The 72,089-nt window shown below is 34.7% G+C and overlaps 1 pseudogene; it reads left to right on the top strand.

The window, feature by feature from the left end:
* Positions 1-23,758: 23,758 nt before the first annotated feature.
* On the top strand, positions 23,759-29,812 carry LOC122747253 (annotated as a pseudogene).
* Positions 29,813-72,089: the final 42,277 nt, after the last annotated feature.

Here is a 72,089-nt window from a genome sequence, read left to right on the forward strand (position 1 = left end):
CCTGACATGTTTTACTCTGTTAATGTATAATTTGAATTTTTGTCTGGGAAGGAAGAACATACAGTAGTTTCTTATTGTATCCAGGTAAATGGAATTCAAGGCAATAGAAAGCACTTTGTGAATCTGTCCATCTAAAAAGTACATGAAATGTTTTCCATTGTGATATATAATTTTTGTTTTCAATCTTTTTTGGGGGATTAAATGAAAATTTTATTGAAAGTGACTTCAAAAGATGAAACACTACAGTAAGTTGTAGATGCTTAAAATAGTTGTAAAGAACCCTTCCATAGTTCACTATTTTTGTTCCTTTCAAATCCTGTATACCTCTCTCATTTTAACTGAAGTTTACATATCCTTCAAAAGTAGAAGTATAAATCTCTCATTAACATATATTTCACCCCAGTTTTTCTAGGTCACATTGACTCCCCTTTTCCTGAATTCTACCAAACTTAGTAAACAATTTGTTCCTTGATTAGATTGTGGGTTATTTGCTAATTGATTTCATTCAATAAATTTTTTAAATGCTTATTTCAAGTATCCTTTGGAAGACATTGGATGTCAAATTAGACATGATCTCTGGCCTCAGGTTGTTTATGATTAGTAGAAATAATTTATACAAACAATTGTAATACTAGTAAATATGTGACTAGTACAGAGTTGAATTATTATGGTAAATTAGAAGAAGAAGAAAAATTGTCATTGTCCTGGTAGGGAAAGGAATGTGTACAGTTTTTTCCTCCTGAAATATACTGTAAGCAGCTAGGTAGGGCAGAAGCCACAACCTGCTGGGCCTGAAGTCAGGAAGAGCCGTCTTTGTGAATTCAATTCTGGCCTTAGAAACTTAGTAGGTATTTGATCTTGGACAAGTCTCTTAACCCTCTTTGCTTCAATTTCTATATCTTTAAAATAAGCTTGAGGAGGAAATGGCAAACCATTCCAGTATCTTTGCCAATAAAACCCCAAATGGTGTCACAAAGAATGAGATGATTAAAATAGTTAAGCAACAAAGAGTGTAAGCTCTTTGTAGGCAGAGATTTGCTTTATATACTTCTGTATTCCTTCAGAGTTCCTAACACAGTGTGAACTACATATTATGGAAACTGTAAATGTCTGCCTGGTTTATTTGTTTCACTCTAACTGGGATTTATTTTCCTGAGTCTGCCACTCTAGGGATATATCCTTCATACATTCTCTAAATTCAAATGTTGTCCTTTATTGTATTATCTGATAGGATGAAATTGTTCAATAAGAAAATAATTGAATAGAAAATATTATAAATATCTTTTCAGTCTATCTTCAGAAATGTGATAACCCAGGCAACAAAACACATAGATATTATGTCCATCTCTAAAGAGAGATATAATCAATGAATTACACAAAAGTGATTTAATAGGCTTCATAGGCTTAAGTTCCATTCCTTCAATGGTGTTTTGTAATTCCCATCACTTGAATGTCATTGAGACCATGTCTTTTTGTGGGGGTATTCATATAATCTAATAAAAATTCAAATTCATGATGTATTTCAAATACAAAAAAGAAGACAAAATATTTCCTAGGAAGATCTTCAAAAGTATGTAGCCACAACTAGGGTGTTCCCTTCTATATTTATTCATGCGTTTTGGGAAGTAATAATATAATCATTCTTGGCACACTGATGCTTAAATAACTATGAAATTAAAACAGTGACATCTTATTATTTGGTCTATATAGTGAATTTTTTTTGGTGGGTAGAGTTGGGGAATGGGGAATGTTCATATCTTGACTTGCTATTTCATTCATATATGGTGAGGAAATTCAGTCTACCAACTGCACCTTTTCTGCAATTTAGTTTTAATGCCTTGTCTCAGGGACTGAGAGTGAAATCTGTAAAGGAAAAATTAATAATCCTTACTTTCAATAACTCATTATAAAATCACTTATCAATTATAGCTTAGGATAAGAATTAATTGTGTGATTTGTAAATATATAGTCCCAGGTAGAAATACCTGTGTGTAACCAGATTATGATATAGTTCCAATAAAATTCCTGTGACAATTAATGTAAAGAGTGTATTAATTGGGGCAGCTAGGTGGCACAGTGGATAGAGCACTGGCCCTGGATTCAGGAGGACCTGAGTTCAAATCTGGCTGCAGACACTTAAAATGTACTAGCTGTGTGACCCTGGGCAAGTCACTTAACCCAAATTGCCTCACCAAAAAAAAAAAAAGATTGTATTAATTAAAAGAAGTTTAATATTAATGGTTATAAGGAGTATAACTGTAAACAGTTTAAGACACATCATATTATAACCATAATTATAACACTAAGGCTGTAATAATTGTCTTCATATCATAAAGCAGTTGTTTACTTCAAGTACTGAAGTGTTTCCAAATAGGACTCCCCTTTGAAAGGTACCCATGGAAAGAACAGATTTATGCAATAGCAACTTTTTTTCTCCTACAAGACAGGGACAAAGAAAACTATAAATACTTGTGAATCCTATAGGGTGAGGTCCCATAGTATATTGGGTGGACTGCAGATCACTAACATTGTTTCTTTTAAATAAATGTTGGTTAATTTGCTCAGATAGACTCCCAATTTAGTTTTTTTCACAAAGTGATTCATACAGTTTTTTTACATGATTACACAGCAAGGATGTGGTAGGTATAAGGATTCAATGAAGGTCTTCATAACTTTGAGTCTATCTTTCTATGCACTATACTATATTGTCTCTTATTTCTGAAAAATTTTAAATGAGACAATTCTTTCATCTGAACTGTTAAGTTTGGCATTCCTATCCTACTCTTCAAATGTTTGGAACATTTCAGTGAATTCAAAACAACTTCTTAACATGGCACAAAACAAGGAAATGTTTGAATTTTCCTCTATAGAGTGTAAAAACCTGGCCTACAATATTGTCTAGAAACATTTTATAATTGGGCATGAATTCTAATGGAATCAAGATACTCTGTATACTACCAAAATTATTTATCTCCTCCAGATTGCATAATTATCTTGCTTTTTTTAAATGAATTTCTTTTTTATATGGTTTTAGTGAATTTCAGGTCATATACTCACAGAGAAATGAAAAACTAGCTGTCAATGCTTCACTTCAAGGTTACTTCTGTTTTTTTCAAACAAAGATAAAGCAGTGTTAAGAGTTGAGTCAGTGTGTTTTGAATATATTTTAACTGAATTCATTTCAAATGTTTTATAATCATTTTGGAGATAATTAGGCTGTCATAAGAAAAGGAAGAGTTAAAAAGATGGACTAGAATGTAGGATTTGACTCACTGAATTAAATTGTAGATGATTAATGAAACTCTGCCTTTAAAAATCAACATCTAAAAGACTACAGCAAAAGAAAAAAAAAGATGAACTATCTATGAGTTATGGTCACCCTAGAATTTATATCTGAAAGAAATGCCAGATAGTTAAGTTAAATTGCTTTACATATAAGAAAACTGAGGGCCAGAGAAGTCAATTAATTTAATAACACATGGATAATTACTGCTTTAACTGTTTTTCAAGCTAAAAGAATCCAGCTTTTTTAATACACAGTAAACTTGAATTGTTTCTATTTGTGTCTAAAAATCAAGGATCTGAACTGAACTGCTCCAGTTAGAGCTTTAAATGAGAATAAGAGGTTTAGAAAGGAATTTAAGGTCTATGTAGTCCAATCCCATTTTTATAAATGATGAAGAAAGTGAGGACAAGGTATGTCTTTTAACTTGTGCAAGGTCACATAGGTAATAGTATGAGGTAGGCTATGACTGCTAGTCTTCCAACTCTCGTGTCAGTGTTTTGTTTTTTTCCCATTGCTCTTTGGTGTATCAGAGCAGGTGAATAAAACAGAAGTTTCAGCAATTAAAATAATATTTTAAATAGATAATCTGTTATGTTTACTCTGAGAAATGGTTTAGAAAAGAATCTGTTTTTTGAATCAGTTTAACTCTTGTTATTGTCCTCTCTTCAACACTATTCATGCACCAAACACCTACATCAAGATATTATAAGAGTTCATTGATGCCAGAGTAGCATCCATAGTGGCCATTTATCATACCTGACTTACAGTACACAGATTGTCCAAATGTTTTCCTGAACAGTCATTTCATGATGATCCCTTTGATGGAACAATCTGTCTAAAAGTTGAACCTGTGCTGCAGTCCATTTTACTTCAAAGGTTAATGTGTAATTGTTCTTCCAAAAATAAATCATTTACATAGTTTACATCCCTATAACAAAACCAAGAAAATATTAGTGCTAAATGTTTTTATGTAGAGACTAGTATTATGTAATTGGAAATTCTGTACACTTTTCTGAATGCATCTTTTCCTTAGTCAATTCTGGGTTCAGGTTATAGTTTATTAACAATGACCAGTTTGTACATATTGATGAATTGACTGAATAGATTTTCCATCCAATACATGGCATAATAGCAGAATTGTGTATTCTTAATTTTCCCTGTGCAATATAAGATCAATTGCTTTTGTTTGAATATAGATCTCACTGAGGATGCATCACAGTTTTCTGGTGTTTGATGAAGTATACAAAATATCAGTAGAAAACCAAAGCATCTAAAATTTTGAATCATTTATATACAACTATCTTCCATTTCAACACTTCGTAGGAATTCTCAATAATAATGGCCAACACTTCTTACCAGCTTAACTTTCCTTTTAAAAAAATTCTCACTTGATATTGATGATTACAACATCACGAAACAAAGTTATTTCTGTTGTTGCATCTAAAAGTAATGTTCTATGATTTTAATGTATTTAATAAGGAAACTTTTTGTTTATAAGGCTACATATTTTTCTAATTTCATTTCCCAGTGGGATTTTATACTATATACACCTTTCAGACAAGTGTATGACTTAAAATCACATGCAGTAGAAATTGGCTTATGAAAGGCCTCCTATTTCCTTATATTTTCATCAATAATTTGTAATGAAATGTAGGAAAAAATTGCAGAAATATCTCATAGCAATGAGAAATTAAGCATATGGGATGGTGATTTTTATGCCATCCTTATTGCATTATTTCAATAATACCAATTTTTTTAAATTTTTTTTTTGCAGGGCAATGGGGGTTAAGTGACTTGGCCAGAGTCACACAGCTAGTAAGTGTCAAGTGTCTGAGGCCAGATTTGAACTCAGGTACTCCTTAATCCAGGGCCGGTGCTTTATCCAATACGCCACCTAGCTGCCCCAATACCAATATTTTAAATTAGATTAGAAACTGTTTGGTAATCTTCATGACATGAAAATTAATCCTTTGCAACAAAAAGAAAAAGAAAAAGAAAAACAGGGGCAGCTAGGTAGAGAAGTGGATAAAGCACCAACCCTGTATTCAGGAGAACTTGAGTTTAAATCTGGACTAAATACTTCTTACTAACTGTGTGACCCTGGGCAAGTCATTTAACAGTTATTGCACCACCAAAAAAAAAAAAAAAAAGAAAGAAAATTAGTTCTTTGGGGCTTCAAGATTATCTCACCTTCAACCAAAGTTTATTTGGTTTGCAATACTTCTGAAGAATATGGGAAAGGCCCTATGCCTCTAAATACCTTCTGAAATTACCTTAACTTAATTATCCGAAAGTTCATTCTGAACTCAACTAATACCAGTGGCTCCTTATTTCCCTTGAGATGAAATATACATTTCTCTATTTAGAATTTAAAGTTCTGTACAACCTGCCTTCAACCTATATATCCAACTTTATTGTATTACTTACTACTCCTCTCTCTGCTTTCTAAGATAAAATTAACTATGGCCTTCTTGCTATACTCTATTCTTCATCTCCATACATCTGTCATGAGTATGACCCATGCTTAAAACAGTTTCTCTGATTACTGCTGCATTGGCTTCTGACTGATTTACTTAAAGACTAAAATAAAAAGCCATCTCATTTAAGAGGAACTTCCCTGTTTTTCCTACCTACTAGTATCAATTTCCCCATTGTCACAAAATCACCATTTTATGTATTTTTTATATATTTGTGTATATGTCATGTGTGCATGGTGGTCGACTAGTCAACATGCAATATGCTTGCTGGCTGGGACTATTTTTTTTTCTTTCACATTTTAACCCCAACATCTATTATTCCTTTTGATGCTACACTCTTGATTTTCATGTAGGACTTTGTATACTATTTCCTATAAACTTCTTTACCCTAGAATCCTGTACTGTGGACTTCATACATTAGAAATACCCTCCACCACTGAAGTATTTTTCCTCAAATTGACTACTTGCATTTTAAGGAGGACACCCAGGTCACTTATGTCTTTACTCTTCTACAGGCAATACTTCTTATCATTCTGAATTTTCTCTACAATGTCCCAATAGCGGTATATTAATCCTTCCCCTCTCATTCTACCTTCCTTTTATGTATTGTTTTCTTAATTTAAAATACAAGATCATGGAGGGCAAGGATGGTTCTTTTTTTCCTAATTGTATTTCTATTTCAAGTTTTTAGCACAATGACTTGAACATACTAGCACTTAATAAGTGCTCTTTGACAGGACCTGGCACAATGCATGGCACATGGTAGATGTTTGATAAATAGTTATTTATTGATTGATTTTTTTATATCCTAACCATACTGTTTAATCATATGAAGTTTCATATTTCATGAAACTCATAAAACATTAGAGAGGCTGTTATCCAGTCATTTATGCCTGATATTGTATTTATGAAGTTTATTTTTAACCCATATAAGACTTCATATTTTTCTGATTAAATCCAATTTTACTAGATGACATCCCATATCCTAAACTCTTCAGATTTTTATAGATCCTGATTTTGAAATATGATGTTAGCTATCTTTACTAGCTTTGCCATTTGAATATTAATAAATAAAAACATCTGATTAAATAAGTTATGCTCAGACTAAGTAATCAGATAACAAATGAAATGGAGATTTATATATTCCCAGAGAACCTAAGATGGAACACACCAATGTGGAAGATGACACGGACCTACTTCTAGAAGGAGGCATTTTGCATATTCCAATACATGGCTGGGAGTAGACTCTTGTTGTTGTCTGGGTATCCCCAAAAGGCTACATTTAAAAAATGACCAGATAGAGGGAATCTCACTCTCAATTTCTGGGGACACTCAGGATGTGAAGGTCTTGTTCACCCATATCATGGGCACCATACAATAACCTGGGTAGGAATAAAGGAATTACCTTTAGGTTCTATAAAATTGAAAAGTTAACTTATGGTTTCAGTCTCTTTTCTTTGTATTTTTTTCTAAATATAGGGAGTAGTCTTGGAACAAAGTCATGGCAATCTTGGATCCAGGAAGCAAGGCTGGATGTTGCTGCTATTCCATAAAGTATCCTCAAGAATCCAAAATACCAGGATATGAGAGGGGATAAGGAGGACTTTTATCTTGAGTGATAAATGACACATAAAATTGAGGGAACCCAAATGGTGTTGAGTCTTGAGAAAATTTCAGACAAAATAGATATCTTCTCATCACCATTTAATGGTATCAGAAAATACTGGAAGAGAGGTAAAATTTAATATACCAGGCCATCTGGTGGGGTGGAGGACTGATACACAAAAGCAAAGGAAATAAAAACACAAAGCAATAAACCACAAAACAATCTAAACTTTTGGGAATTCTCTCTTCATTGTCCATCCTCACACTCAAATGAGACCATCAATCAATGTTAATCATTGGAAATAACTATGCAGACATTTGAGATATTTGGTCTTTTAGAGGAAATATAGCATTGGGATTCCCTTATTGTTAAGGAAGGGAATCAGTAAGACAGTGTACCTCAGCTGAAGATTTACTATAGTATTTAAAAAGTAACTAAGCTAATAATGAGATAAATGCAAGGAAAACCAATAAAAAGATACACTTTGCATAATCAAATTAACAAATAAGACATAAGGAGAAAAAGGTCAATGATGGAAGGGCTATTCAAAGTTAGCCAAATTAAAGAGTTGCTTTTGGAAATGTGACTTATCATAAACATTTTTTTTTCGTGAGACAATTGGGGTTAAGTGACTTGTCCAGGGTCACACAGTTAGTAAGTGTTAAGTGTCTGAGGCGAGATTTAAACTCAGGTACTCCTGACTCCAGGGCATGTGCTCTATATACTGTGCCACCTAGCTGCCCCTAGCATAAACATTTCTAAAAATATAACTAAAATATTCATATTCTTCACTCAGACATTCCATTTCTTGACTTATAATCTCAAAAATGTCATTAATAAAATTATAGGTATCATAGAGAGCAAAATATATATGGAAGTATTTTTGTGGTCACAAGTAAATGGGAACACAATACATGCCTACAATTGTGAAAGGGTAAGCAAATTGTGGTATGTGGTCACAATGGAACGCTACTGTGCTATAAGAGACTAAGAATATGAATAGAGAGAACCTTGTAAAAACTAATGTGAAGAAAACAGAGCCAAAAAACTATATACAATACTACCAAAATGGTACTTGACAGAGAAGCCATGGAGTAGTTGAAAATTAATGTTGCAAAATTCCAAAGAATAATTATGGCCTGAAGAAGATAAATGAAAGGACAAATTCCCCAACTCCAAATCCTTGACAAAAGTGAACATTTTATAGTGATGGAACATTACATGTGTTTCTAGATTTTTTCTGATAGAATTGTGAGTTTGTTGATTTTTAATGTTCTAATTTTTCTTTAAAAAACCTTTGTTTTGGACACTTAGGTGGCACAGTGGATAAAGCACCTGCCCTGAATTCAGGAAGACCTAGGTTCAAATCTGGCTTCAGACACTTGCCACTTACGAGCTGTGTGACCCGGGCAAGTTACTTAACTCTCATTGCTCCACCAAAAAAAAAAAATATTTTGTGACATGATGGCTCTCTGAGAGGGGGGATTATGGGAAACATTTGGAAAAAATAAATTTATAGAAACAAAACTTATCGATAAAATATTTTTCAATAACAAACAACTGAAAGAAGAAAGGAAGAATTGGTCTTTAGGTGAATATTTCTTCTTTAATTAGGTACCAATTTTATGTAATATTTCTATAAAATACATTAATATTTAGGCAGAAAAGTGAATGTTTTATTAGAAAAATCAAAGAGTGGAGGGATTATCTCAGATTTAGCAGTAATTGGTGCTTGAAAAGAACTTCTTGATGATGTTTGTACTATCAAAGGAGAAAATGGTGGCATTTATTAGGGGCAAAAAACCAAAAACAGCAAACAAAAAAGTTCGCTGCAATCAAAGACAGAAAACAATAACAAAAACAATTCTGATAGGTGTGTCCAAACAACTAAACAGATTTAAATGTATGAAATGTATAATTTTCCTTTGTTCATCTAGACTGTAAGCTTTTTGATATATCTTGAACAATTTTTAGTAGAATTTTACACTTGGAATAATGAACTGAATGTAATAACTGGCTAATAAATATATTTTGACTGATTAATGTATTATTCATAGAAATTGTTGGCAGTTATAGACACAATGTGTTACTGGATGATAGACTTAACAGTAATAACAGCATAGCACTTAGATAAATAAAAACTCCACAAGAAAAAAGCTGGCTGAAAAGCAACTGCCCACACCAAGATAGAGCTCTAGGCTTTGGGGAAATCATAGTGCCAAACAGACCTAACTATTTTCTTTCCTTGTGAATGGTCATTAGCTGAAACTTATATGAACTTTTTTATAGCACCAGCATAGCAATAATTCTACGGCACAAAAAGGTAGAGAACCAGATACACATGATACTCAGTAAATGTTGGTTATACCAAATAAAAAGCCAAAGAATATGTAGTTCTTCACATACTGTAGTCAACAACATGTGAATAACAGATATAGGTGTTTCCCCCCATCTTTTTGAAAATTATTATTAGTTTAAATGATTTTAGTTTTTTCAGTCTTCACCCCACCCCAAATCATTGGGTATATTTTGCTTCTGATATAAAAAGAATCTTATTTCCACAGTCTCCCTTTAAGTATGTTTCACATGTCTAAACAAATTGTATCTCTTACATAATAGCATCTTGCCTTTATTAATCCTAAAAACAAATTCAAAATCTCTTTGGCTATCTCAACAATTAAAAGTAGACATCACTATTTGCCTTTTTTATAGAGATGTAGCACTCTGACTTTACAAATCCATCTAGGAAGTGACATGCTTTCCTTTTTAATTGTTTTCATATAACTAAGCTAAAAATAACATGTTTCTGAAGTACTTAGTATGTCACAAACCCTAGCTTCACAACAACCCTTTATGGTAGGTGCTTTGAATATTCATGTGCCTTCTATAGGAAGGAAAGAACATCTGCAAAAGGAATTGCCTAATGTTAGTGTCAGTTCTAGACTGCAGTGCATGTCTTCTGAATCTAAAAACAATCTCCTTTCCCCTACCCCAATTGCTTCTCCAAGAAAATACAAGGATCAACCAATCAGATAGTAGTTTATTTGAAGCAATGTATTTTTTTTTGAAAACTTAAAATAAAATGGATAGAGTTGTTTGAATTTTTATTATTCTTGTTTATACATAAGCCTTTTATTGAAATGTTAGACACTAAAACAGAAGCCTTGACCAGATCTTAAACTCACAAGACCCATGTTCCTAGAAACTCTCCCGTGTTTGATTGTTGGAATGCTAAACACTTAAAAATCATCAAAGTATGAAGATTCTCTCATGAAAGTGAAATGCATGAATTATTTAAAGTTTTCTAGTTTTTATTAATGAAACCTTCTCATACAGAAGCTCTGTCCTCTTGATTCATAGGCCTAACTTGGGTTTTTTAAATGCTAATGATCATAGCATAAGGTGAATTTGCTTTTCCCTATTCATAATTCACTACAATGACATAGGATCTTTACAGTCTTCTTTGATTGCTATTAGGAAACAATTGTATTTTGTTTTATCCAGGAATGTGGCCTATAATATCCTTCAGGGCTGTTGTGTTTAAATGTAGATACTTTTATGAGTGATAGCACTCTAGCTCCAAAATCAAAGCCTAGGATGGCTATTGAATGGCTATGGACTTTTCAAGTCTAAAGTTTTCATAGGGGATTCTGCTTTTGATTTTGTTTTTGTACTTGTTAAGGAAGTTACAAAATGACAGGGCAGTTATAGCTACACTTTACACTGGCCTCTAAACTTACGGGTACTCTAGTTTGAACTAGACATCTTTTAACTTTTTCCTCTGCCAAAAGCAGCCTCCTTGAATTCAACCACCAGAATAAAGACTAACACTTTTCCTTTTGACAATAGGATGTTGTTCAAATAAATTTTCTCCTGTAGTACATTCCTTGGTGCATAGGATAATATGAAGAGTCACTTGATTGAATCCCAATTATTATAGGTACCCATTATCTGTAATTTTGCACATTTATTCTGATTCCAACAGAGCTTTTCATGATTTTCTTTTCTTAAATGACCTATATATTTGTGTCAGGATTTGTGCCAGAAAAAAATAAATTAAAATTGTCTTCTAAATATGATTGTGCCATTTACTAGCTCAAAAAATGCTCCATGCCCCTCTATTGCTTCTCAAATAAATTCCATACTCCATTTCCTGAATTTAAAGCTTTCCAAAATCTATTCAACACACTATATGTACTACTTCATCTGTCAATTTTCTCCTATAATTTGTTTTCCAAATTAGCTTGGCTCCTATAAGTTCCATGGACACATTATATGCTATTCTACTTCAATGCTTTTACTCACACAGTTCCTTATATATAAATTGCTTCCTTTCCCCTTTAAGTCTATTGAATTGCTATCCATCCTCAAAAGGTCAGCTATAATATCACTTCATTTATCAAGAAGGTATCCTGGTCATCTTCTTATTCTAAACAGAGTTCTCATAGAATATTGTGCTTTGATTTTTTTTTAAATTCTTACACTCTGTATATACAATATACACTTAAATTACCTACTCGATACTTTTTTTATTAATGAGATTTAATTATTTATATTTTAAATCAAACAGAAATTAGATTAATTCCACATTTTATGGAACTAGAATGATAGTTATACATAGTTATACAACTAGAATAATTATCTTCAGGGATAAAAGTTTTGTACCACGATCCCTTTAAATAAGCTGTAGATTCAGGGAATAAGCCAATATTCCCTTTTATTTTGTGTATTTACCCTTTTGTCTACACTACAGGTGTTTTACAAAAAAAAAATATGCACAAGTATTTTCTGTTATCTTCTCAATACATAAGTCTAGGAGAAAAGAATCATGAGAGTGCCACCCGGGTGGTCTTTGTATTCTTGTTGAGAAAAAAGTAGAAGCTCACTTCCTTGTGTAAACTCTCCCCAAGTTTCTCAAGGCAGTGACCAAGGTACAGGATGTTCATAGGAATATATAATGATCACCTGGATTTGATGGATGTGACTTATTATCCAAAGGTATTTTTTATGAAGCCCTGGGTTAATAGGAACAAAATGTCCTTCAACCGAACTCCAAAGTGAACCCAGATGGATAGCATATTAGTCCCTACATGGTAACTTCTTTTCTTTCAGGATAGTAAGTCCCTATCTTATGGGGACATATGGGTGTCCTCATCCTTGAGAAACCCTTCTTTGTAATCCTGTAATCTTATCATGAGGCTTCTGTATTTCCTCCATACTTGTTATAATTGAAATTGTTAAACTGCTTTTGTTGCTGGGTTGATTTTTATATCATAATATCAAAACTGACAATACCCTATAGCCAGTGGACAAAAACAAACAAACAAACAAAAAGAACCCAAAACCCAAAAACCTTATATACCCTCAGAAAGGGGAAATCTCTGAGCACCCTTTTAGGATGGGGTCTCCACACAATCATGCTTCTTTCATCTTGGGACAAAATAAAATTTTATTATGTTGTTCCCTTCTCTGATCTGTTTTTTCTGTGAGGTACCTACTGCTAGTAGTGGAGGCAGTAATATCCTTTTCTGATCTGTCTATGTGAACAAATTATAGGAGATACTATTGATTTTCTCTGATTTGTTTCTTATCTTGGAGGATGTGCATGAAAACTATATTTAATTTTCAACAAGGAGCATGTTAAAGTTGCTCTGTTAATGTCTCTCTCTATCTCTCTGTTTCTGTCCCTCTGTCTCTATCTGTCTCTGTTTCTATCTCTCTGTCTCTTTCTCTTTTTCTGCCTCTTTCTCTTTTTCTGTCATATCAACCCACTTTCTCCTAGAAAAATCTGTTTTTTGCATTTTCCTGTTCCTAGATAGCACCCCTCTTCCATTCCTTGCCAAGGTCTCATTTTTATCAAGCAGCAAATATTTCATTAGCGCCTTTTCTGTTCAATGCCCTATTCTAATCACTGAAGGACAAAGAAAGTCTTTCCCTGCTAAACAGCAAGAGGGCAACAGTGAGAAAGGTTTTCTGAAATAAACAGAAGAGAAGCAATAGTCATTTTTTTTTTCTCCAGTGATGCAAATGCAAGTGAATGGACCATACCCTCAAGAGTGGATCTAATTTGTACTTCAGATTGAAGAGATCCAAGGTCCCAAATGGATGGTAAAAATCAATTTGGGGTCATCCATTGTGTCAGGACAGTTTTATAAAACCAAATTTAGTTTTAGAGCATTAGTCTACAACTAGGGGAAGAAAAGCAAAATGATTTGGAAGGGAAAATATAACTCAGTTATATACAGCATGATCAATTTGATTTCTAAATCCAGTCACAGTCTCCAAAGTAGGTTCAAGAAACTTGGAGTAGCCCTAAATAATGGCAGTTAAATGGGAACTCTGCAAAGGTTGGATAACTGAATTCACAAACCTTAAAAAGGCTTTGATCAAAAGAAAGCACATCAAAATATAATGGAAATAGCAGGCAATATCTAGCAGCTTGGGTCTTAGAGTAAGATAATTCTATATTTTATGAAAAAAAAGAATTTCCAAGGACATCCTGCATAATAATTATCATTAATGAAATAAAAATGTATTGGTGATGCCTTGTATTTGCATAAAATGCCTAATAGTTTATAATACAGTCATGAAAATTATTTCATTAGATCATTTCTCTGAAATAAAAAAGAAGGTATTATCATCCTTATTTATCAAAAAGGAACTTAATTTTATGCATGTTAAATGATATGGGCCAGAACACAAAAATAGTAGTGTTGAAAATTAAATATAATTTTTATCTGCCTGTCTTCTCTGTACAGCTAAGACAAATTAAGCTTATAATATCTCCTAAAATTTGTTTTCATACCTGTCCTCCTACAAAACCCCAGATCAGAGAACATAATCTTCTACCAAACAAACAAACAAACAAAAGAAACAGATCATAAAACGTGGCTAAAAAGGAGATCAGAGACAGATAGGAAACAACAACAACAACAACAACATAATACCAATTTAATTTTGTCCCAAGAAAAAATATAACATGATCGTATTGGAGACCCCCCCTCCTCAGAAGGGAGCTCAGGGACTCCATCCTTCTGAGGTTAGATAAGATTTTGTTTGTTTTTTTGTCCATTGTTTACAGGGCATTGTCAGTCACATATCAACAGAAAAGCAAATACTGTAACAAGAATGGATGTAATAGAGGCATCATGATAACATTAAAGGTTTCCAAAACAGCGTTTGTCAATGATGAGGATGCCAAGATGTCCCCATAAGATAGGGACTTGCTATACTTGGGAAAAAGAAGTCACCAGGTAGGGTCGTTTATCTGCTAGCAATCTGGGTTCAGTTTGGAGTTCAGTTGAAGGAAATTTTGCTCTTATTAACCTCGGGTTTCTTAAAAAATACTTTTGGATAATAAGGCATCTCCATCAAATCCAGGTGATCCATATATTCATATTAACAGTAGCAAGTGGGAAAGCAAGGTAAGAATCCATTTCTTATATCTCCTAGTCTAGAGATCAGGGGATTTTAATAAGTTAGCATATTTAATTGAAACTTTTTCTAAGGTATGTAAGAAAACATCGATAAATGAAAGAATACTTTAAAAATACCATTATAGTTTCATTTGAAAGCAATTTAGGACAAGTGTTTAGATGAAATAATATAGCATGATATTTGCTTTTTCCTTAAGTTGTTGGAACTTTATAAATGAAATATAGTTTAACTACTAGAATTAGTATTTAAAATTGACTTTAACAAGAGGGCAAGATAGAAAGAAAACACATAATTTGCTAAAGATTATTTTTTTCTCCCTCTTTTTGTATTTTTATCACCTCCCTCTACAACTTGGACAAGAAAATGACAGAAAAACAGACATTAATTATCTTTTTTTTTTTCCAGGACAATGAGGGTTAAGTGACTTGCCCAGGGTCACACAGATAGTAAGTGTAAAGTGTCTGAGGCTGGATTTGAACTCAGGTCCTCCTGAATCCAGGGCTGGTGCTTTTATCCACTGCACCACTTAGCTACCCCCTTTTTTGTTTGTTTTTTTTTGTTTTTGTTTTTGTTTTGTTTTTGTTTGTTATGTTTTTCAAAGGCATTCACTAACAATAAAAAATTCAAAATATTTTAACATAAGAATCCATCATCAAATATGAGTCTTGTTTTTAGTTTCTAAAATGCTCCTACATTGTCCATATTTCATCATGTTTTTTGTTAGTTTGTTTTGTTTTGTTTTGTTTTGTTTTTTGCTTTTCAATTGATCAATCATTTCAGAATCTTTGTGATCCCATGGACTAATTGTACATAGGGTTTTCTTGGCTAAGATACTGGAGTGGTTTACCATTTCCTTCTCCATTGAATCCAGTAGATACTTATGTCACACAGAGGTTAAATGACTTGCCCAGGGTCACATAGCTATAAAGTGTATGAGGCTGGATTTGAACGCAGGTCTTCCTGACTCTAGGACCAGTACTCTACTCACTGATCTATCCGTTGCCTCATTATAAAGCCTTGTTATTTTGTTGGAAATTAGCTTACTTATTGTTTAGAAAAGTAATTTAAAAGAGACAATTTCAGAAGTATAATGGTAGCAACTTGAAATCATCATATAAGAGTAAACTTTAATCTTAAAATTGTTGAAATCAGTTCTTACTTCTAACATGGGAAATGTCAGTAAAATATTTTAGAAATAATAGAAGAAATTATTTTCATAGGTCACATGCTTGTTTTTTTTCTTTTTAAAGATTTATTTAGAATTTTATTTTTCCCAAATTACATGTAAAGAACAAATATTGACATCAATTTTTAAAACCTTTGTGTTCCAACTTCTCTTCTTTCCTCTCCCCACCCCCCAAAAGACTCAAGCAATTCAAAATAAGTTATACATGAGTAGTTATGAAAAACACTTTCACATTAACCAGGTTGTAAAAGAAAACGGACAAAAACAAAATTTCAGTTTAAAGAACTATGAAAAAAGTTATGCTTCAATCTGTTTTCAGATACCATCAGTTCATTCTCGGTAGATGGACTGCAATTTTCTTAATTCCTTCAGAGTTATCTTAGATTATTGCATTGCTGAAATTAACCAAGCAATTCACAGCAGATAATCTTATATTATTGCTATTATTTTGTATACAGTACATTTTACTCTGCATCAGTTCATGTAGGTCTTACCAGGACTTTTGGATAGCATCCTGATCTTTTTTTTTTTTTTTTTGAGAAAGGGACTAACAAAAAAACATATGTTTCAATATGTATTCAAGTATCATAAGTTCTCTGTAGTTGGATTGCATTTTTCATAAGACCTTCAGAGATGTCTTGGATCATTGCATCGCTGAACATAACCGAGTCATTCACAGCAGCTCATCTCACAATATTACTGTTATTTTTTATACAGTAGATTTCACTTTGCCTCAGCCCATGCATGTCCCTCCAGGTCTTTCTGACAGCATCCTGCTCATCATTTTTTATAGTAAACTACATTTATATAGTACTTTAAAAAGATATTTCCTTACAATTAAACCATGAGGTTGATTATTGAAACAACAATAATAGATAACAGTTATATAGTACCTTAAACTTGACTAAGAATTTTCTTCACAATAGCCCAGCAAAGTAAATAGCATACATTTTGCCACCATCATTAACAATCAAACAATCCTCAATCATCATCCCTAAATCCTCATCATCATCCTCAATCAATCCTCATCATCGTCAGTCCTCATCTTCTTCATTCAATCTGCATCATTATCATCATCATCATCAATCAGTCCTCATCATCAATCAATCCTCATCTTGTTCCACTCATCATCAATCAATCTATCATCATCGATCATCATCAACACCTTACATTACTCTTGCCTCTGCTTCAATTTTTTTTTCACAATTACTATTGTTAACCATTTCCCTCCATCCTATTCCCTTCCCATGATATTTAGCCTCATTTCTATCTTCTTTTAGCCTATCCCTCGTCAAAAGTGTTTTTCTTCTGACTTCCCCCCATGAGCTCTGAGTGTGTATGTTATTCCCTCTATGAGCCACCTCTGATGGGATTAAGGTCTTTGAGCTAATTCTGATGAGTATAAGGCTCATTCATTGCTACACTCTTCCCCACCCCCCCCACACTCCATCAGCCCTTCCCTGTTTCTTTCATGTGACATGTCACCCCATTCTAGCTCTCCCTTTCTGCCTTCTCCAATGCAACCCTCTAACTCCTCTAACATCTTTACCTTAAAAATGTCATCATGTGGTGGCTAGGTCACACAGTGAAAAAAAAAAAAAAACACCCTCTACCCAACAGGACCTGAGCCCAAATCTGGCCTCACAAAGAAGACACTCACCAACCCCATGACCTCAGGCATGCCACTCAACCTCAACTGCAACACACACACAAAAGATAAACAAAAAATAAATGCTTTACAGATATCATATGTTCATAATCTATTCCCACCTGCGCCCTCTGTCTATATTTATTCCTATCATCTTCCCTAATACTGAGAAAGCTCTTATGATTGAGACATATCATCTTTCCATGTAAGAATGTAAAGAGTTAAACCTTTTAATATCTCTCATGATATCTTTTTCCTGTTTATCTTTTTATACTTCTCTAGGGTCTTGCATTTGAAAGTCAAATTTTATATTCAATTCAGATCTTTTCATCATGAATACCCGAAAGTCCTCTCTTTCATTGAAGTCCCATTTTTCTCCCAGAAATACTATGAACAGTTTTGCTGGGTAGGTGATTTTTTGTTGTAATCCCAATTGCTTTGCCCTTGTGAATATCATATTCCTTGCCCTCTTATCCTTTAATGTAGAATCTGCTACATCCTGTGCTATCCTACTGTGGCTCCACAGTATTTGAATTGTTTCTTTCTGGCTATTTGCAATATTTTCTGTTGACTTGAGAGCTCTGGAATTTAGCTATATTATTCATGGGAGTTTTCCTTTGGGGTTCTCATTCAGAAGGTGATTGGTGGATTCTTTCAATTTCTATTTTACCTTCTGCTTCTAGAATATCTTAGCAATTTTCCATGATGATCTCTTGTAAGTTGATATCTAGGCTCTCATTTTGATTGTGGTTTTCATGTAGTCAAATAATTTTCAAATTATCCCTTCTGAATCTATTTTCCACATCAGCAATTTTTAGAAGGAGCTATTTCAGATTGCCCTCTATTTTTTTTTAATTTGGATTTGATTTTTTGTGTCTTGGTTACTCATAAAGTTACCAGCTTCCATTTCTACAATCCTTAGGCTATTATTTTCTTCAGAGATCTTTTCTATCTCTTTTTCCATTTAGGTTTTCAAGCTCTTTACTTTTTTCTCATGATTTTTCTGAATTACTCTCATTCCTCTTTCCACTTTTTCCTCTACCTCTCTTACTTTATCTTCGAAGTCATTTTTTGAGCACCCCTATGATCTGTGGTCATATTTTTCTTGGAAGCTTTGGACATAGGAGCCCTGATGTTGCTATCCAGTTCTGAGGGTGCACCTCGATCTTCCTTGTCACTAAAGAAACTTTCTATGGTCCTCGTCTTTCTTTGTCTGCTCATCTGGCTCCTCTTTTACTTGACTTTTAACTCCTTCTTAAAGTGTGGCCCTTCTTCCAGATTGCATTTTCCCAAGCTTCAGGGGGTCCCAGGTGTTACAATTTAAGCAGGGATAGCTTCTTCACTCACCTGGCCTATGCTCTGCTCTGTAAATAACCCCAGACCAACTTGATAATTAACCAGGCAACAAAATTTTGCTTCCTGTAATTGTTAGATCTGATAAGCCTGTGCTCCTCCCCAACCTAGTCCACAGCCACTCAACCCAACTTCCATCTAGGTGGTGCAATAGATAAAGCACCTGCCCTGAATTCAGAAGGACCTGAGTTCAAATCCGACCCCAGACACTTGACACTTACTAGCTGTGTGATCCTGGGCAAGTCACTTAACTCTCATTGCCCCCCCCCCAAAAAAAAAAAAAAAGGAAATGTGATGTTGTTGGTGTGGGGAGGGAGAGGGGGAGGAAAATTACTGATAAAGAAGATAAATAATAATGATGGTAGCTTATACTAAGAATATAGGTCCAGAGAAGCTGACTTTTAGACTGTCTTCTGATTAGAAAACAAACTAAAATGATAGATTCTGAAGGTTCTAAATCTTTCTGCAAAGAGAAAACAGAGATAGAATTATGCTTTAGATAGTATCATTTAGAAACAATTGCTTTAGATGAAGATAAAATGAAGCTCAATATAATGAATAATAAAATTTTGTAAAGATGGAACCCTGAGTATAAATTATAGGTGTAAATATCTCTTCATAATTTTTCTTTAATGGTGCATATATAGCAAATTAAATGGTATGTGAAATACTCACTTTTAAACTTTTGAAAAATTAGTTACTTATTCTTTCTGAAACAATATGTTTTAATCTTAGCATGTGATAAAGCTAAAACTCTAGCTAGTCTGTCTAAAATATCTAATGAGTGGTCACCAATAAATTATAAGCTTTAGCAAGAGTTAGGCTTTTAAGCATTTATTAAGGAAAATAAGAATTTGGTAAAGAGAGAGAGAAAGGCTTACATTCATCTATCTATTAAAGGGAGAACACATTTCTAGCTCTGCTCTCTGCCAGAGTCCCCAGGAAAAAAAACCTAGTCAGAGCGCCAGGCTCTTCCTTCTTCCCCCCACCAGCAAATGTCACTTCCTGACATCAAAGAAAAGACCCATGGTCTTGCCCTCAGAGACGTTCGCCATAGGATTGTTTGGCCATATTTGAACTCAGGTACTCCTGACTCCAGGGCCAGTGCTCTATCCACTATGCCACCTAGCTGCCCTGTTAGTATGTATCTTTCATTAATTTATTCAGATCATTTAGTTTTGAAAAAATATCTACCAAATATGCAAGTTTCTGAAGTGAATGTTTGCTATAAAATATTTTTTTTAATTTTGATATTGTGGACAAAAATAATATTACATTATTTTGTTCAAACACCCTTTTCAATACTTTTGCACAAAAGAGCCAAGGTGTTTCTCAACATTTAAGTGCCATATATATATATATATATTTTTTTTTTCCTGTATCAATAAACACTTTTGCAAAGAATATTCCTTTAATGGAATACGTTAAGGAGATTCATATTCTTTATAAAGTTTATTATTATCATAATAGGTAAAACTATATATACTCAAATGTATATATATATATATATAAACATAAAGTAATATTTTAAACTTTTACATATGAAGATCTTTTAACTTTGTATCACACTGAAATAGAGCAAGTGACAAGACATAACTTATCTTTGTTATCAACCTCCACTGTCTTTTCATGATGTTTGCAAATAGTACATGCATATATTCAAAAATGAACATATTCATGCATATATTAAATAATTGTTGTACTATCTTCACATTCAACTGGGTAAATTTTTCATACTGTACTCATTGTTGGGTTTGATTTTAATTTAGTTTTCATTGAAAAGAGAAATGCTTATATATTTTAGTTGGGCTCAAAAAAATATTCAGTAATATTTGTAACCCTCCTATATATACCCCAAACCAAAAGAGTCTTGTATGACTTTTCCTGAGGGACGGCTCTAATTTGGGAAATTGAGTTCTAAGGCTGTAATTTGTAGATAAGTTGCTGATCTGCATTGATAGAGAAAATAGTTTCCTTTACAGAAGCTCCAGAGGTTTTATGCTTCTTTGTGTGTACATGTTTCCATTTGTACTATAACTACTATTTGTAGTAGTACCAACAGTAGCCCAGTGTGCTCTTCTATCATCAATTAGTAATCAAACTAAAGGCCTTCATCTGATTATAGCAAGAGGAATGACATATAGAAATATGAGCAATTACATAAAGGATATATATAAAAAATCATTTTGGAAGAGCAAAGAGTTTATTTAAAAATGCTTCATTGGATAGAAATATTGATTGTTTTTCCTGCTTAGAGCAACAACATATTTTTGGTCATTTCAGCAACTGATGTCCAAACTGTTATGCTATTTTTTTTTGCAATGGCTAACTCTTCACTGCACTCTCACTAGCAAAATAAATAAATAGGTTAATGTATTTAGATCTCTATTTCCAAAAATTAAAAGAAAACGGATCCTAAGTAGGATAAGATAAAGTAGGCCTAAAAGACTGCCAATAGAAAGACAACAGTTCACTGGGCTGTGAGATCATCAAGGCATACTAATGTGCCAACAATGCTTGAAAAGGAATATCTCCCCTTAGACTCTCTACATTAGAGGTATATTTCAGCTCCTGAATCTTAATTTTACTTAGTCATGCTGGTGAAATCCTTCAGAGCCTTCTTGCTAACAACATGAAAAACTCAAAGTTCATCCAAATGTAAACTAGGTTCATTTAGATAATATAAAGGATATGGGTTTCCAGTCTGATTAACATTTAGGTGTTTTGTAAATAAATAATCATATATTCTCTGTGATTTATTCTCTTTGAAGTACTTAAAAGTATACAAGATTTTTAACAAAAAGTAATATGATTAAATAGCCTCTCTACTTTGTGAAACAATTGGGGTTATTTGCCTCAGTGGTCCCATTTCTCCTTCTTTTCCACTTTCTTTTGAAAACCTCATTCTTGACTTCACATGCAAATGACTGGGTAGATAAGATAAGATTAAGCATTGCAAAAGAGCTAATCGCAGTACTCCCAATATTTTTTCAAACATTTCAGAGTTTTTAAATCCCATTCTTTCTAGTCCTCCCTTCCTCCTTACATTTATGCTGAGCTGAATAGAAATATAATTTATACTTCTTTCACATTTAAATATCCTAATGGGAATTATTTCTTATTATTTATGAAAGAAGTTGCATTTACAAAATGAAAAAAAAAATATCAAGCTGTTTCATTGTGTAGCAGGTAAACTGGGGGTGTTAAATTGTTTCCAAATTAGGAAAGAAATGCTCCCCAATCCCAGGTTCAGATTTAATGCCAACAGGGCAGCTAGGTGGTGCAGTGGATAGAGCACCAGCCCTGGATTCAGGAGGACCTGAATTCAAATTTGGCTTCAGACACTTGACACTTATTAGCTGTGTGACCTTGGGCAAGTCATTTGACCCCAATTGCCTCACCAAAAAACAAAACATACAAAAACAACCCAAATGTACACATAAACAAACAGATTTAATGCCAACTTTGGTTGTTCCAGTAACTAATAGATAACATAATTGCAACTGGTGGCAACATGGAAAACACACTGTAGAACTTGATTTACTTGTCATAACTTTAAAACCCGATTGAATGGTTATTAATTAAGGAATGACCAAAGAAGTTATAGTATATGATTGTGATGGAATCCTATTGTGCTATTAAAAAATGACAAGCAGGATGCTTTCAGAAGAGCCAGGAAAGACTCAGATGAATTCTTGCAAAGTTAAGTGAGCAGAAAAAGAATAATGTAAAAAGTAACATCAATCTTGTAAGATGATCGACTATGAATGATTTAGCCAATCTCAGCAACAAGATAATTTAAGACAATTCCAAAGACCTCATGATGAAAAATTCTATCTACCTCCAGAAGATTGAATGCAGATCGACACACACTTTAAAACATAGGTTTTCTTATTTTGGGAGGGTATGTGTTTTTGTAACACAACTAATATGGAAAGATGTTTTGCATTCTTGCACATGTTCGCATGCTTGAACAACCTATATCAAAAACCTCGCCTCCTCAAAAGGGTAAAGAAGAGGTTGAAAAGGGGGAAAGAGAAGTTGCAACTCAATTTTTTAATGTAAAAAATTACATGTAATTGGGAAAATATGAAAAATAAAAAGGAAAACTGAATCATATAATCTATAATTACAAAAGTTTTAAAATGGTCAGTCTGGAAGTCAAGTCTAGAGAATAAAACTTTTTCACTTTGAAAAAGTAGTAGGTAGAGATTGGGAGCAATACTATAAGGTAGAGGTGTCAAACATGAGACCCACTAGCAGAATATGATCTCTAATACTTAGTTCACATGGATGTGAACAAAAGTTGTTGCAAAATATATAACAAGATAAATAAAAATGTAATAAAACATGGATAATGTTAATATGAGTTTTTCTAAATCCACATGTCCTAGAAGGGATTTTTAAGTGTGGTTTAATTCTATTTCTATTTAAGTTTAACACTACTGCTGTGGTGGACAATACAGTTGCTGCAGTTACATTCCCAATAGAGAAGGGTATCTAAGGAAATGTGGCTTAGCGCAGTATTTTTATGGTGGTTTTATGTTCTATTGTATTTTAATGCATTTTTGCTAAATAACTCCCAATACAATTTACTCTAGTTCTATCTGTACTCCAGACTCTTTGTCCTGATCATGTGCCTCTTGCCTGGGTGATAATCTCCATGACCATGGGATCATTGAGACTATGGTTATAATAAAGATGACTCAATTGCTCTAGGGAAAAAGTACACCAAACCATTTCCTACATGTCAAAGCCTATGGACATGTCCAGTTCTATAGACTGGTACAGCTCTGTCCAGAGGTAAACTACCTGGAGCAGTGTGAAACAAAAGCAATATTTCTAAAGAAAGGCTGTGTCTTTCTATCATGAATGAAATAGTTTGTTCATTGTTTAATCTTTTGTATAACTCCAGCTACCTTACTTCAATAAAAACTGGCCTTTTCCAGAAGTTCTCTAGTGAAACTTATCTAAAAACATCTTTGAGGAATGAAGCATGCCCTTTGTGTTAAGCAGGTAGCAAATATTTATCGAATGAATCAAAATAACTTGGATCACTTTCAAGTCTGTGTGATGTTTCTGAGGAAAAGATGAGGTGCTGGGGAGGAGAAGAAAAAAGTTGAAATAAACAGTGGTTAAAACAAAAACAACAATATTCCAACAACAATGATTAAATCCTGATTAAATCCAATACTAGATTCATGTACAGTATATCATGAACTATCTAGGGAAAAAAGAAATGTGCAGCTAAGTCAACTGAAATGATGAAGGGCAAGTAGAGTTAGTTTATTTTATCTTACATATTAGACAAAGTCTATCATTTGATTAATAATACAAACTTTTGGAGTTCAACATGACTCACCTAAAGCAGATCAGCAATTCATCTATAAGAGCATCTTATAGAGTTTTCTAGGGGCAATGAGCAGTAAATAGACATGTTGTTAGCATGTGTTACAGGCAAAAATTTAATTTAGTTCTCTTCTTGTCCAAAGACAGTACTTAACTATTATACTATGCTATGCTGCCTCTTAAGAATTAAATTCTGATCAGGAAGGGAAACATTATATACGTTAATTTTAGAACATTTTCAGGTCATCTTGCCTAACTACCCAATAAAGGCATCTATTCATAATTTTCTGAATTTTTACGAGTTTCTCAATAGCTCTAATTCACTTTCTTTTTTTCTGGGCAATGAGAGTTAAATGACTTGCCCATGGTCACACAGCTAGTAAGTGTCAAGCATCTGAGGCCAGATTTGAATTCAGGTACTCCTGAATACAGGATTGGTGCTTTATCCATTGTGCCACCTAGCTGCCCCCAATAGCTCTAATTCTCAATGCATATCTCTTCTGTCTTTTCTCATATATATGTGTGTGTGTGTGTACATGTATACATATATATATGTATATACATATATCCATATCTATAATAAATATATATGCTCCCCTATATGTATATAAACATATATTTACATAAATGTATACATGCGCATATGTGTGTGGTGGTGGTTGTTTATTCATACAATTATGTCCAACTCAGTCCTGTGAACCATAGGACACCAATACTGTCCATGGGATTTTCTTGGCAAAGACATGGGGGTTGTTTGCCATTTGTTTTTCCACTGGATCAAGGCAAACAGAAGTTAAATGACTTGCCTAGAGTCACAGAGCTAGTGTCTGAGGCTGGATTTGAACTTTGGTCTTTTTGCCTCCAAGCACAGTTCTTCATTCACTGAGCAAACTTGTGGTCTCTAGTCCTGTAGTACTTCTTTCAAATTTTTGTTGGGAGGCCCCAAAACATAACTAGAATATATATTTTTACATGATGTTTCACAGGATTCTTTGGAATATCTAGATTTGAAAGGAAGCTTAAAGGTATAAAGTTCAATATAATGAGTGCTAATATTAGGAAACTGAGATCTAGATAATGGTCTTGATTTGTTCAAAATAATACACTGAGTCAGGAGAAGAGTGTAGTTTAGAAAATAAATCTCCTGACTATACATATGAAAGAATACTGAAACTCATTGTAATAGGAGCTGGGTTCAAATTCCCATTCTGTAAATTTACTACATTTGTACCCTTGGGGAAATCACTTAATCTCGCTGGGACTCATTTCCTCAATAAAAAATGAAAGCATTATACTAGATAATCTTTAAGGTTATTTCCAGTTGGAGATCTAAAATTCCATTACTTTTCTTGCTAAACTGTATTGCCTTATTTGTCATTGATCAATATGTGTGTATGTATGTATGTCTGTATGTGCATTCTGATGTCAAGGAACCTCTTCCCCAAGATTAATGAATTTTACTCAATTTCTGTATCAATGAGTTCCATCCTCAATTGAATAATGTTCAGCAGACCAAAACTCTTATGCAAGGCTGCTTACACCTTTATTGAACCTATTATGCTGTTTTTGTTTTAAAGCATATTTCTTCCATTTATGCATGTTTCCTTAATTATATTTATTGTTATGTGGACACTTGGTTCTTGTTTTAAAATACTTGATGTATATATTCACCTAGAAGAGAACTGAGACTTTTATGACATCCATAAAAACTATACCAAGCAATTTTTGTTCTTTTTAACATAACTGATGATATTGTCCAAATGTTCTTAAATTGTTGACATAGCCAGGCTTATCAGTAAGCCTTTTGAGCATATATTCATTGAGTATATGATGTTAAACTGCCTTGTCAAAATTCTTATATGTATTCACATTATGAGGAAATCTATTGTTTTAGGTCTTCAGTTATTGATGGATTTTCCATCTTCATCTCTGCTGGATTTGGGTAGGAAAAAATGTAGTATATGCCTCAGTTTCTATTATATCCTTATAAAGTAAGAGGAAACTCATAGTTTCAAATTCTGTACTTACATTAAAAATGACACTTTCCTCTTTGTATTTCTGATTACTATGCTGCTCAATTGGAGCTCATTCCAGGGCCCAGTGTATTTAAAGTGAGGAAAGTGAGAAGTTTCACTCAGAGAAAATGAATTGGAAAATGTTCTTGAAAATAGTGTTCATCTTCTTTTCACTCATCATTTTGTCTATGGAATTGAATGGCTCTTTATATATTATGAAGATTACAATTGCTTCTGAAACTATTTTGTTTAACTTCAAAATTTAGTGTATGTGGGGCAGCTAGGTGGCACAGTGGATAGAGCACTGGCCCTGGAGTCAGGAGGACCTGAGTTCAAATACAGCCTCAGACACTTAACATTTACTAGCTGTGTGACCTTGGGCAAGTCACTTAACCCCAACTGCCTCACTAAAAAAAAAAAAAAAATTTAGTGTATGTTACCTAAGGCTCAAATTTCAAGAGGTGACCGTGAAAATTTCATGGCTAAGATTTAATAGCTGCTTACTTAAATTAAATGGATGTTATAAAGACTCAATAAGAGAAGTATGTTGCTCATTTTGAGCTTGTTGGTGTGTGTCTGAATTTTCTTATTGGCTCTTGGATTTTGTTAAACATCATGACTCAGTGGACTTACAGTACTTTCTTAATAATGAAATAAAGTACTAACTTTATTGAAGTCTAAATATGATTCCTTGTTGCTGCTATACTTTGATTCCTCTGCACTTTCACTACCATGAAATAACAGGCTTCTCTTCACTTTTGAAGTTCACTCTGGTCCTGTGGCCTCTTTCTGTTATTGCTTGGGTTCTTCCCAGAACATTCATTTTTAAGTAAGTTCCCAAGTTAGCCATGTCCTAATTCCTCTCTGGAGTTTTTCTACCATGCTTCCACATAATTATCTACTCCCCAACCCTTTTTCAGCTTCATTTTAAGTGTTCATTTCATTCCTTAACATTCCTTAACAAAACAAAACAAACATATACTTTATTTGTTTCGGGTTGCATTTTTATTCCCAATGCTTAAGGCTTGGCATATAGTAAGCATTTAATAAATGTTGATTTGACTTGTGGACTGCTTCTCTGGACTGGCTTTTTTTCTTCTCAACTTAACATAGAGGAGATGATATAAGATACATTTCCTACTTTCTTCCTTGCCCAGCTCCCTGGGGACAGCACACAATAATGTCTTTCTTAACTGTTTCACTAAAACCTATCTAATATATATATATAATTAGACCCCCAAAAAAGAAGCAAAGAAATTTATAATGATATAGAGGCTTTTCAGTTATTCCCACTGTAACTTGATGTTCAACACCTGTCTGTATCTGATGGCACAGTGAGGGATGGTACAAAGTTGAGAAAAAATGGAGAAAAGGGATCTTCACCCTTTTCAGGATCTTCTAGTCTCTAATAGTTTCCTTTTTTTTTTTTCTTTTTTCTTTTTTATTTGGTGAGACAATTGGGGTTAAGTGACTTGCTTAAGGTCACACAGCTAGTAAGTGTCAAGTGTCTGAGGCTAGATTTGAACTCAGGTCCTCCTGACTCCAGGGCCAGTATTCTATCCACTGTGTCACCTAGCTGCCCCTCTAATAGTTTCTTTAGTTCTACTGCCATGTCTGGTGCTTTTGGATTCAATTTGCAAGGGAAAGATGGTAATTCCCCAAATTCTGAATGGAATTTAAGACTCTGGGAAGAAGACTATTTGAAAGGCGTGGCATTTTTCACCATGTCCCCTTGGGTGGTATTTAAGACTCTCTTGTTCTCAGTTAAGGTGTTACCTCATTCCTGAGGAAATTTTCTTCATTTTGTATTATTTGGTACACATACACACAAACACATGTATAAAGGTGTTTGTATATATGCACACACCCACATACTCACAAACACATATGTATATATGCACACATAAGACATGGGTGTATATGTATGTGTACAAATTTGTATGTGCGTATATGTACATATACGTGTGTATATATTCACACATATATAGTATGTGTATAGGTGTGAGTTTATATTCTCTGTATGTACACATACTGAGAGAGAGTATATTTTCTCTAATTTCTATTTTACTATTGAATTTTATAAATTGGTTTCTTTGTCCTTACTGTGTGTGTTCATTATGGAAATGGTATTTGGTGGAAAGGTAGTTAAGTCTTGCTTTCCCCATTAAAAAAATAGCAATCAGAAGTTTAGCTTAGGGGGCAGCTAGCTGTCACAGTGGATAAAGCACCAGCCCTGGATTCAGGATGACCTGAGTTCAAATCCGGCTTCAGACACTTGACACTTGCTAGCTGTGTGACCTTGGGCAAGTCATTTAATCCTCATTGACCTACCAAAAAAAGAAGTTTAGCTTGGGAACTTGCTGTGCCTGCCAGCGTGCTGATGTCACAGTGAGTGGGGCCTGCAAGGCTGTGCTGGGGAGTCCACCCAGTGGGCAGAAGTCACTGCTGGCAGCAGAACAGGTGGTGCCCCAGAAAGGGATGTGACAAAGATTGAAGATATCCCTCTGCATGATGTATTTCTGGTCTGTGGCAAAATTATAACCCACGTCATTAAAAGTGGGCTCTTATCTGACCTCTTCAACACTAAAGATTACAAAGGCTATAAAATGCTAGTCTTCCTTATTACAGGGAATGGGGGCTCTTGCCTGCTATGTGGCATATGTGAAGGCTTTATACCTTGTACTGGAGAAGCGGTATCCAGTGTCAGTCATAAGCCATGCGGGCCATGTTTCTTCCCCCATTGGTGTCAAGGTGGATGAGGAGAGCACCAGAAGATTCAGGTCTTAGAAAACTGGAAGACATCTTTGAACTTGAAGGTAGGTGGAGCACAAGATCGCCTTCATGAGAAGGCAGGAGCCAGGAACCCCGAAGTTTGTGCTTGTCTCAGTCAGCAACCACATCTTGCTAGAGATGATGAAGCGAGGTCTCTCAGCTTCAGGTTCTTCACTCCTTCTTGCTGTTTCTGATGATAGAGGGGATAGCTAAATCACCAAATGGCAAGTTGGAGACCCCTCTCTTCTGCTGGCTTCCATTCGCCCTTTATGTACCCATCTACATAGATCTTGGCTTAGTGCCAGCCAAAGTACAGGCCTTGTTGGCCAGTGTGCTTCTTCAGAGGTTCAGATTGGAGAAGGAAATCACATCTCAACATGGAATGAATTCCTGTAACAGAAGCTGCATTGCCAATGCTATATATCTGGGAAACCAAGAAATGAGGACCACTTTGGAGAGAGACAATGCTACCATCTAAAAACACTTAAAGAACATGATGTTTTACTACGGGAAGCTCAGAGTTGTGGTTCCTGGTCCAATACTATGAAGAGATCAAGAAGGACTGCCCAGTGGGGACTTTAAACTCTGTGAGAAGGGCATCAAGCATAACTTCAATCTCCTCCAGCTGGGAAATGGCAGCCATGATTACAGGCTGGTTGGAAGACAATCTGTCCAAACTCTAGCTGGGACTGCATAGGCAAGAAGATGGGAGTGGGACATCAGGAGGAGTGACTGGGGAACAGATAGCTAAGGAAGTCTTCATTGGATAATTTTCATGGGGAGGGCACCCATTTAGCAGGAGGGGCTTTCTAAAGAAGAGCTTCACTAAGGTCGAGGACCCTCTACTCTGACTCTGTTCTGGAGGATGAAATGTGCAGCAAGACTTGATTTCTCTTGGGAATGGGAAGGAAGCATTGCTCCTTGACAAACTAGTGAGTAGATACAGGACAGTATGTGGAGGGTGGGGAGATGTCTCAAAATTCAGTTAGAAAATAGAAACCTGTGTGCTCGTTGTACCTTTAGAGTGAGAATGGAGAGCGTTTCCCTAGGTGTGTGTAGGAAATGCCCTGGGAGGCTTTTGGGGCTAGCCTGGTCAAATTCTGGCAAGGCTGAGGAACTGCTGGGCCCAACCCCTTCCTTCCTTTCCTGGCATGAAATACAATCTTTCTTGGAGAAAGGTGGGGAGAAAAGAGGCAAGGGATTTCTATTCTGTCTCCTCAAGCCAAGCAACAAGATTCTCTCACTATATGTGGGAGATAGCTCTCAATACACTGGTATTGGTGAAACCATTTTCTATATTTATATTTTATGGGGGCCTCCTTCTTGAATCTACTTGGCACTTTTACTTTTGCAGTTATAATCCTTTTGTCTAATTTTATCAGGAACAGATTTTAGATCAACTGTTAGCTTCTTGATTAATTTTGATAAATCTTTCAGTATGTCAAGTCCTTTGGAAATAGCTTCACCTTTCCTTAGCTTTGGGTATAAGAGTCAAAGGCCTTGCCAGAAGCACTGACCTTTTACAGTTTGATCCCCTTCAAACAATCATAATGTTTCCAAAAGCCTAGTACACTCATAATAAAAGTGTTTATTTCTGTTGTTTTTACATTATAAACATTTACAGATTACTTCCTTATTCTTGAAAGTAGCTTTTCGATACTATCTTCTTGCTTACTTTGACTTTTATAACATTTCATCTAAGTAATGAGTACAAAAGAACAGACTAAAACCTCGATCCTTTGCATCTAAACAGGTCTTGCTGCATCAATAGCACTCCCTAATACATTTCAAACTCTTCCCCAAACTCAGACATTATGGTGCTTTTCACCTATGATTTCTCTTTCTGGACCTCCCTTTCTCTTAGATGATTGATAGAACGGAGACAATAAACATGTTCTAGGACAAAAAAATATAGCACATAAACAGAAATATACAAATTGATGACAACTGTGTAAAAATATAGATTATGTTGACAATGGTGGCAACAAATGTAATTTGGAAAATACATCATCTAATTATCATTGATTTAGAGTTTGAAAAGATCTTTAGAAGTCAACTAGTTCTACCCTATCATTTAAGAAATGCGGAAAGTAAGAGACTTTCTAAAGGAAAGCAACATAACGTAAGTAACCCAGGGAATAATTGGTAGAGACAAGTTTTGATTTCTAAATGTAGTGATCTTTCCAATGTATCACACTGCTTACTAACATTTGCACAGATAAATACAGTGGAATATAAAGATAGGAGGTAAGGGTTGCAGAGTACTAATCACTAGGAGGTAGGGCATTAAGGAAATTTTGCATTTGGGGAAAAACTACTTTAAAGTTGAGCCTCGAATGTAGTAGGTAGAGTTAATAAATGCAAGCTGAGTTGAAGAGAGATACATACACTTGTATAGTTGTAATAATTTGGAAATATAGCACTTCATTGAAATCTCACTTGAAATTCAGTATGTTCCAATTTTGGTTAGTCACCGATTTCATGGTAATTTATCATCTCTTGGCATTCACAGTTTACATTCGCCATTGTAAGGGCCTAAAATTCTAGCTCTGATGTCTAAAATCTAATGAGTGATAGCCTTAAATTAGAAGCTTTAGCAAGAATTTAGACTTTTAGGTATTTATTAAAGTGCATTAGAAGTTAGTGGAGAGAGAGAGAGAGAGAGAGAGAGAGAGAGAGAGAGAGAGAGAGAGAGAGAGAGAGAGAGATTGGTAAAACAGCCTTCTTCTAACAATCTCTAAGAGCCAGCCTTCAACCTCCCACCAAGCCCAAGTCTGGTCCTGAAAAGGCCCTCATTCCTCTGGGCTTCTCCCAGAAGCCTTCCTGCAAAAGAGGAAGCAGGACCATCTTCACACAGCTCCAAGCTATTTGATTGGTAGCACTGATTGACAGGACCCACAGATGGCAGACACAACTTCCAGACACTGAAGTCATGTTTCCTTTTCAGGCCAAAGCTCACAATGTTCCTCCCATCAGGGGATGTTATTTCAATTCTCACACCATAATAATAGATTACCAATTATCATCTTGTCGAAAATCTCTACAGGGCATACTATTTCTCCAAATAATGTTGAAATCATGACAATAGGTAGTAATAATAATAGCTAATCCACCACTCTCTATTTTTGTCAGAACCATACATTTTTTTTCTTCATGATTATGGCTTTATAATATAGTATTGGTGCTATTACATTGCCTTCTTTCACATTTATTTTTTATCAATTCCTTTGATATGCTTGACCTTTTGTTCCTTGGGAAGAATTTTTGTAATTGTCTTTTCTGAATCTACATAACTATTTAGCAGTTTGATTGGCATGGTACTTTGGTAGTTTGGTATGGTACTGAATAATTCAATTAATTTAGGTAGAATTGTCATTTTTGTGACATTGGTTCAGCCTACCTGTGAGATCTTAAGATGTTTTTGTTTGTTTGAAAAAGCTTTTGTAAATATGTTCATATAGTACCTAGTTTTGTCTTCTTGGGTAGAATCCCAATTATTTTATAATTCCTGTGGTTATTTTCATTTTTTCCCCAAAGAGCTATCATATTCAACTTTTTTGGCTGGATTTATCTAGTTCTGTCAGGGGAAAGTTGAGGTCTTCCACTAGTATAATTTTATTGACTATTTCCTCCTGTTATTCACTCAATTTTTCCTTTAAGGATTTGGATGCTATGCTTTTGGCATATATATGCTTAGTGTTGACATTACTTCATTTTCTATGGTTCCTTTTAGCAAGATGTAGTTTCCATACTTATCTTTTTCCTTAGGTCTTTTTTTGTTTTCTTTTGTATTATACTTTTGTTTTGTCTGGGATTGGGACTGCTACTCTTGCTTTTTTTTTTTCTTTTAACTTTAGATTTTGCTGAGGCCCCTTGGTTTTACTCTCTGTATGTCTCTCTGTTTAGAGTGTATTTCTTGTAAACAATACATTGTTGGATTCTGCTTTCTTAACCATTTTGGTAATTGTTTACACTTAGTGGGTGAAGTCACATTCATGGTTATGACTACTAAATTTCTAATCCTGTCCATCTTCTTTTGTTCTTAGCTCCTTTTTAAAAATTCTTTCTCTTCTCAGAAGTCTGTTTGCTTCAGATCATTGTCTTCCTTTCTATGTATTCCTTTTATTTCTACCACACCACACACAGACCCACAAGTCTTTTCTCTTTTCTCTTTTGTCTCCTATTTCCCTTTTGGGTAAGAAAGGTTTATATATCCAATTGAGAGAGAGGGCAAGGGGATTCCTCTCCGCACCAGTTTAGAGGAAATTAAATTTCAAGGGTTGTCCTCCTTTAATCTCTTTCTGACCACTTTCCTGATCCCTTTATTGTCTCTAGTTCAAGAACTCTGGAAGCGTCTTTTGCTTCTGTCACTACCACCAAGTCTCAGTAATGGTGTTGTATACATGTATTCTCCTGAACATATCCCACCACTGTGTCACAGATCCCACATTTATACTTCCTATGTTTTCTTGGGCTGGAAGAATTTTGTACCTTGATCTTCCACTCCAGCATTTTATTTGAATCATTATTTTAAATTTGTGGAGAAGGGAATGTTGGAAGAGTTTGTCTGAGTACTCCTCTACTCCACCATATTTTTCTACCCCTGACATTAAGTTAAACTGCATTAGATACCTTAAAATTTTTCTGGTTCTACTGTTGAAGTTACATTCCTCTGGTCCTTGAAGAACTAAGTATACAGCATCTGGAGAAAAGAGCTGAAAAATTAAATGGATAAACAACAGGACCTAACAAGTCTTAGACACTCTCTCCAGAACAATATGAATCCAGAACCAAAAACAAAGTCTGGGTTTAGGATGTAAGACTGGGAGAATGATTGAACAACCAAATAAACAAGAATTTTGTAGTAAAAGACTAATATGATTTCATGGCAACTCAAAACAAACAAGTAACTCCAAAAATAAGTACCAACAAATCCTTAAATTTAAAATGTTATTTTCACATGAGGTAAACAAGAACTCATTGGGGTAAAAGTGTTTTAAAAAGTAAAAATGAATATATGAATGGAATTTTAGAGTATTAGAGGAAATAATTATTTTATAAATGACATGTTTGGTGATAAGAATTTGAAAAGAATGAATAACTTAGTATAAGTACTATAAACATTGCCCAAGTATTAAACTCCCAGAATATTAGAATAGTGTAAACAGAAATCTGCATCTCCATAATAAAATAAGGAAGATTATACAAGTTTGCAAGACCAGAAAAAAATGGAATATTATGTAAGGTATTTCATATTAAAAACAACTGTCCTGCAAAACATATCTAGGAAACTTAATTTAAGAATTCAATTACCTGAAATCCAGTATCAAAAATAAGACAAATGAGCCTGACCATCATATGACAAGCATTCATGAAAGCAATCTCTCCAGATATCTTAGAATAAAAAAGTAAACTGTAACAAAAAGTTTATTAATCACTAAAATAAAATTGAAATAAAAACTTTCAGGAACATCATAATCAAAATTCAGAGCTCTGAGGTGAAACAGAAAATATTACAGTCTGCCAGAAATAAGACATTCAATACCTGAGTATACAAAGTTCATATTAAATATGATTTAGTAGCCACCATTATAAAGAACAGAAGAATTTGACATATGATTTCCATAGAATAAAATATAGACATATACAAGACTATATTACTCATCAAAATTGAACATAAATCTACAATACATAAAAATATATATTTAATGAAATAGATGATTTCAAAACATTCCTGAGGACAATAATAACAAGGAGTGGAAACTCTGAAAGAGAAACACAGGCATTAAGAGAGATGTAAAAATGTAAATACAAGTGAGTTATCAGAAGGTACTAAACAATGAATATAAGTTTACATTCTAATAGAAGTAAAATGATGAAGTACCCCCTTAGAATGTAAATGGGGGTCAGAGAGGGTATAAAACAGACAGTCTCGGAATAATTTGTGTATGTTCTAATGATAACCAAAGGGAAATAGAGACTGGAAGAAAGGAAGAAAAAAGGTTTAGAAATTTAACTCACACTCAGCGTATGCAAGTGGAATACAACAGAAACAAGAACAAAGCTTTGGGTTAGGCTATGGTTCATATTTGAACTTCACTTTCATCTGAACTACTCAAAGGAGTATAGAACCTATATAGATTTAGGTCTAAAGATACTTTAACTTAAAAAGGAAAGATCAGAGAATAGAAAATGGGGATGGAAAATCTACAAAGGAGAGTAGATTCAAGGAAAGGTTAATTATAAGTAAAACAAATTACACTCTCTGAGGGTCAACTTTAAAGAGGGTTATAATAGCAAAACAAGAAAACTGTGATTGGGATTGAATCAAGTGAAAGAGAAGATCAACAGGGCAAAAAAATAGAATGCATCAAGCACTATTGATAAGCACAAGCCTTTTTCACCACTCTCTTCTAATTAAATAGGGAGCAAGCAACAAAGGGAGCAAAAAACATTTTAGAGAATCAACCGTGAATATGAGTGGACAAAGATTGTAGAATGAGTTAGAAAATAGAATCCAAAAATACGTAGCTTCAAATGAAAAAAAGGTGAAACAAAAAAGTTTGAAAACAGGTAATACTGGCCTGGAGGAAAACCTGTTATGTGTCAGTTAAACTACAAAAACAAAACAAAACAAAAAACAGTAGGAGTTGCAAATCATAATCTCAGACAATTTTAGAGTAAAAGTAGGCAATTTCAAACAGGAAAACTATATGATACGTAAGTTTACAGAAACAATTGTTTAATATTAATAATTTGAATAGAAGAACTAAAATGCATATGATCAAAATATTTAAAGAGAAAGAACTGATAAATAGAAGTATGTATAAAATAATTTTATACATACATACACACATACATGCCTTCATATATGTGTGTCTAATGATAACCATCTCTGAGGTGGGGGGAATGAGAGAAAGAAAATTTACATGATAAATTTGTTCTGTATTTAAAAGGAATAACAAGTTGTACTTAGTGAATTTGTGGTATGATGTGCAATCATGCTTTGGTATTATTATAGAAATGCTTGTTTATTACATAAATTAAAAATAAATATTAATTTTAAAAATTACATATAAAGTAAGAATCAGTGAGTAAATGCTTAAAATTCTTACCTGTGAATAAATGATACACGTTTTCATGCATTGAATTTTTTTCCTTGATGACCTTCTAAGTTGGCTCATACTAGAAATTGCTTCATCCCATCCTTTCATTTATTCTTCTGCTCTAAAATTCATTTTGATGCATTATTCTAGAGCTTAGGTGAGTTACTGCCTTTCCTCTCTGATCTTTACTCTACCCCCTTCTATATCACTTCTGATTCCTAAAATACTCCCTCTAATACTGCTGTCCTTCAAGATATTACTCAATGCTAAGTCCAGATGAAGACTTTTCTTGTTAAGAAATCTACCCCACTTCCCTGCATTTTTTGCAATCTGTCTCTGTATGTGTCTGTGTCTTTATGTATATGTATATACTATTACTTTATTATATAATATATATCTGTTATATATAATATATAACACAGTAATGTCATAGACAATGCCATAGATATATCTCTCCACTTAACTAAAAGATACATGAGGGCAGGGTCTTTATTTCATTTATTTTTGTATCTCTCACAGTTAATTCAGTTTAGTTATTTTATCTAAATCAAACTCATTTATTAAAGTGTTCTTCTAGGGAGAAGCTAGGTGGTTCAGGAGTACCTGAATTCAAATCCGGCCTCAGACACTTGACACGTACTTGCTGTGTGACCCTGGGCAAGTCAATTAACCACCATGGCCCAGAAAAAAACAAATGTTCTTCTAAAATAATATTAACATTTTAACCTTTCTCTAATTGTGAAATGAAAAAAAAAAACACTTCCCTCATTAAAAGAAAGGTCATATAATATTAAACAGGCATATTTTGCCAGTAGGAGGAGTTCTTAAAATCAATGGCCATCTGCCTTACCCTAAAAGTAAACTTCACTTAATAATTCAAGGGTTACAGTGTGGCGTCATAGTTTCCTGGAAAGAGGATTGATACTTTCCCCTAACTCAGGTAGTAGCTTGCTCTTAAATCTGACTTTAAAATTCCTAAAAATGAAAGTCTCTTCATCTCTTTACTATGGGCTTGAACACACACATACACACACACACACACACACACACACACACACACACAATTTGACATCTATGTTGCACTCTTATATGGGTACCTCCCAAAGAGAGCCTTCCTGTAAGCTTTTTAGTTTTTTCTTTCCCTGCTGACTGTCAGACTCAGTTATTCTATCAGTTTCTCTAAATTAGAATCAAATCCTCACTTATTACTCTCTCTGTTCCCATCTTTCTCTCTCTGCCTCATACTGATTCCTTTTCCTTCCTCTGAACACATACATAGGGACTAGAACTTTGATTTTGTTGAGATGAGGCACTATACCAACTGACCAAGAAAACCCTGTTACCAATGCAGGTCAGCACTTTCTTTATTATTTATAGACTTATAGAAGTGCCCAAAGTGCTCAGGAGATTGTTTCTGACTACAGACATAGGTATTACATATTAAAAGGGATTTTAAAGGACCAGGATATACTCATTCTGAGGCTAAGATTTGGCATTTCTTCAATGATTTTTCCCCCCATGAAATGTTATCTGACCTCCTGGGTTACATACATATAAAATGTAACATACAGTAAATATACATATACATGTATAATTATACATATATGAAAATTATAAAGATGTAATTAAAATATACTATGTTATTTTATCTCTGATTATTAATTTGAGGGCAAATAAGTGACCCTTCAAAATATATTTTCTTTGTCTTGGTTTTTATTTATTGAATCAGAGAATGTATACCTAAAAGGAATTATAAAGGATTATCTAGCCCTGATGCTTTGTTTTAGGTGAGTAAATTAAGGTCCATGGAGAAGTAAATTGTTCAATGTTATGCAGGTAGTACTTAATAAGATTTGAACTCTTTGACTCCAAACCTGTGCTCTTCTGAGTATACCAGGCCGTTTGTCTTCTGACTCATTGCTATTCTGACTCTCACTAAATTTGCAAGCCTAGAAATTGGCAGCCCACCCAGGTCTAAACTATTGCTTACTTTGACCCCCGAATCTCTTCTAATTCTTAATAGCCTTGCCCTGTTTCCCTTTGCTCTTGGCTTCTTTTAAAGCATGATGACCAGCTGCAACCTATGCCCCTTTTGTGACCCTTTGAAATATACTGTGAGAACTGAGATAGTCCATCTTGTTGAAAGATTTTGCTTATTCAACTCAGCAGTTTCCCTGTGAATTAAAGAGTCATGTTTAAATCATATTAAGAAATTTGTTAAGTTTAGTCTAATAAAGGAGGGAAAAGAATAAAGTAAGAAGACTAAGACTATTTGTGAAAAGATTTGCCTAGAAAAAGTAATTGATAGAAGAAAACAATAAGTGAGATTTAAGTCGAAAAAAAATATCAAAATGAATTAGACAACAGCTCATATTGTTATCCTTGTGTTGATTATAGGACACTAAATTTCCAATTTTTTCTGATTTTTCCCATTTCTTTTCTACCTAAATTCACAATGCAATTAAGAAGAGAAAATGTAAAAAAGAAAGCCAAAAATTAAGAGGAAATAATAGGAAAATGAACCAAATATTCAACATAGACAAGAAAATTATCTTTCATCACCAGATAAGATATCCTTAAAACCACACTGCCAACAATGAAAAAAATATGGATTTTCAAGATTAGCAGAAACTTAAACCATTTTTTGAATAAAACAGGTGAATAGGCTATATATCTGATAAACAAGTTTATTTTAAAAAGACTTAAAAAAGGCAAATAAATTTTTACAGTGTGAAAAGACAGTGAATAAATCAGTATGTATATAAAGCAAGTAGACAAGTCTCAACTTGTCTTAATTTTATTGAGAGAAGAGAGAAAAGAGAAAACATATAGAGATAAAGATTAATAAAGTTAATTTTTATTTTAATTTCATACCTGATAGGAAGATCTTGGAAACAAAAATGCTAGAGGGATAGAAATTGCATAGTGATAATCCAATCATATCACTGTTATGAATTTGGCAAACAAAAGAGAAGTGCTCTCTCAGCTAATTTAGATGTGACAAGATTCACAATCCAAACCTGAAACTGAGAAGGCCAAAGATAGAAGCAAATTTCCCTGGGTCATATTTCAGAGCTTTAGAAAAACAGAGAGTAAAGGAAGGGCAGCTTTCCTCTATGATTGGTTCATTTCATTGAGCCTGATCTATGGATAAGCTGTGATCTTCACCATTTGGATACAACGTGAAGAGGTAAGCAGGAAAGAGGGTGATTTTCTCAGTCTGGGCCATTACAAATGTGTACAAAGTGGGAGCCAATATAACTGAATAAAGGCAGAGACTTACTTGAGTTCTCCAAAATTTCCATTCAAACAACATTAAAATAACACCTCAAAATGAAAACTGAAGTGGCAGAACCAACAAAAGAATGGAGTAAAACACTTTTCTAAAATAAAACCACTTAGGACTTGTGATGTTTAAAATCTAATGTGGGTCCCTACTTGCCCCTAAGTGTTTGGGGGAAACTAGCTAAGATTTACTGATAAATTCAGCAAGAGTTTAGGCTTTTAAGTATTTATTAAAGAGCAAAGACAACACATGGAGTACAGTAACACAAGAAAAACCTATCTCCTTTCCTCTTTCTCTCTCTCTGCCACCAACCTGAAATCCCGGCACAAAAAGTGCCAAGCCAGGGAGCCAGCCTCACCTTCCTACTTCTTGTCTCCTTTCCCGGAAGGGGAGCTCCTTCAAGCTGATTGGTTGAGGGTGGTCTCCTGTTGATGTCATAGTCCACAGCCTCTGAGAACAACACCCCATTCAGGGCCAGCCAGGTGTGGTATCAATTTAGTCAACCTTGGTTAGATTCTGTAGAGACCAATTTTTTAATTGGGGAGAGTTAGCTAAGCGGCTCGCTACAATATTGGGGCAAGGAAGGAGACTGGCAGCCTCCCTCAAAACAAAGCAGGATTTATTTTAACAAGAACAAACTTAAACAAAACAAACAAACAAACAAAACCAAATCCACAAACAGGATCAGTAGGATTAAAGGAAAGGAAATAAAATGGGGAAAGGGAAATTATACAACCTGAAAAGATACCACTGCCCAGGAATCAGCTGAGAATATGTAGCAGAACTCCTGTTGCCTTCCAGTGTCCAACTAGAATGCACAATTCTCCTCCCCCAATCCCAGAAAAACCCCACACAGCCCCAGCCAATGGGATGGCTGCTCTGACAGTCACATGACTGCCCTCACTAGGCTTCTGATCATTATAATTTTGCCAGGCCCATGTAGACATCAGCGAGTGGTGATGATGTGAGGTGCCAGCGCCATGGCAACAGCTATAACCAGTGGGTGGAGCACCATGTGGTTTGCGGAGCCCCAGGCCAGTGAGTGCTGAGGCATAAAAACCTCAAATAACAATTAATTCTTTACAATTCTCAGTCAGTCTCTCAGTCTCACCCAATTCAATCAACTCCAAATCAGTCTTTAGTGCCAAATCCAATTATTTTATCACAGAGGTCACCAGGAAAGATCTATCTTACTGGACTGAGAGTTAAGTGCAGGTCAGCAGTGAGCCTTGTGAGTGAAAGAATCGGAGGTGATGGATTCTGGCATTCTTAGCCCACATACAGTAAGCAGGTTTGCACAACTAGACAGAAGGAGATTCATGGGGCCCTTTGATAGCACTGAAAGCAGGACTCTGTTGCCCATACACAGTACTGTTTCATAGTCCCAAAGTGATGAGGAGTGCCAGCAGAAGGAAGGGTGCTGGACATAGTTCCAGGTTGAAAAAGAGTGCTTGTGGGATGCTCACAGACTATAGGACAGGCCAGAAGAACAGTGACCACACCTTTCCTTTGATCATACCAACTTGAAAAACTGAAAATTTACAGACCCTTAGAACTACCTCTGAAAAGAAAAGCATAAAAGACATAAAGTTTGGGGCAGTGCTCCATCAATGTGATGGGCAGAGCCAAACTTTAACATAAAGTTAAAAATCAAGAAATATATTGGAAAATGAGCAAACAAAATGAAGAACAACAAAATGGCCAAGTGAAAAATGTGGTAAAAAAACTCAATGAAGAAAATAATTCCTTAATAGTTAGAATTGGGCAAGTGGAAGCTAATGACTCCATGGAATACCAGTAAACAAAATGAAAAGTAAACAAAATGAAAATAATGGGTGAAGCTAGGTGGCACAGAGGATAAAACACCAGTCCTGAATTCAGGAGGAACTGGTTTCAGATCCAGCCTTAGACACTTGACACCTTCTAGCTGTGTGACCATGGGCAAGGCACTTAAACCTCATTGCCCTGCAAAATAATAATAGTAATTAATCATAATCATAATAAAACAGAAGAAAATGTTAAATATCTCTTTGAAGAAATAACTGATTTGGAAAATAGATGTAAAATAGTTAAATTAGAAATTATTGGACTACCTGAAAATCATAATTTAAAAAGATCCTAAACATCATCTTTCAAGAAATTTTCAAGGAGCATTGTTCTGATATTTTATAATTAAAAAGAAAAATTGAAATTGAAAAGTCTATCGGTCATCTCCTGAAAGTGAAAACTCCCAGGCCAAAACAAACAAACAAACACACAAAAACTTACAGTTAAATTCCAGGGTTCCCATGGGGGTGAAGGACAAAATATTGCCACTAGTGAGAAAGAAACAAGATGAATATCATGGAGCCAAAGTCAGGATAACATGAGATTTTTCAACACCTATACTAAAAGATTAGAATATGATATTCCAGAGGGCAATGGAGCTAGGATTACAACCAAGAATCACATAGCCAGCAAAATTATATCTAATCCTTGGGGGGCGGGGGTTTCAAGCATTTATGATGAAAAAAAAAGTTGAATAGAAAATTTAGTTTTCAAATACAAGTTTCAAGAGAAGCATAAAAAGGTAACCAAGAAAGAGAAATCATAAGGGACTTAATAAGGTTAAACATTTTATATTAGTACATGGGAAAATGAGACTTGTAACTCCTAAGAGCTTTATCATTATTATAAAAGAAGGCATGGGTGTGAGTTTTCTAATATGGGATAATATATAAAACTAAAATAAAATTAAAGGGATAAAAAATGTTTTGAGAGATGGGGAAGGAAAGAGTTGGAATAGGTTAAATTATCTTATATAAGAGACATAAAAGAGGTTTTATGGAGGAGGGGAAAATGGGCATGGTGGCAGATAACATTTGAAGTTTACTCTCATTGGACCTGGTTCAAAGAATAAATAACATACACATTCAGTTGGGTATAGAAATATATCTTACCCTACCATGAAATCAGAAGGTACAGGGACAAGAGAATGAGCAGAAGGCTGATAAAAAGGAGAGCAAATTAGAGGGAGGTGGTATTCAGAATCATAACAATTTTGAAGAGACATAAAATGAAATAAAAGAGACAGTTAAACAGATGCAAAGGTTGGATGGAAGTAAAGACAGAGTTATTAATTATAACTGAATGTGTATAGGATGAACTTCCCCCAAAACAGAAGCCAATCACAAAGTAGATTACAAAATTTATATATACAGTGATACCATAAGCAAATTAGGAGAGAATTGAACAGTTAATCTATTAGATATATTGATAAGAGAGGAATTTATGAACCATTTAGTGATAGCATTTTGGGATGTAAAATAAATAACTCTTATTACAATAAATTGAAAAAATTCATAGACAAAAAAGCAATAGGGCCAGAATTGGAAAGAAAGCAGAAAACAGGGGGTCTATAGCTAGTTTTTCTAATAAATGATTCATATCTCAATTGCATAGAAAACTGACTCAAATTTGTAAGAATACAAGTTATTCATTAATTTATTAATGGTCAAATGATATGATAAGGCAGTTTTCAGAAGAAAAAATATATCCATCTATAGACATATGAAGAAGTACTCTAAGTCACTTTTGATTAGAGAAATAGAAATTGAAACAAATCTGAAGTACCACCTCCCACCTGTCTGACTGGCTAATATAACAAAAAAGAGAAAATGTCAAATGCTGGGAGAGAATATGGGGAAATCATTACACTAATAAACTGTTTATGGATCTATGAATTGACTCAACTATTCTGGAAAGCAATTTGGAGCTATGGACAAGGGCTATAAACCTGGCATAACATTTCATAAAATAATGCCACTACTAGGTCTGTATCCTTATTTTTGTTGTTTTTTTTGTTATTTGTTCTTAGAGTGGACCATTGCAGATGTCATGATTTGCAGTGAATTGGTTTTAAGAGAGGTAGGACTGCAAAGTTACTAGCTTCACTCTCTCCTCCAGAGCCATCTGGCTCCAGTGGCAAGATATATTATCAGGATAACTTGACGTGGTCCTGAATGTTTCTGACAATTGGGATAAAGTGACATGACAGGGTCACACAACTAGTCAGTCTCTGAGGTCAGATTTTGAACTCAATTCCTCCCAACTTGAGGGCTGGTGCTCTAACCCTGGCACCACCTACCTTACCCAGGTCTGGGTCCTAAAGAGATGGAACAAAAAGAGTGAGGAATGGGTATATATGTAAAAAAAATATTTATAGTACCTTTTTGTGGTAGAAAATAATTGGAAATGGAAGAGAATGTTTGAACAATTTGTCATATATGATTGTCCTGGAATATTGTTATGTTTTAAGAAATGATGAGTAGAATGCTTTCAGAAAAACCTGGAAAGACTTATAGGAACAGTTCCAAAGTGAAGTGAGCAAAATCAGGAGAATATTGTGCACACTAACAGCAATATTGTACAGTAATCAACTTTGAATGACTTAGCTACTCTTAGCAATACAATGATCTAAGAAAATTCTGGACGTCTCTTGATGAAAAATTATATCCACCTCAAAAAAATGATGTATTCTGAATACATATTGAAAAATATGATTTCTTTGTTATTCTTTGGGTTCTTTTTTTAAAGTCTGTTTTCTTTCACAACATGACTAATATGGAAATATGTTTTTCATGAGTGCACATATATAAACTATATAAAATTTGCTTAAGGAAATAGGAAATGTAGAAATCAAAAATGTTTTAAAATGTAAATATTATTTTACATGCAGCTGTTTGAAGACAATGGACTGTAACTATCAGCATTCCAAAATGTTTTTGGTTTAGGATTCTGGCTTGTCTGATCAGAGTCTAACAAGAAGTGTTAGTCAAGGTGTTGGTGGTGGGTGGGCACATCTTAACTCCTTGTTCTCCCTCAATTTAGCTGGCTTAGCTTTACTTTTCTCTGAATAGCAGTTTGTTGGCAGTTGTTAGGTATTGTTAGCACCTTCTCAAAATAAATTGCTTCTCCAAATTATGGCTGTGAGAGCTGGAAAAGAAGTAAGACTGGGTGGGAAGCTTCTATACCTGGGTTCTTGTGCTTATCTTTCTGTTGGTGATAATTGGTCAGCAGTTGTTCCTGGTGGGGATGAGGATGTGGTAGATCTCTCCTATGAAATTAATTATCCCCCAAGATAACGGCCTCCAGGTATGCCTGGAAAAAGGACTCATGACTTTGGAGAATTGCTATTTCCAAGTCTCTTCAGTTCAGGGTCCTAGGTTTTATGAATTTAATGAAGATAAATGTAAAGTCATGCATTTAGAATCAAAAATTAATTTCACAAGTATGATGGAGAATCCATTTAAACAAGAGTTAAAATATTACCAGAAACTAATAACAATAACAAAAATGATGACCCTGGATTCAGGAGGACCTGAGTTCAAATCCTGCCTCAGATACTTGACACTTACCAGCTGTGTGACCTTGGGCAAGTCACATAACCCTCATTGCCCCCAAAAATAATAATACAGTTTTGAGTTGGGATGGGATATAACAAATTTATAAGAATAAAGAAGTGATAATCTTATGTAATGTTTATTTTACCATTATAAGACCACCTGTTATGGTTTGGAACAAACTTTGATAAGATGAGGGTGGTCAAGAAAGACAACTAGAATGGGGAAAAGTTTTAAATCAATTTAATATGAAGTTCTGTTGCAGGCACAAGACTCAGAGGATAAGATAAGTTCCTTTAATTATTTTTAAGTCTAGTTGAGGAATAAGTACTTTATGTTTTCTTTTTTGTGGTAAAGGATAGAAACAGACAATTTTAAATCATGACAAGATGATCAGCAAGAAAATCTTAAAAGTTTACCGAAAGTACAATGAGTTCTCTCAACAAGTGTTATATAGGATCTTGCTCCTGAACGCTTTTAAGCAGTTGCTAGGTGACTTTGTTGTGTATGTTGCCGTGAAGATTACTTTCATATTTTGTTGAACAGTGGAATTACTTCTAACTCAAGTTATATGAGACTAAGGTTTGAGTGTCACATTTTGTCATCTTGTCATTCAAACAAAGTTATGTGTTAAGGTGAGGGAGGAGAGTGGAAATATTGAACCATATTTCTACCTAGCATATAAAATGGAAGTGTTTTTTAAAGTCTTATAATAAAAAAGAGAATAAAGGAATATGGGACTATACTGGGCAGTGAAGAAATTATATGAGATTAAAAGTCAAATAAAGCATATATTTATATATGTTTATATTTATATATATGTATATATAAAGTATGTACTATATGCAGATACATGGTTAAGAAGCACTGAGAATATAGAGAAGAGGGGACAATAGCCCTTGGTCTCAAGGCATCCACTGCTAAATAGTGAATATAACATGAAAATAATGATGTAAAAACAAGATATATACTGAATAAATCAACAGAAATCTCAAAGTAAAACCACTAAAATCAAGGACTGAGAAAAGGATTCATGTAGGAGCAAAGGTTTTAACTGAGTTTTGAAGGAAGTCAGTGAAGCAAGGTAACAGGAATGAGGAGGGAGAATATTCCAGGCATGGGGCACAGTCAGTAAAAATATCCAGAGTTGGGATATAGAGCCTCATGTGTGAGAAAAAAAAATTAGTCCAATGTCACTGGGTTGAAAAGTACATGAAGCAGAGTAAGGTTTTAAAAACTAGAAAAGTAATTAGGGACCTGGTTATTAAAAAAAAAAAAAAAAGCTGTCAAAGCCAAAAAGATTTTATATTTGACCTTAGAAATGATAGGGTTCAACTGGAATTTGTTGACTAGGGGATCACATGATCATACTTGCACTTTAGGAAGATTATTTTTATTTTATACCTGAACATAGGATACACTAAATTGGAGAGAGAATTAGGTAGGACATCAACTAGAAGGCTACTGCAATAGCCTGGGTTTGAGGTTGCTCAGTCAGATTATCAGCTATGTGGAGCATTGGCCCTGAAGGTGGAAGTAACTGAGTTCAAATCTCACCTCATAACTAGCTGTGTTATTCTCGGCAAGTCACTTAACCCCAATTGCTTTAAACATGTTGGGCCATCTCCAGTCATATGTGTGTGCATGTATGCACATTTATATATGCATGTGTGCATACACATACATATGTGTGTATACACATACATATGTGTGTATACACATACATATGTGTGTATACACATACATATATGTGTGTATAGTATGAGTATGCATGTGTGTATATGTATGTATATATTTATAGTATTAAAATATAAAATATTATAAATAGACATCAAGGAAGACCTAATTATTTGAAAAAAATTTTAATATCTGAGCCAAAGCAATATTATTTTAAGTGAAGATACAATATAATCAAATGATTTAACACTATCAATTAATTTATCATTGGAATGCCTTCTTAGATTCATTATTAACACAATATTAAAGAGCAAAATGTCAAAAATTTAAATGGAATAATGAAAAAATGAATTATATGTTTTTCTGATTAGGATGAGTGGGATAGTCTACAGTGGCAGATTTGTTTTCATCTAAAATCCTAATTCACTCACGTCACTCGCAAATGAATTGATCCCATGTGCATGAACTGTGAATACCTTAATAGTTTTGGATATCTTAAACGTGTTACCATTACACTTATCCTTCTGTCTTGCAACTCAACACTGTTGTGCAAACTCAAATGACTTTGAATTAATCCACTTGTTTTATAGATCATCACCCCTACTCTAGGTACAATCTTTTCTTTTCCCCACCTTGAACACTTTATGAACCAGTTCAATTCTACATTATCGTTTCATTTCAAGGTCACTGCCTCCTTTATTTTTTGTCTTATCTGGCCCTAACAAACCTGAACCTTAAATTGCTCCTACAATCTACCACCTTTTCTTCAACTCATATATGGCTGAATGAAGATAGGGAAAAAGAGGAAATAGTAGTGACTCCATCCATAATAAATCATGAAACAAGTCAACTTGAACGCTCATTGTGGAAAGGTGATTCTTTTTTCACCACCTTTGATGGATCTCTATCCCACTCACTTTTTCCAGACCTTTTCAAATCTCTGAAAAATCCCTCATGGTTCCCTCACCTACCCTCAACTCAGAACTTTGCTTCATAATTCTCAGAAATACAAAATGGTCATTCTTTAAAAGCTCCCTTTTATTTCCTCTTTACACCACATCCTTCAGATAATTTTCATAACTATCTCCTATATCTCACATCAACTGGTCCCCTCCTCCATATCTAGTCTTCGTGCAATTTACTTCTCTATATCACGTTTGCAATCCAATTACATTAACTTCCTTGCCATTACTTAAATAGGATATTCCATCTGTCAAATTTTAGTGTTTTCCCTGACTGTTTACCATTCCTAGGATGCTTCCTCTCTTCATTTCTACCTCTAGGTTTCCTTCATTAATCATGTAAAATAACACCTTTTACAAAAAGCCTTTTCTGTACCCCTGTAATTGGTCCTTCTCTTGAAGATTATCCTAAATTTATCCTCTTTATACGTTTCCCTTATTCAATAAATTCCTATGGATATCTTATTACTTCTATCATCAAATATAAACCAAACCCTTTTTTGTTTGATCAAATCATCATCAAATACATTTGTTTGATTTTTTCAACATTTATTGTATTTTTTCCAGTTTCGTGTAAAGGTAGTTTTCAACATTCATTTTCATAAGATTTAGAGTTCCAAATCTCTCTCCCTCCCTCCCTTTCCTACCCCCTCCACAAGACAGCAACCAATCTGATATAGGTTATAAATACACAATCCAGAAGTGCTCTTTTTAAATGTTTTTTAGTCTGTATTAAATCCATATCACTTCATTTTCTGGGAGTGGATAGTATGCTTCATTATTAGTCCCTTGATATTGTCTTGGATCATTGTATTGCTGAGAATAGTTAAGTCATTCACAATCGCTCATAGAGACAATTGCTGTCACTGCACACAATGTCCTTCCAGTTCTGCTTACTTCATTATACATCAGTTCTTATGAGTCTTTCCAGGTTTTTCTGGAATCATCCTGCTTGTCATTTCTTATAGCACAAGTATATTCTGTTACAATCATATACCACAGGTACTTCAGTCATTGCCAATTGATGGACATTCCTTTGATTTCCAATTCTTAGTTACCACAAAGAGTTGCTATAAATATTTTTTGTACAATTTTTCCTCTTTTTCTCTTTTTCACAATTAATATTGTTAAGTATTTCCCTTCATCCTATTCCCTTCCCCATGATATTTACTCTATTATCTAGCTTCTTTCACCCTATCCCTCTTCAGAAGAGATTTGCTTCTGACTGTACCCTCCCCCATCTGCCCTCCCTTCTTTTACCCCTCCCTCTTTATTCCTTCCCTCTCCTATTTTCCTGTAAAGTTAGATAGATTACTGCACCCAATTGAGTGTGTATGTTACACCCTCCTTGAGCCAATTCTGATGAGAGTAAGGTCTTTGAGTTAATTCTAATGAGTGTTAAGATCATTTACTGGCCAGATTAACTAGATTACTCCACCCAATTGGGTGTATGTGTTAGTCCCTCCTTGAGCCAACTTTGAGGAGATTAAGGACTTTGAGCCTATTCTGATGAGTGTAAAGTTCATTTACTTCCCTGCTCCTCCCCCATCTCTTAACCCACTTCATCAGCCTTTTCCTGTTTCTTTCATGTGGGATTGCTTTTGTTTTGTTTAGTTGTGGGGCAACTGGGGTTAAGTGACTTGCCCAGGGTCACACAGCTAGTGTCAAGTGTCTGAGGCTAGATTTGAACTCAGGTCTTCCTGAATCCAAGGCTGGTGCTTTATCCACTGCACCACCTAGCTGCCCCCTTCATGTGGGATTTCATCCCATGCTACCTCTGCCCTTCCCCCTCCCCCAGTGCATTCCTCTCACCCCTCAATTTTACCCTGAACATGTCATCATGGGGCAGCTAGGTGATACAGTGGACACATCATCTACTCTGGACCCAGGAGGACCTCAGCCCCAATCTGTCCTCAGACACAAGATGGTTACCCACTACATGAACCCAGTCATGTCACCTAACTCCAACTTTTTATGATTCTCTAACGTCTGGTATTTGAAAGTCAAATTTTCTGTTCAGTTCAGGTCTTTTTTATCATGAATACCTGAAAGTCCTCTTTTTCATTGAAGCTGCATTTTTTCCTCTGAAAGTTTATACTCAATTTTGATGGATAGGTGATTCTTGGTTATAATCCCAATTCCTTTGATGCCCCTGATGCTTTAATGTAGAAGCTGCTAGATCTTGTGCTATACTAATTGGACCTCTGGAGTACTTGAATTCTTTCTTTTTGGCAGCTTGCCATATTTTCTCCTTGACCTGGGAGTGCTGGAATTTGGCTATAATATTCCTGGAAGTTTTCCTTTTGGTATCTCTTCCAGGAGGTGATTGGTTAATTCTTTCAATTTCCATTTGACCTTCTGCTTCTAGAACATCAGGACAATTTTACCTGACAATTTCTTGGAAGATGATGTCTAACTTCTTTCCTTGATCATGATTTTCAAGTATACCAGTAATTTTCAAATTATCTCTCCTTGATCTATTTTCCAGGTCAGCAGTTTTTCTAAGAAGATATTTCACATTGCCCTCTATTTTAAAATTCATTTGGATTTGCTTTATTGTGTCTTGGTTTCTCACAAAGTTACTAGCTTCCATTTCTTCAATCCTAATTCTTAGGCAATTACTTTCTTCTGAGAGCTTTTGTATCTCCTTTTCCATTTAGCTTTTCAGGATGTTGACTTTTCTCTCATGATTTCCTGCATCACCCTCATTTCTCTTTCCATTTTTTACTCTACCTCTCTATTTTTGTCTTCAAAGTCCTTTCTGAGCATCTTTATGTTTTAAGACTAATTCATATTTTTCTTTGAGTTAGGTGACATGCCTGGGTTCATGTAGCGGGTAACTGTCTTGTGTCTGAGGGCAGATTGGGGCTGGGGTCCTCCTGGGTCAAGGGTAGATGCTTTGTCCACTGTATCACCTAGATGCTCCATGATGATATCTTTAGGGTAAAATTGAGGGGTGAGAGAAATGCACTGGGGGAGGGGAAGGGCAAGGGCAGAGTTCCATGGGGTGAAATCCCACATGAAGGGGGCAGCTAGGTGGTGCAACTCGATCTTCCTTGTCACTAAAGAACCTTTCTATGGTCCTCACCTTTCTCTGTCTTCTCATCTTGCCTTTATTTTACTTGACTTGTTGCTCCTTAAAGTGGGGTACTATTTCCAGGCTGCACTGTCTCAGGCTTCAGGGCATCCCAGGTGTTTTGGTTTGAAGGCAGGCAAGAATTTTTCTTGCCTGGCCTGTTCCCTGGTCTGGAGATAATCCCAAGTCAATTTGTTAATCAACCAGACAGCAAAACTTTGTGTGCTGTGCCAGCTTCGAACAAGCCTGTGCCCTTCCCCTAACTGGGCCACTGCTACTCAAGCCTACCTCCAGGTTCCTAGCGGGGTGAAAAAACCAAGTAACACCTCAGTACTAGCAGAGATCCCTGTAATATCCCCTGTGCCAAGGGCTCAGACCTCTCACAAGACCGTGAGTTTAGTACCAGATGAGATTAGCACTGTCGCTGAGTCAGAGGCTCCGGGGGTCTCTTCCTCTGGCAAGGCCTTCCTGGGACTGGATCTGTGTCAGCACAAATGTGGGGTTGGGTTCCATTCCTGTCTCAGCACAGCAGTTCCCTCCTTCTGACCTTCCCAGCTGTCCCTGGTTGGAAAATTTTCTCAGTACAATCTTCTGTGGATTTTGCTGCTCCAGGAATTCTCCTATGGCATTATTTGGATGTTTTTTGGAGCAATAGTGTCATGATTTTCAGAGCTCACTGCCTTTCCTCCACGATCTTGGCTTCCTATTTGTTTGATTTTTAAAGCCTTTCATAACCTAGCTACTTTCTAGCTGTTCAGTATTCTTATATATTAATCCACTGTATCTGTCCTACCTTTGAGTCTGACTGGTCTTCTTGAATATCTTCACATATCATACTCTATATTCTGAAGCTGTGGATTTTCACGGATTCTAATTTGTATATTTACCAATAGGGACAACACAATTTATATTGAATAATGATGCATTAAAATCTTTCACCATCTAGAGGCTACACTACTAGAATCATCAAATAGATAGACAAACTCCAAACTGAGTAGTAAAATAAAGAAAATTTAACAATAACAAAAAATAATCATCCATTAAGTGAGAGTATTACAGATGTTGATATATATTCCGAAGGTGAGAAGGTTACTGATGAAGAAGTGCATATGTTTATAGATTTAGAAGTAGTATCTGGAAAGAAATGACCAGTAATGAAAATGTTTGGGTAAAGTTAATGATTTCCCCTAACAATAATTATAACTCTCTTATAGGAATAGAGAACAGTTATTTCCTGATTGGTTTTTAGTTTCTAAGGAAGTATTTCAGCCTCTTAATTTTTTAATCTGTTTTTTCCCCTTTCATTTTTTTCATGTAAAAACAAATAGTAATGAAAAAATGAAAGGGGAAAAACAGATTAAAAAATTAAGAGGCTGAAAGTATTTATTTAGCAGCAGAAAGCATGGGAATACTGTCAAAAATTGTCAACAAGATCTAACCACTAGGGAAGGTCATGGCTGGCCATGGTGATAGGCATTGGTATTGAGCAAAAGCAGTATGCGAAGTAAGAAGAGGATGGCAACAGCAGTGATTACTTATGATTAGAAGCCATGATGTCAATAGAAAATAGATTTTCTGAGAGGAAAATTTAAGAAAGTCATGGTTGGAGAAATAGAAGATGTACCTTTCTTCATTCACGGTGGGGATAAAGGAGGTTGGGGTAGTGAAGGCAATATTCATTTTACATGAATTTCTTAATCCTTCAAGATTCAGATTAATCCCCACATATTCAATCTTAATTCATCAATGTTACATAATGAAAGTATACCACACTTTTAGCATGGAGGGAGGAACATTTTAATGAATGTGGTAAACTAATTTAATCTAGCTTATATTCATAAAATTCAACCATTTGCCTCTATGTTGAGATGGGAACTGTCTTTTGCCTCTTTTTGTTTCTCCAGATTTTAGTAGAGCACCTGGCACATAATAATCAATAAATTATTATTTGCAAATTTAAAAAATTCTGAGCTACCACCTCACACCTCTCAGAGTGACTAATATAACAAAAAAAGGAAAATATTGGATGTTGGAGCACATGTGGGAAAACTGGGATGTTAATCCACTGTTGGAAGATTTGTGAACTGATCCAGCTACTCTGGAGCTCAATTTGGAATTATTCCCAAAGGGCTATAAAACAGTGCATACCCTTTGATCCACCAATATCACTACCAGGTTTATATCCTAAAGACATCCCCCCAAAAAGAGAAATAGACCTATTTGTCCAAAAATATTTATAGCAGCTCTTTCTGTGGTGGCTAAGAAATATAAATCAAAGCAATGTCCATCCATTGGGAAATGACTAAGCAAGCTGTGGTACATGATTGTAATCAAATATTATTGTGTTATAAGAAATGACAAGCATATGATTTCAGAAAGGCCTCTAAAGACTTATATGAACTGATGCATGGTGAAGTGAACAGAACCAGAACACTATGTACATTGCCAGCAATATTATTTGATGAAGAATTGTAAATGACTTAGCTTTTCTAATCAATATAATGATCCAACACTGATCCCAAAAGACTAATGATGATCCATAGTGTGCAACTCCAGAGAAACAATTGATATCAATTGAACACAGACTGAAGCATGCTATATTTAACTTTTTTTTCTTTTTTCTTTTTTATTTGTTTACTATGGTAATGCTTTACTTTTAGATGTATAACTTATATCTGATTGTTTATCACTTCAGGGAGGGGGAGGGAAGAGAAGGAAGGAGGGATATAATTTGAAACTCAAAACTTTAAATAGAAATGTCTTTTGTAAAAAAAAAAAAAGTTATTTTAGTTGTTTGATGATATGAAATAGTAACCTGAGAAGAGAGGAAGTGAATAGAATTTTTCTAATGCTTTCCATTAAAATGTTATCTGGAAAACCTCGTAAAATGATTATTTTCGACAGATTATGGATATTCAAAAATGTCCTGTAGATTCTTTTGAACTTTAATCTCATAATCAGATCAAAGAAGTTTCGGAATTAGAAAGGACTATATAGTTTAGCCTTCTGTTTTTACTCATTTATGCACTCAGTTCTAAACCAAGGAAATAGTGCCTATGATAAATAACCAGAATTTATCCAGAAGCATAAATTCCATGAAATGAAAAATTCCATGAACAATTATTTAAAAAGAGAAGTTCTCATTTATTTCCACATGCATATATGCGTATTTGACTTTCTTGTGGACAAAATGGATATTTTCATATGATAATGGTCACACATAATAATTATTTGCTCTTCCTGTATTGTATTTTGAGAAAAACAAATTGAAAGAAATATACGTAAAATTGAAAGAAAATTGTTGCAAGAGACAATGGACCTGGGATATAAAACACATTATTTCCCTCATGTAAATGTTTCACTTATTGATTCGTCAACAAATTAATGTTAAGTGAATTACATATGTGAGCTAGAATTTCTTGTTTACCATATTAGCTAAATTAATTGGAAATGGAATAAACTAGCTATTTAATATATGAGCATCTTTTTAATGACTGTTGTCCTATATTTTCCTCCCTGCATATATTATGGTAATAGGCATCAATCAAATGCATTGTAGAATGTCAAAATATTGTCCTTAGTTAGCTTGCAATAACAACTTTTTTTGAGAGAATGAAAAAGCTCGTCAATTATTAATAAAATTTAAATGTGAATAATTGTATACAAAATGAAACACTATGCAAACAATGATGCTATTATTTATCATTCATGAATTGTTCATAGTATACTTATAATTACATGCAATAGAGATAGTCTTTGCCCTCAACTGTATAGGATATTAAAAAATCATGCAGCAAAAGTAAACAATCTGTCTCAATGTAGTTTTTTTAGTTTACTCTTTGCATTTTTATTTATTTATTTATTTTTCCATTACATGTAAAGATAGTTCTCAAGTTTTGTTTATACAAGCTTTCCAATTTCACATTTTTCTCCCTCCCTTCCATCCCTCCCCCCTCCCCTAGACAGCAGGTAATCTGATATAGGTTTTATATATATACACATAATAACATTAATCCTATTTCTGCATTAGTCATCTTATAAGAGAAAAATCAGAGCAATGATGAAAAACCTCAAAATAGAAAAAAACAGCACCAAAAACAAAAGAAGTAGTATGTTCATTCAGCATCAATACTCCACAGTTCTTTTTTTTTCTTTCTTGGATTTGGAGATCCTCTTCTATCATGAGTTCCCTGGAACTCTTCTGTACGATTGCATTAGTGAGAAGAATATAGTCCATCACAGTAGATCAATACTCAATGTTGATGATACTGTGTAAAATGCTTTTATGGTTCTGTTCATCTCACTCATCATCAGCCCATGCAAGAACCACCAGGTTTCTCTGAACTCCTCCTGCTCTTCATTTCTTACAGCACAATTGTATTCCATTGTATTCATATACCACAACTTGTCCAGCCATTCCCCAACTGGTGGGCATCCCCTCAACTTCCAATTCCTTGCCACCAAATAAAGAGAACCTATAAATATTTTTATACATGTGGGACCCTTTCCATGATTTCTTTGGGAAAAAGACCAAAAAGTGGTATTGTTGGGTCAAAGGGTATGCACAGCTTTATAGACCTTTGGGCATAATTCCAAATTGCTCTCCAGAATGGTTGGATCAGTTCACAGCTCCACCAACAATGCATTAGTGTTCCAATTTTCCCACAGCTTCTCCAACATTTATTATTTTCCTTTTTTGTCATTTTAGCCAATCTGATAGGTGTCAGGTGGTACCTCAGAGTTGTTTTAATTTGCATCTCTCTAATCATTAGAGATTTAGAGCATTTTTTCACATGGGAATAGATAGCTTTGGTTTCTTCGTCAGAAAACTGCCTGTTCATATCCTTTGACCATTTCTCAATTGGGAAATGACTTGGATTCTTATAAATTTGATTTAGTTCCCTATATATGTTAGAGATGAGGCCTTTATCAGAAGTGCTGGCCAAAAAAATTGTTTCCCAGCTTTCTGTCTCCCTTCTAATTTTGGATGCATTGCTTCTGTTTGTACAAAATTTTTTTTAATTTAATGTAATTAAAATCATCCATTTTGCATTTTATAATTTACTCTATCTCTTGTTTGGTCATAAACTGTTTTGCTTTCCAAAGATATGATAGGTAGACTATTCTTTCTCTCCTAATTTACCTATGGTATCACCTCTTATGTGTAAATCGTGTATCCATTTTGACCTTATTTTAGTATAAGGTGTACGATGTTGATTTATGCCTAATTTCTGTCATACTATCTTCCAGTTTTCCCAGCAGATTTTGTCAAATACTGAGTTCCTATCCCAGAAGCTGGAGTCTTTGGGTTTATCAAACACTACAGTACTAGTGCCATTTATTACTGCATTTCCTGTGCCTAGCCTATTCCATTGATCTACCACTCTATTTCTTAGCCGGTACCAGATAGCTTTGATGACTGCCGCTTTATAGTAAAGCTCCAGGTTTGGTACCACTAGCTCACCTTCCTGTGAATTTTTTTTCATTATTTCCCAGGATATTCTTGATATTTTGTCTTTCCAGATGAATATTGTTATTATTTTTTCTAGCTCTATAAAATAATTTTTAGGTAATCTGATTGGTACGGCACTGAATAAGTATATTAATTTAGGCAGTATTGTCATTTTTACTATATTAGCTCTGCCTTTCCATGAGCAATTGATATCTTTCCAATTATTTAGATCTGATTTGATTTGTGTGAAGAGTGTTTGGTAGCTGTGTTCATAGAGTTCCTGGGTTTGTCTTGGCAAGTAGACTCCCAAGTATTTTATATTATCTATCGTTACTTTAAATGGAATTTCTCTTTCTATCTCTTGCTGCTGGACTTTGTTGGTCATGTATAGAACTGCTGATGATTTATGTGGGTTTATTTTATATCCTGCTACTTTGCTAAAGTTCTTAATTGTTTCAAGAAATTTTTGAGTTGATTCTCTAATATTCTTTAAGTATACAATCGTATCATCTGCAAAGAGTGATAGTTTTGCTACCCCTGCTTTTTTTTACATTAGCTGAAGCATAATATATTCTGCTCCAGCCTTTTACCTTTACTCTGTGTGCATCTCTCTGCTTCAAATGTGTTTCTTGTAAACAGCATATTGTAGGATTCTGGTTTTTAATCCACTCTGCAATTTGCTTCCGTTTTATAGCAGAGTTCATCCCATTCACATTCACAGTTATTATTAATGACTGTCTATTCCCCTCCATTCTATTTTCCCCTTTGTATTTTTCCTCCCTTCTTTCACCCTATTCCTCCTCACCAACATTTTACTTCTTACACCTGCCTCCCCCAATCTGCCCTCCCTTTTTATCACCCCCCTCTCTTTTCTTTACCCTTCTCTCCCTTGCTTTTGTCCTCCCTTCTATTGGTCCCCTCTTTCTCTTCCCCTTTTTCTTCCCTAAAGAATGAGCTAAGTTTCTTTCTCCCAGTGAACATATATGTTATTCCCTCTTTGAATCAAATCTAATGAGAGTAGGATTGAAACAATGTTCACCCCTCCTTTCTTTTCCTCTATTATAATAGGGGGTTTTTTCACCTCTTCATATGATATAATTCATCCCATTCCACCTCCCCTTTCCTTTCCTCCCCTTAGAGAGTTATGAGTATTATCTTCCCGTGTAGGGATATAAGCAGTTTAACCTAATTGAGTAAACTTTTTTTTCCCTCTGTATACCTTTTTTTTTTTTTTTTTTTTTTTTTTTTTTTTTTTTTTTTTTTTTAGTGAGGCAATTGGGGTTAAGTGACTTGCCCAGGGTCACACAGCTAGTAAGTGTTAATTGTCTGAGGCCGGATTTGAACTCAGGTACTACTGAATCCAGGGCCGGTGCTCTATCCACTGCGCCATCTAGCTGCCCCTCTGTATACCTTTTTAAAATTCTCTTGAGTCTTGTTTGTTAAGATCGAATTTTCTATTTAGTTCTGGTCTTTTCATCAAGAAAGATTGAATGTCCCCAATGTCATTAAATGTCCATCTTTTCCCCTGAAAGAAAATGCACATTTTTGCTGGGTAATAGATTCTTGGCTGCAATCCAAGCTTCTTTGCCTTCCAGAATATCATATTCTAAGCCTTGTGGTCCTTTAATGTTGAAGCTGCCAAGTCTTGAGCAATCCTGACTGTGGCTCCATGATATTGAAATTGCTTCTTTTTGGCTGCTTGGAGTATTTTCTCCTTTACCTGATAATTCTGGAATTTGGCTACAATATTCCGTGGAGTTTTCCTTTTGGGGTCTCTTTCAGGAGGTGATTGGTGGATTCTTTCAATGATGATTTTATCCTCTGATTCTATGATATCAGGGGAGTTCTCCTTAATAATTTCCTGGAATATGATGTCTAGATTCTTTTTCTGGTCATGGCTTTCAGGCAGAACAATGATTCTCAAATTGTCTCTCCTTGATCTGTTTTCCAGATCAGTTGTCTTTCCAATGAGGTATTTCACATTTTTTTCTATTTTTTCATTCTTTTGATTCTGCTTGACTGATTCCTGGTGTCTCATGGATTCCTTATCTTCCAACTGATTAATTTTAATTTTTAAGGCATTGTTTTCTTCAGTGAAATTATGCTCTTTTTATTTTCCATTTGGCCAGTCAATTTTTGTGCTTCCTTTTCCAAGCTGCTGATTCTTTTTTCATAGTGTTCTTGTTTTGCTTTTATTTCTCTCCCCATTTTTTCTTCTACCTCTCTCAATTAATTTTTTAAATCCTTTTTGAGCTCTTCCAGGAAGGCTTCTTGTTCTTGAGACCAATTCACCTTCCCTCATGAGGCTTCACATGTAGGCAGTTTGAGGGTATTGTCCTCAGCTGAGTTTGCATTGACTTCTTCCCTATTGATACAGAAGCTCTCAATGGAGAGGGCTCTTTTTTGCTTCTTACTCATTATTGCAGCTTATTTATTTATTTTTTAAGTTGAGGTCTGCTCTGGGGGCACCAGGGTCCCTGTTTTGGGCTTCTTGTGCGGGGGTATAGGTGCTGTGTGGCTGGCTTTTTACTCTGAGGCCTTTCTAGTGTGTGCAGTTCACCCCCCTGCACTTCCTGTCTGAGTGCTCAGCCAGGCGCCCGATCCCAGTGCCCAATCCCACCTGACCCATTCATGGCCCTCCCGGCCGGTGCAGGTAGATTTTTCCACTGTCCTTCTTGGCCACCAGATTTTTTAGCCAGGTTCCAGGGGCCTCAGTTGTTCAGCTGTGGCCTGCAGCTCCTGCTGACTTGCCCCAACCCCCTAGGCGCTGGGCTGCTGCCCTAGGCTGGGTCTCCCTTTTGCCTGAGTCAGACCAACCTTTTCCTGAAGTCTTCTAAATTATCTCTGGTTGGAAGACTGTGTCTCTCTGTCTCTTTGCAGGTTCTGTAGTTTCAGAATCTGTCCAGAGGCTTGATTTAATGTTCTTTTTGAGGGAACAGAAGGAGAGCTCAGGCAGCTTGCTGCTTCCTCTCTGCCATCTTGGCTCTGCCCCTCTCAATGTACTTTTAATATTACTACTGAAAGTTGCTTAATCAATATTCTGCATAATAAAATTCCTGTATATATTCTGCAATTCTGAATTTAATGCTACGTCCCACCAGAAAAAATATGAATTCAGAAATTTACACATGACTATTATATACCTTATATAGAATTGGGATCAAAAGGGCTCACTCTGGGCAGCTAGGTGGTACAGTGGATAAAGCACTGGCCCTGGATTCAGAAGTACCTGAGTTCAAATCTGGCTTCAGACACTTGATACTTACTAGCTGTGTGACTCTGGACAAGTCACTTAACCCCAATTGCCCTGCAAAGAAAAAAAAGTAGGGCTCACTCCTCTTTTGAGATTCCCCATTTGTCCCTACACTCATGTATGTGTGTATATGTGTGCATATGTATATACATATGAAGTATGTATGTGTATAGATATGCATATATATTTATATGTGTATATATTATATTCATACATATATGTATATATGGGCAAATAAGGCATTATATATTAAATAAATATAACATATAATAAGGTTATATTTTATATCATTACAATTATACTTATAATAATGTTTCACCTATATCTACATGAGCAAGAAGAGATAAAGCTTAGCATCTAATTCCCACCTTCAGAACTCCTTTCTGCCCCACATTTTACCAAATAGATGTATTATAGATAAAAAGATATATTATAAATTTTATAAATTATATATATACACACATATACAAATACACATCTATATATTTATCTAAATAGGTATAGCTCTCTATATTTAGTTATTTATATATGTATAGATGTAGAGATATATAGATATGTAGAAATAGATGTAGATATTTAGCTATCTAACCTAGCTATCTAAATGGAGGGAGAGGGAGAATGAGATTAGGAGAATGGGAGTGAAATGGCAAGCTCCAACTCATCCTGCTCATGTAGATACAGCTGAAATTACAGACATGAGCCCACATCTGAGAATGTCCACCTGTGTGGATTGCTTTGCTGTGTTCAGAGGGCATATGGTCTAGATGAGGCATGCTGAGGGAAATATAGTTTGAAGAGTTTTTTGAAGTTAAGCAGAAAGCTAGCAAGTTGCATAGGTCAAGTTGCTCTTGGAGAAAGGTATGTAGGGGGTGACTGATCATGGAGGAATAAATGGAGCTTGGAGTTGTAGAAGTAACTAAAAGAGGAAACTCGAGTTGGCTAGAGTATGGAAGTAGAAGTGCAAAATGTAAGTGGATGCATGCTGGGGAATTACAGAGAACTTGGTCAAATGAGTTTAGACACCAGTTTCTTCCTTTCTTTGTAAGGTAGTCTGTAAAGTTTCTTTGTTTGGTCAAATGTTTTGCCAGTATGCCTGTCTTTCAAACAGCAATCTATAACATCAGCAACTTGATTTTCTTTTGATGTTGTGAATTACTAATTTGATTAATTTATCACTATATACACAAGGAGAAATTAATACATATATGTAGATCTTCACATGAAGGAGAACACAAAATTTCTTCAAGAATACTTACCTTGTTCCTCATCATCAAAGTGAGCTTTCATCTCCTTAGTTTCAACAAAAATCCTAAAACAATAAAATGAGAGGGTCATTTTCATGTATTAGACTTTAATAATAAATTATGAAATAATTAAAAATTCACTTTAATTACCTAGTAATAAAGGAATTCTTTTGTGAAGTACCTTATTGTTATTTGTGTAGGAAACATTTTAAATATATAGTTTTGTATTGATCCTGTGATTTCCTCAATTTAAAGAACTAATCATGAAGAATCTCCTATCAAAGTAGGTTAGCACATTCTCTGAAACTCACAGGTGTAGAGAATTTTCTGGTGCCATTGATACACTAAGAAATTTGGCTAAGACCTCATGGATACTAGGTGCCTTTCTATAATTTGTGGTAAATTATTGCCTTTTAAATTGTATTGAATTAAGATTCTTAGAAATCTATTTAAAAGAATGGAACCATCCTTGTTATAAATGTATATGTATTCTGATGATCAATTTGAAGTCACCAACCACTGTTAATTGCATATTCATCATGTATGTAAAATATAAAAATACAAGGTTCAAAAAAAATGTAACTTTCAAAATTTCATTAAATTTTAGTTTCTTAATTGTTTTTAAAGTTATGATTTTACTAGTCCAGTATTGTATCATGAATAGAATACTTTGCTTAGAATCTGGAAGGCTTTGGTTCAAGTTACTCATGTTCTGCCCATAAAATATGCAAGTTTATGTATGATCCTGTGTAAGCCACTTAAATTCAACATGTCTCAGGTAACTTGGAAAGACCGTAAGCTTTAGACAAATTCCTGTTTTGGATAAATGGAGAGAGTTTCCATATCAAAGAGTTTCCAATATTTACATAAAACACTGTGGATACATATTTGTATGAGTACAAAAATACACATAAACATATATGGTGTTTCCTAATAAAATATAAACAAATACTGATACATATATAAATATATAGACAATAATGTGTGTGTGTGTGTGCTTAGAGATATAGTGTTATTTATTAAAGATTATCAGTGGAAGGGTAGGAAATAGTTCTGTTCTCGTAGACATTTTTACTGTTGCCATACTTTGGCTTCATGATCTATTGAGAATTCTTTTGTATTTGAACATATATCATTCTAATTCAATCTAGAATATTTCTAAATATAATCTTTGAGACAAAGCTTAGAAAATAGTGTTAGTTATTAATGCAATGGAGAAATATTCTTGATAGGATAGAATTATTGAGATTTAACTCTCTTTGGCACTGATGGAAATGATAAAAACAACAACACTGAATTTCCTTCACATGCTATTACATTTATTTAGTGAAATAATGGAATCATATGTTATAATATTGGAAAATTGTTCAACTACAAGTGTCATGCTGCTTAAATTCAATGTTCTTATTACAAGGTCAAAGCAGTTTAAAAAATATTTTGTAAATTAAAGTATATTTCATCTTTTGCATATATGCCTTCAAACTATATTCAGTTTTTAATACTATGTAAGCTATATCATTGAGGCTAACTTTCCACAGTTGAAATGCATATAATTCACTCATTGAATATAAAGATGAAAAAGGCTTATGAAATCTGGTAGTTGATTCTGACTGCTCTTATATTATCTTTGAAAATTCTCTATGTATTATTTTTATAAATGTCTCACACAGTGGGGATTATAACCTCTCTTAAATTCTTACACTTGACATTGAGTTCATAATAGTTATTGCTGTTCTTTTACTTACTCATTTTAATTCCATATTTCAGTACATCTCAATTTTGGGGTGGGGAGGGGAAATCTTAGACCAAAGCAAAGTTCTAAAAAAAAAAATCATTGGCCAAGCTAATTTTAAATGACAATATATGGTTCTATCTCTGAAAGTGAGGAGTACCATCTTACAAAGTTAGTGATTTGAATTGACAGTTATCATAATGCTTTTTCCTCTCATTCTTTTGTGAATATATATGGAAGCTATTTGGTTTAAAATGGATTTTTAATAGCTTTATAAGTTATAACTCAACAAAGATATCCCTTATTTATTGCTTTTTTGGCCAGAATTTTGCTAAATAAATTTTGTTTTCTTTATAATGAGATTGTGCATGTGTGTGAGTGTGTATGTGTGTGTGTGTGTGTGTGTGTGTGTGTGTGTGAGAGAGAGAGAGAGAGAGAGAGAGAGAGAGAGAGAGAGAGAGAGAGAGAGAGAGAGAGAGAATGTGATCACAGGATCTCAGCCTGGGAATAATGTTATTGGTCAGCTAGTAAAACTCCCTCATTTTGTACATGAGGAAACTAAAGTTTTGAGACGTTAAGTGACTTGTACAAGGGCATACAAGAATCAAGGAATAAAACACAATTTGAACTCATGTTTTATAAAGCACAAACCACCAAGACAAGAATTCCAAGTTCAGCAGTTTCTAGGACATCATGTTTCCAGTGTATAAGATGTAGTGTGGTCCAAGTTATGTCCTTCAAAATTTCATGAACATTGCCTACTTTACTCTCCACTGGGGACTTTGATCTTGTGACAACTAGAAGTTCTCTCTTTTTTATACTGGGCAAAATTTTTACATTTCTTTTTGGTATGCTATAATTAATTATCCCTAAAACATTTTATGCCTGATCATAGTCTTAGACAGCTACTGCTCTAGGCTTCCAATGAGTTTTATCTCTCAGAATTTCAGTATTAGGTCTCAATTTTCTACTAGGTGGTACAGTAGATAGAGCACTGGATGTGAAATAAGCAAATTCATATCCATTTTTAGACACTTACATAAGTGTGACTCTAAGCAGGTAACAATCTTTGGCTGTCTCCCTTTACTCAGCTATAAAATAGGGATAATATTAGCACCTGCCTCCCAGTTTTTTTGTTGTTGTTGTTGTTGTTCAAGATCAAATGAAATATTTGTAAAATTTTTAAAACTAGAGTTATATAAATGCCAATTATTATTATCCATCCTACTCCCTTCTTCCTTTTATAATTCATCTAGACTGACTATATTCCCTCCTCTGTCCCAATAACTGCACCTTCATTGATATATACAATTTCTATATGCATTTATATATTATACATATACTATCATATACATTTATATATTGTATATTACATATATAATATTTTATATGTTTATGTGTGTGTATATATATGTATATGTGTGTGTGTGTGTATGTTGGGCAAGTCTCTCATATAACCCAAAGGGAGACTCCCCCAAAGTGATGTGACAAATTGCAGTAGTTAGGGATATCATGAGTGATCATGATGTTTACTCCTTTACATTTCACTTTCTTCCTACGGCTTCTATCCCATCAGAGACTTCTTCTCAAAGGGAACCTTGAAATATGTCTCTGTGTGTGTGTGTGTGTATGTATGTAAGTGTATATGTATATGTATATATATATATATTATATAGCTGATATTGGGATATTTTACATATTTACGAAACTATATGCTCCTCTACTATCTGAAAACTTAAAGTCTTATCTCAGTCTACTTTCCAAAGAATGGCTATTTTTGTGAAATTTTAGAAAAATGGTTGCCAGAAAAGGTAACAGACAGCCCATAACTAACATTCCTAAGCCATCAAAACACTGAAGTTCACGAAGAAAAATTAATTGATAAAGAAAAATAGTGAGAAACAATTATAAGAGACTTAATCAATTACAGAACTCTATAAGAGTTTATTGAGGTCTAAGGGCAAAACCAGTTTCACTGTATGATAGGTCTTAGAGAAACAAAATATAGGCCAGGGATCTGTGCACCATGCAAGCTCTATGTCCACAGGGCTTTCCATAGAAATCCTTAGCATGATTAGAAAATCACAGGGTGGAGCCTCTATGAAGCCTGGGGAGAGGCTATACAGCAGGTAGTGGCCAGGATGATGCTGCAGTGTTTAGATTAGGAAACCCTGGACCATGAGCTCTGAATTCTTTAAAAATCCACAGGTTCTGTATTAGAATACAGGAATCTCAGCTCCATGGAGTCTAAATCTCAAATCAGTGCAAGAACCCAAGTGACCCAGGTTACGAACCAGTAGGGATAACTACTGCAACCCAAAAGGGAAGCAGAAGGCAAAGTCTGTCCTTTGTACAAAGCATCTACATCCGTAATTTGAAGAGAACTTGGGAAAAGCTTCTGCTTGCTGCTTGTGCCATTGTTGCCATTGAAAATTTTGCTGATGTTAGTGTCATCTCATGCAGGAACACCAGACAGCAAACTGTTCTGAAATTTGCTGCTGCCACTGGTGCTACACCTATTGCTGGATGCTTCCTCCTGGGCACCTTCCCTAACCAGATTCAAGCAGCTTTCAGTGAACCTTGTCTCTTGGTCACTGATCCTTAGGCAAATCACCAGCCTCTAACTGAAGCATCATATGTTAACCTCCCAACCATTGCATTGTGCAATACAGATTCTCCACTTTGTTATGTGGGCATTGCCATTCCATGCTCACTCTGTGGGTCTGATGCGGTGAATGCTGGCCTGTGAAGTCCTACATATATGTGGTGCCATCTCTCATGAACACCTATAGACATTGATGTCTGAACTTTACTTCTACAGGGATCCAGAGGAGATTGAGAAGGAAGAGCAGGCTACAGTTGAGAAGGCAGTGACAAAGGAGGAATTTCAGGGTGAATGAACTGCCCCTGCCCCAGAATTCAATGTGAGGCTATCTACCCAATGTGGTATGGGAGTAGAATATATCTCCTGCTTTCAATAAATAGAGGAAATAATTTTAGGCAAAAGCTGTTTTTTTTTTTTCTGACCGATTTAATTTTCATGGTGAAGGAGTGCCCTAAGCATTATCTGAAAGCATAATTCCATTGTTACCACAAGAATCACCAAAAATCTTAAATAGTAAATAAGCCTATTTATCTGAACAGATATGAAATAAGAAAAAAAGTTATCTAGATGAAATTTTGACAGACAATTATGTCTTTCATTATGAGCACGATGTCTCAGCGAGAGAGAGAGAGAGAGAGAGAGAGAGAGAGAGAGAGAGAGAGAGAGAGAGAGAGAGAGAGAATGAGGGAGGGAAAAAGGGGGAGGGGGATTGGGGGATTTAGAGGGGAGGGGAAGAGGCAGAGGGGAAAGCAAGGAGGGAAGGAGGGAGAGAGAAAGATATTGAGCAAGTCCCTATATCACGCAAAGGGATACTCCCCCAAAGTGTCTGATGTGATAAATTGCAGTAGTTAGGGATATCATGAGTGATCATGATGTTTACTCATTTACATTTCAGTTTCTTCCTATGTCTTCTATCCCTACAGAGACTTCTTCCCAAGGAGAACATTGAAATGTATGTACTATTTCTGAAACCAAAAGCTAGAAGGCCTAAGATCTCTCTTCTCTCAATCTCTCAAAAATTCCCCATCAATTCTATTTACCATTCTGTGTCAATGAGAAGAATCTTAGACCAATGAGTATGAGCATCTGGTTTTGCATGAACTATTGCAGTAAGAACTGTTCAGAATCAGGAGAACAATTTATGCAAAGAGAAAAATGAATTTTAAAGAAAAACACCATTGTAAGACTTAAGAATGCTGTTAACAGGGGCAGCTAGGTGTCACAGTGGATAGAGCACTGCCCCTGGATTCAGGAGGACCTGAATTCAAATTCAGCCTCAGACACTTGAAACTTACTAACTGTGTGACCCTGGCCAAGTCACTTATCCCCAATTGCCTCACCAAACAAAATGAAACAAAACAAAAACAAACAAAAAAGAATAGTGTTAACAAAGTCAATGACAAAATATTTCCTTGAGGAACTGTGCTAAGGATTTCTTTAAAGAAAAGTGATGGACACAACATGCAGAAAGAAAAATATTTTTGGAAATGGCCTTTGTGTGTTTTGTCATTCTGATTATTTATTATAGCTTTCCTTTATTTCCTCCTTGCTCAAGTAGGATTATGGGGTAGTCACTTGCTTCTGCTACCCCAGTTCATTCTATAAAATGAGAAAATGGACAAGATTAATCTTCAATCCTAAAAATGTCACTCTCTTTGTATCAGAGACAATGTTATATGTTGGATAAACAAAGTCAAAAATACCCTCAAGGAATTTATATTCAATTTTTGTTGGAGTGGAGGTAGACCAACATATACTAAGATAAATAAATACAAAATAATGATTAACTATGGGAATGAGTTGGGGTTATATATAGGAGATGGAACTTATACTATGTCTAGAAGGAAACTACAGAAAAATAGAAAATTCTGTTCATATACAGTGAAAAAAAAAGTATGTTATTCTCATGTGGGAACAGCCTTTAAATTAAAGGAGCAGAAAAGAGAAATCCAACGTTGGATGTGCAAGAACAACTAGTACACTAGCTTGGAAGATTGATTCTGAGGACAGTAATTCTGGAAAGGTCATCTTTAGCCAGATTTGAAGGGCTTCAAATCCCAAAAGTATTTCTATTTTGTCCTAGAGAATACTGAGAGCCACTGAAGGTCATAGAATAGAGAGACTTGTTCAGACCTATGCTTTAGGAATGTCAATTTGGTAACTTTGTAGAGGATACTCAGGAGAAGAGAGTGTCAGCTTATCTTAAATGGAAGTTATAGCAGTAGTCTGTTGTTGTTGTTGTTTGTCCTTCATACTTGAAGAGGCCCATGACAGATGTCATGGCTTACACTGAATTGGATTTAAGTGAGGAAGGGCTGTGCATAGGTACCAGGTTTACTTTCTCCTCCAGAGCCATCTGGGTCCAGTGGCAAGATATATTAGCAGAATGACTGGATATTTAAGGCAATTGAGCTTAAGTGACTTGCCCAGTGTCATAAAGCTAGAAAATGTCTTAGGTAAGATTTAAATTCAGGTCCTCCCAACTTCCGGGCCAGTGCTCTATCCACTGCACTACCTATCTGTTCCTTATAATAGTCAGGGTGAAAGATGAAGACAAATTAAAGTGGTGGCTCTGTGAATAGAGAGATGTTGTGGAGGTATATAAAATGATGAAATTTGACAACTAATTAAATATGGAGAGGGACTGTGAGGAAAAAAAGGCAAGGATAATTCCAAAGTAGTGAATGAAGCTGAATGATTGTTAGGGCAATGGTGCCATGCTCAACAGAAATAAGGAAAGTTAGTAGAAGGAAGCACTTGGGGGTAGGAAGAGGCAAATGATAATCAATTCTCCTCTGAACATATTGAACTTCAGATGCCTCTAGAACAATCAGTTCAATAGAGTGTTTTTGTTTTTTTTTTGTTGTTGTTGTTTTTGTTGTTTTTTTTTTCAGGACAGTGAGGGTTAAATGACTTGCCCAGGGTCACACAGCTAGTAAATGTCAAGTGTCTGAGGCCAGATTTGAACTCAGGTACTCCAGAATCCAGGGCTGGTGCTTTATACACTGCGCCACCTGTCTGCCCCCCCCCCCTTTTTTGTTTTTTTTTGGTTTTTTGTTTTTTGTTCAATAGGCTGTTGATGATGTAAGGCTATATTTCTTGAGGGAGGAGTGGGATAACTCTAAATTTGGTTCTCACAAATGTAGAGAACATTGTTGAACTAACGGTAGCTGAGATCACCAAGAGCTATAATGAAGAAGGAAGAGAAGACATTGAAAATCAGAAGTCTTGGGTGTAGTGACACGTAGAAGTTCTTCTAGGTATCCTCTAGTTTCAAAATTCTGCGATTGTTTGGGTGATCAGCTAACTCATCAATGATGTAGATAATAGAATATTTCAGTTAATATATACATACACATAGGATATTTCAAAATATAGATTTCATATTATTTTATAAAATATTATTAAAATTATGTTGATTCTTATTTGTTATAGTTATAAACCTGGTAGTTAGCATATATGTGCATGTATAGATACATATATACATACATAAATGTGTGTGTTTATGGATTTTTCCAAAACTTCAGCCATTATTACAAAATTTATTGTTTTCAGTGTGAAGTCCACAGGTATAAACATAATTGAATTGAATCTCTAGATTTGTCAGTTCATGTTAATTTGTTCTCAAGGGGGAAAAAATCATAAAATGGAATTAATATATTTGACTTAGAGATTGTTTGACTAGAACATAAAATAGGAGCTCCACTTTTACTATGTCTATGGAATAATTAAAATAAATATTATTTTTAGCAAATTGGCAGGATACACTGCCTTAGATTATATCATAGACTTCTAGAAAATGGTTGACTTTTTTAGAGCATTAGCATTTCCCTGTTCCCTTTGTACCTTACCCCCTTCTAACCATTGCTAAAAATGTATTCCATTTCTAAATTTTGGCCTCTCCTATTCATAATCATATTACAAAAACATTATTTATTTATGTCAGCTGTTATTGAAACACTTCCTATTACAAAGATTTTTAATCTTCAGCAGTGGTTTATTGGGTATTTGTTGGTGGTGGTGATGGTAGTGTCAGTGAAAGTTATTGATATGGGGCTAAGTGCAGGACAAACATATAGAGGAGTCAAAGGACTATTCAAGTTTTAACTGGCCAAATAGTTATCAGGACAGACACACCTAAGAAGTAAGGAGAGATAAAATTCTATAGCAGGAAAATCAGTTAAGCATGGCTCCTGTCTGAGCTAGGAAACAGAAAACTCCAGAGGTCAGGACTTTCATTCCAAAAAAAAAGAAGAAGAAGAAGAAGAAGAAGAAGAAGAAGAAGAAGAAGAAGAAGAAGAAGAAGAAGAAGAAGAAGAAGAAGAAGAAGAAGAAGAAGAAAGAAAGAAAAGAAAGAAAATCCTCCTGACTCTTAGGAATCTGAAAATCCACCCTGAGAAGGAACTTTCCATTTTTAGGTGGTCACCTCACCTATCCTCTGTAAAAGTTTTTATCTTCTTTCTGTTCTGAGAAGAAGATTTTCTAAGCCAACTCCTCCCCTTAAGGCTAAATGTTGAATTTCCCTCTGTTTCACTTTCTCTAGGGCCCTAAAAAGGATCATTTTAATTCTAATTGGACTGTGTGGGAGACCTTGACCTTTTCAAGATAAAGTTCTTCAGGGGCAGTTAGGTGGAGCAGTGGATAGAGCACCTGCCCTGGAGGACCTGAGTTCAAATCCAACCTCAGACACTTGACACTTACTAGCTGCATGACTTTGGGCAAGCCACTTAAACCTAATTGCCTCACCAAAAACAAACAAACAAACAAATAAAAAAGATAGGTGGTTCCCAGGTCTCTGTTTGCTTGAGGCAACATCCATTGAGAAAGCAAGGATGGATAAGAAATGAGGCAAAGATGGCCTCTTTTACCTTCTCAAAAATAATCAGTTTGTGGGGGGGGGGGAGGGGGGAGCTCAGGGTTTCTGGCCAAAACAGAAACAATTGCTTTTTGCACTCAAAACTCAAACAGTGACCAAGTGAGGTCTGGGATGGGAACGACTGTTGGCCAGCCAGTGAGAGCCAGAGTGATTTGGGTTTAAGACATAGTCAAGTAGGTCTATTTGAATCCCAGTGGGTTTTGCCAATGCCTGGTTTTCCAATGCTCTATTTTAAGAAATCATAAATGAAACTACAACATGGGGCAACTGTTAATTGTTCCAGTTTGTTTGTTTTTTTTAGTGATAAAATAAATAAGTTATGGAAAAGAAATAAAAATAGCCCATAAACCCCAAGATGTCTTGAAAGGAAGGGAAGAAGAGCGGAAATGAAAGGGGGCAGTGGGAGAGAATGGAAAGACCATCATTGCCCAAGTGGACCTGGCCATTTAGGTGCCCAGTGGGGCAGCTGCTACTACTTACAAATTATTCTTTGTCCTTTGTTCTCAAGGAAGGTGGTCTCTTCACTTTGAACTGAATTATATTTGTGAGGTAGGGCTGTGCTAAGTCACCAGCCTCACTCTTTCGTCTGTGTCAGAGAGAATATAAACATCATGCCATTTCCAAAAAATTTTGAATTTTTGAACTAGGTCTTTGTTTTAAAGGCTTTTCATCTCACATCACTTAGAGATTATTAGTATTTGATTATCATATGCTAAAAATATTACTCAAATTATTGTAGATCGATTTTATGGCTGCATTATGTCAAATCTCTGACAATGGTCTGGTTAACTCTGGTTTATTCATTGAATTCTCCGGGATATTTTATTTTTATTTTTTAAATAGTTATTGAGATTTGCTGATTCATAGTCCATAAAAGATTTTAAGATTCTTACTTATATTTCCAGCTACCAGTTCATAGTTTACTAGGCATTTGCTAGATGACAACTTCTTTTAGTACCCTGTAGTAACGTGTTGCACAGTTTCTACAGTGTGCATGAATAATTGTCAAATACTCTTAAAATCCTTAAGAATTTTGATTCGGCAATATCTAATGGGAATTACTTTGTCTGGAATAATAATCATGGTAGTACCAGCAGCAGCAACAACAACAAAAAGAATAACAACAATAACAATAGTGTGCACGTAATACATTCTAGATTATTTAATGAGAAATTAAAAGGAAATACAAAAGGGTAAACCTAAACAAAAAGTCAGAGCAACATGAAGCAAAAAAAAAAAAAATACCCAAAGCATTTCTTAAAATTTTCCTACAGAGTCTTAAGAATTAAAATATATGAAATGAAGAATATGATAAAAAATAGAATTTGGAAAATGTCCAGACAACTACATGGTCACAAAGTTTACATTACCAATAATGGAAGTTGGATCATATGGAAAACATGAAACTTACACAAGCATCATCACCACCTCATAATTCTCATCCCCATTATCTTTGTCATTGTTTATATTAAAAATCAGATTTCTTTTTTTATTAATTGGAAACTTACTTAGAGAAACCTTTCATTTGATGGAAAATTCATGTTTTAAAAAATTCATGATTTTAGAAGCATGGGACATTGGAAAGTGTTCCTTCTGAGATCAGATTACCAGGGTTCAAATCTCATCTCTAACATTCACTATCTGTAAGAATTTGAACTACTCATTTAATCCCCTTTGGGTCAGGTTACTTCATTTACAATAAAAGGGCATGATGCCATATGAATCCTGAGGCCTCCTCCAATTCTAGATTTATGATCCTCTGAACTATGATGCTATTATCTTTTAAAAAATGCTAAAATAACAATGTTTATTTAAAGTAGTCTGGTCAGGTGAAATGATTCATATTTCCCTGAACTCTATCTTCTATATATTAATTTTATTTTTCTTAAATTTCAGTTAATCAAGGTATCCTTTAATATGTATATGTGTATAAGTATATTTATATCTATATCTATCTAGAAAGAGATAGAAAATTTCTATAGTATTTAAAAGACCCAAATCTTATCTGACTTTTATTATTAATGGCACTTATATTCCCCAAATTTAAAATTTTTAGATTAGAGATTTCACACAGTATAATATTTAAAGTACCACTTTATTGAGGACTTTTCTTAAATTATATCACATTTGATTTATTATACATTAATACATATTCTTTGAATGATATTTAAACATACTGAAACATACTTAAATATGTTTGGCCACTTTTACTCAGCTCTTTTTTTTTCCAATGGCTAGAATTTATTTTTATCTAACATTTCAACTTTAAGTGAAATAACACTATTTCAATTATTAGAATCATGGTCAGGG

Source organism: Dromiciops gliroides, chromosome 3 (genome assembly GCF_019393635.1).
Source record: "Dromiciops gliroides isolate mDroGli1 chromosome 3, mDroGli1.pri, whole genome shotgun sequence".
NCBI classification, from domain to species: domain Eukaryota; kingdom Metazoa; phylum Chordata; class Mammalia; order Microbiotheria; family Microbiotheriidae; genus Dromiciops; species Dromiciops gliroides.